At 45.5% G+C, this 58,858-nt stretch overlaps 1 long non-coding RNA gene across 2 annotated transcripts; it reads left to right on the top strand.

Moving 5' to 3' along the window:
* Window positions 1–27,352: 27,352 nt before the first annotated feature.
* On the top strand, window positions 27,353–50,893 carry LOC108300551. Of its 2 annotated transcripts, XR_001823485.2 has the most exons (5): window positions 41,165–43,595; window positions 44,864–45,005; window positions 45,778–45,986; window positions 50,326–50,387; window positions 50,482–50,893. It is a non-coding gene; the product is annotated as an uncharacterized LOC108300551 (long non-coding RNA). The 2 variants fall into 2 exon arrangements; XR_005199217.1 differs by lacking the exons at window positions 41,165–43,595; window positions 44,864–45,005 and adding an exon at window positions 27,353–27,483.
* The last annotated feature ends 7,965 nt before the right edge of the window (window positions 50,894–58,858 follow it).

Below are 58,858 nucleotides of genomic sequence, written 5' to 3'. Positions count from 1 at the left end.
TTTTTTCTGAGACTGGGTTTCACTCTGTCACCGAGGGTGGAGTGAGTGCAGTGGCACGATCTTGGCTCACTGCAGCCTTGACTTCCCAGACTCAAGTGATCCTCCACTTCAGCATCCTAAGTGGCTGGGACTAAAGGCATGAGCCACCACATCAGGCTAAGTTTTGTATTTTTGTCTATGTTTGTAAGTAAAATACATTCATTTGTAATGTAAAAAAAATTAAACTAAGTTTTATTGAAAGAGCGAAATCACCTCTGTCTTCTCCAGGCATTTTGCAGCTCTCTGGGGCCCTCAGGAGTGCAGGAGAAGCTGGTCACCAGCAGGGAGGCCTCTGAGCCCTGCTGAGCTGCCCCTCTGTGGGTCAGATAGCCAGTATGCTGCATTAAATATATGAGGCTGGTTTGGGTTGTTTTCTGAAATCAGAGGCCAAACTCAAGGTCTGAGCTTGCTGTCACCCTAGGGAATTTGCTGGGAGGTTCAGACCAGACAGCTTGTACTGTGGCCTCCTACATCGGTTCATGTGTGAGACAGAAGCCCTGGGAGCCTTCCCAAAGCCAGTGTAGGGTCCCTGCTTGGCTCAGATAAGCCCCATGAGGCCTTGAAGATGCAGAGATGGGTTTGGAGGTGGAAGTCACCCTCCCATGTATTTGCTCACTCCAGGGTCCCAAGCTCGGGCCCTGCCACCACCTGTCTGCCCATTCCCACCACTGCCTGCCACTTTGTTTGGTCCCAGATCTACCCCTCTCTGGGGCCCGTTGGAGGCACAGAGGATCTAAAAAAAAGAGGGAGGGAGCAAGAAGAGCAGAGAGAGGGTGCGGGTAGCTGGCATGCTGGTTTGGGGTGCCAAGAGGGACAAGCACAGAAGCTAAACCCGGGCACCCCTGCTTCTTCCCCTGGCTGCTAGGATCCTCCATTCAGACCCAGTTTCCCTCTAGAGAAAAGGGAGCTGTCAGAAGCACAGAGGAGATGCTCAAGATAAAGGAGTAAGAGGCAGAGTTGCAGAAGCAGGGCTGCCCGAAACAATCAGCATTTAGGGAGTCTGTCCAGATTGGCAGCCCCTGGGCTCCTGTGGAGGAGGCCTGGCTCCACAGCCCCTGCTGGAGGGTTGCACACCCTCCACCCAGCCAGGCTGTCCTCCCTGGGGACTGTCCTCCACAGGTCATCCTGCAGGGAGAGAGGACAGTGGATCAAGGGGGCTAACAGGGTCTTCTTTGTCCTCTTTGAGACTCCAAGCGGTGGTTGTGAGGGGCAGGGGCTCCCCTGGCTCCGGCATTCTCTGCTTGAATGTGTAGTGTTTATTATGCCTGGTTAAAGATCATTAAAGCCTTTGTTGGGGGGGGCTGACTGACAAGGAGAGTGGATTAATATTAGAACACCCTGTCACAACTGGTGGAAAGGCAGGATTGATTTTGTAGAGAGTTTAGTCAGAGCTGCGTATGAAGCCTCTGGGGTTGTTCTGGAGTGTATCCATCTCCTCCATTAGGAGGTCCCCATGGGAATATTCAGTTGCAGTGTTTATGAAAACCAAAGCTGCATATCATAGATATAGTATTAGCTGCCTTGCTCTCAATTGCCCAGGCTCCCAATGGCTCAGTCCTATGTGCCCAGGCAGCTGCTCTGGTCAAAGAAGCTGTCCTGGGCTAGACTAGAAAAGCACACGTGTGTGTGTGCATGTGTATACATATGCATGTCTGTGTTTGTGTCTGTGTGTGTGTGTGTGCACGAATGTGCATGCACATGTCTGTATGTGTTTGTGCATACCTCCATGCTCATTCTGCAGTGGAGGAAGGGGAAGCTCTAGAGCCCCCACTCCTGGATGATGGTGGTGAGCGCCCTCTACTGTCTTCCCTACACATCATCCAGCAAGACTCATAGATGGCCTCTCACCCCAGCCCGGAGGCTAAGGATAGTGCCAAGAAAATGAGGTCTGTCTTTGACACACATTAGAAATTGGAACTTGGAAAATTTGTATCTCCAAGAGATATTTTTGCCTAATGATTCACTGAGTACTACTTTGAGAAGACACACCAGAGTGCTGGCTTTAGACTGCGTGCCAAGCCAGGAGTCAGCTCTGCTACTTCTTAGCTATGTGACCTTGGGCAAGTCTGTTAACTCTCTGGGCTTGGTTTCTCCACTGGGGATAATAAAATGGTACCTGCCTTACAGAATTAAATGAATATTACAAGCAAAGTACCTGGTATATAATAAGCACTCAATGCTACTTAATGCTACTGTATCATTACCTGACTATTCCAATATATTCTGAATGGGATTCAATTTACAAAGATTTAGTTTGAATCAAGCTTTTCTGGAACACCTTTATTGCAGAAAACACATCCTGCACATGGAAGCAGAAGGGCCATGAGGGAATGTTCATCAGTCCTTTCCCCAACTGAAGGCCCATGGAGCATTGGGAGGAAGTCCTGACTCAGGTGGAAAGCTCCGGGTCCAACACTGTACACTGAGATGGGGACCAGGCACTTGGCCTGCTGGGTCTGAAATGAACATCCCAGTTCAGCCCAGGTGGCCACAGGACTGGAGGCCAGCCTGACAGGCATTGGCCACTGAGAATAGATGCTGGGTGTAAGTCCCACCAGGACAGAGATCAAAGCAAAGTGTTGGGTTGGTGAGTAGCAGAGAGGAAGCTGGCTATATGTCTAGCTCTCATGCAAGAAGCCAAGAGTCTGAGAGCCAGAAGAAGGCATGACTCACCTTGCTGAACTCTCATAACCCTTTGCACAAATGTCTCTCACAGTGCTCAGCAGGTGGCTTCACCTTTTCATAGAACATGGTGTTTAAGACTGATGCCTCTGGAGCCAGATTACCCGCATTCCAATCCCTGATCTGCCACTTGGTTCACTAGGACCTTGGAGAAGTTATTCTCTATGTCTCAGTTTCCTTGTCTTTAAAATGCATGTAATAATAGTACTTATTTCAGAGGGTCATTGTGAGAGTTAAATGAGATAATACATACAAAGCATTTAAAACAGTGTCTGGCAGTAAGAAACTCTTGGTGTCAGCTGCCAGCATAGTAGCTATCTCTCAGTCTCGTCTGGCAGACTGAGCTCTCCAAGAGGGTAGAGACCTAGAGTCACAGTTTCTATGTCCACAAGACCCAGCCCAGGGGCCATGCACATAATGAGCACTCAATAGATGTTTTTTGAACTGTTGGATCAAGGAGGATAAAGCATGGTCACACCTAAGGCGGTGGGGGGTGACCTGAAACTGCCAGGGTGCAGCAAAGCCAAAGATGAAAGACAAAACAAGCCCAGATGCCAGGTTGGGTATTGTCAGGATGAACAGAGTTGAGGTCGGTAGCAGAATTGATCACAGGGACTTCGGTGTCTGATGAGAGCTCAGTGGTAGAATCAGAATCCAAGGGGAAAATCTGAGAGAAGGTGGCAGAGGGAGGTGAGGGAGCAAGAACCAAAGCCTAGGAAGTGCCCCTGGTCAGCCCAGACAGAAGAGTTTTGGACACCATCCTCGTGACAGTGGTGGTGGGAGGCAGGTGTTGGGAGTGTGTTGCAGATAGGCTCAGAATATGGAGCTTCCTGTAAGTTTGCAACGACCCAGATACCCAAAACTCAGAACGCGAGAACTGAAGTTCTGGGGGGAAGAGGGACAGCAAGGTGAGAAAAGTTCATCAGATTGCAGAGGTTGACAGGCAGGATGCAGAAATACAGGCCATCAGGATATTGTAAAACAAAAACCACCAGCAACAAAACAACATACAAACCAGCACTGTAAACCTTTTGTAACAACAAATATGAGAAAGTATTTTTGTACAATAGTTAAATAATAACTAAAAGTTCAAAGAGGAAATTAAAACATCCCAAATCCTACCTCTAAGAGATAATCACTATTAACATTTTGGTCAACATCTGTTGGCAGATGGAGGTATTCATAATCTCCATCAGTGTCCCTCCCTACCATCCTAAATGAATGTGCATTCTAAGAAAAAAACACAAACTTCATTGGTTGGTTAGCAAATGCAGCTTCAAAGTGAGACCCCAATCCTCTCCGCTCTCCCACTCCCCTGTTCTAATCAGATTGCAACCTTTAAGCACCTCCTATCTGGAGCCAATAAGGTTTCAGGCATTTCATTCTATAAGACACCTGCAGATTCATGCATATAGCTTTACATAAATGGGCTCAGACTTTGCATGCTATTCTGTTATCTGATTTTTTTTTTTACTCCATAAAATGTCAAAGACATCTTTCCAGGTCGATAAGTACAGAGCTACATTATCATTTTTAATGATTGCATACTATTTTGCTGTTTGTATGTGTCATGCTTTCTGAAGCATTTTCCTATTGATTGACATTTAGGTTGTCACTAAAATTTTGCTGCTATAATTAATGCTTCAACAAACATTCTCTTAGTTATATTTTTTCATACTTAAGCAATTATTCCCATGAGGTAAATTCTTAGAAATAGAACTGCTAAGTAAACAATCATGCATATTTTATATTTTGATACATAAAACTGTCTCCCAAATAGATAGGTTCTTACCCTTCAGCCCTGCAAAAGATTGTCCGTTTCTTTGTCTAGGTAACAAACTAGATTTTTGTCAGCTTTTAAAAAGAATCTATGCTAATCTCATATGTAAAAACAATATCTCATTTCTTGTCTCTGGTTATTGTTGATGCTTAATGGTTTTCATGTTTATTGACCGTTTGCATTTCTCTTCATTTGTGATTTGCCTGAATATTAAAAATCATGAGAAAAAGGTATAAATATAAGAAAATACCATGGTATAGAAGAATGTTGATGTAAGAAAGTAGTTACTATGCAATTCAAAGTGATTAAAGTACAGACTGCAGAGTATTACTGTAGCATAATATTTTTCTTTTAAAGTATATGGTTATGCAAAGACTAAAGGCTAAAATAACACATTCCAAAAGGTTAATGGAGATTATCTCTGGGATATAGGTGGTTTTTAAAAAAGTGTTTACTCTTGGTTTCCAAGTTTTCTGCAATTAAAATGACTTTTATAATTTAAAAGCTCCCAAGACACATTAATAAAGCCACAAAATATTCTTTATGTAATCTGTGTTACTCCACTGCTTTTTACCTGTAAACAGCCATAAAATAATAGGTTTCTTGAGCTAAAAGGAACCCTAAATATATATTTCCTTCTTTACCATTTTAAAAAGGAGAAAAGTGCAGGCCAGAGAAGTTAAATGATGCAACCAGCAGAGATGGGAGAAATGAGGTGATATCCTACAAGGCAGCAACAGAGAAGGTGAAAGCCATCCCCTCATGCCTCCACACCACTCCCCTCTTCTGCCAGGGCCCCACTTTGCTAGAGGACCAAGACTATGTTTAAATTGCAGAAGGATGAATTTGCTTGGACTTTATTAGATGTGAGCCCAGAATTGCTGGCAGAATGGGCTGCAGGAATCTGAAATCTGGAGCCCTTAAAGACTAGGAGAGTGGGTGTCTGCTCCAGGCTGGGAGCAGATCCCGCCTGAGATAAGAGGAAGACCAAGGTGCTTTCTGAAAGTGCAGGGATCTGAGGTATTAGATGGCAGGGAGGGTGAGCGCTCACCAGCTCCTCCACCTCAGACTGCCCATGCCTTTCTAATGGAGCCCTGGAGGGAGATCCAGGGCCCCAGCTCAGCAAACTCCCTGGAGACTGCAGATCCTCCCTATCTTCTTCCCTCCCCTCCCCTCAGGACCTTGGAACCAAGGTTTTGTTTTGCAATTTGTGGCTGGGTTTTTTCTTCCCTTTCTTTCAGAAGCCTGTCTGGGATTCTGCTCCATGCGGAGGTTGGGAGAGCAGCACGCTGCCTCTGGAAATCTTGTTTCCCCTGCCACACGACATCAGTGGGTTATATTGCAACTTTCCACATGGCTGCCCAGACACAGACAGTTGTGTTTATGAAAATCCTCTTGATACCGGCTTGGAGCCTCCCTGACACTGGAGGCTCCTTCTTGGGCTGTGGTGTGTTCTGCTGAGAGGGGCAGCTGACAGAGGGCCTGTGGAGGGCCAGCTCTAGCCAGGAGCTCAGGGTCAGGGGCTCTCCCTCCACCCCAGCAGGAGTATCTTGGCATGCACAGTGCTCAGCTCCCACCGGGAGGAAGGCTACAGATGCACAGATTGTAGGATCGGGGTCTTTCTGACAGTAGGGGCCAGCTGGGATTGGACAGGGAGCAGTGCAGGTGATCTTCTGGGGAGAGACCTGTCTGGAGGTCAGAACCGCCGGGTTGGCTAGTTCTTTTGTCTGTCTGTAGTATGACTGGATGAGGCATTTCACCGATCTTGGTGTTAATTCTTTATTTCAATCCCTAAAACTGGGAAAATTATCCTGTTTCTCCCCACCAACAATGGGGCTAAGAATACAATGACAAACTATAAAGGAAACATTCCGGAGAGAAGCTAAAAAGACTTAGGAAGGCCATTTATCTCTCTGAGCTTTAGTTTTCCTTTCTATAAAATGAGGAGTTAATGTTAGCTGGCTTCTAAAGCCCCTCCAGTTCTAAAGAAAAAAAAAATTAAACCATGGCTTTATGATTTTTTTCAGATCCCTAGCCACTAACACTAAATGATCCATTGGTTAATACCCAGGGATCAAAGTAACCTAGGAAATCTTAACTCAGAAGGGTTAATTAGAGTAAACGGGGTGATTCCTGATTCATAGTACCCTGCTCTTTTGTATGGTAAGTGCTCCCTAAAGAGCTGTGATGTTGGTGGGGGAGGGTTCTGGGCCCTCCCAAACCTCAGACTTCTGGCTACTCCCTGTTTGGAACCCCTGGTCCCAGTGGTCATCTGTAATCCAGGCCATTCTCTCTGCAATGGATGTCCTGTCTCCCCAACCAGAGCGTAAGTGCTGTGGGGCAAGAACCATGCCTTGGGGTCTTTGCACTCCCCATACTGTCATGCACAGTGATATTCATTCATTCATTCATTCACTTATTCCTAGGTCTTGGAAAAATTAAAAAGACATGGCCTAATGGAAAGTGATTATTCAGCAGACTTCCTGAGCCCCTCCCCACTGCTCCGCCCGCCAGGTCATAAATACTAACAAAGAGCACAGCAGCTTACATGTATCAATTTTTTACAACATACTTCTCACCATGATCCTAAGAGGTGTGCACTCTCCTTATCTGTACTTTAGTCAAGGAAACTGAGGCACAGGGAGGTTAGGTAACTTGTTCAAGGTCACATAGTAAGTGGTGAAATCCAGATTCAAATCTAGACAGCCTGATTTCAGAGCTCAGGTCCTCAGCCTCTGCATTAAACGGTCTTCTGACTCAAATGCTGAAAGAAGAGAGAAGGGAGGGCTCACTTTTTCCAAGGAGGTTTGGGAGGGGTTTTCTAGAGGAGGGGCTGTTATGATGGAGCTCTAGCGAGTGAACTCTTATTCAAAACTTCAAGAGTTTGAAGCTTTCTTATACTTCTGACCTTGTCCCGGTTTCTCCCAAGTTCCTTTTCTCCTCCTATTAGCTCGTATGGGCTTATTGGTGGAGGCGCTCTGAAAATGTCTGGTGATCCTTAGTTGTCCACAGCTCTGGGGTAGGAAGACATTCTGCATTCTGCACACAGACCTGATGAGGGGCCTTACCTCTGGCCAGCAGCTGTTGTGGCCTGATCTACTGGAAGAGGAAGCAGCAGCAGCTCTGCTTCTCCTTTTTTTTTTTTTTTTTTTTTTGCCTACCCCTTCCTCAGAGAAAAAGACGTGGGGTCACAGAGGAACACCTGGGTGACTCATCCTCTCTCAGGAGGACTAGAACTTTGGTGCTTTTTACCTTTGTCACCATGGGGGTTGCACCCCCTGTCATACAGTACCTTCTGGGTACCACTTCTCAGGGTCCTGCAAAGGAAGGAAAGAACTGCTGGACAGGGCTGAGGGAGCACCCAGGTCACAGCAGTCACTGGGAGGTCTGTGCAGAACACAGGGTCCTGAGCCTGGAGGAGACCCAGGCCAGGGTGAGAGTCCCCACACTTCCGGTCTCCCAGCATTCAGTGGCAGTCTCCTCGGGTGTGATTTAGAAGGGGCTGTGCTGAGCGGTTGTCCTTTCCTAATAGGCCTGGGTCATAATTCTCAGCAACCCTCTCCCTCTCCCTCATTCCCATCCCCTCCTGGTGGCTACTGCACTGAGACATTTAGGGCAGATTTAAGATCAAAATCAAATCAGATTCACCAAACAAGGTGTCACGCCAGGCAGGAGGGCTAGGGGCTGGGAGTTATAGCCTGGAAGGCCTTGCGGTTCCCTGGAGACTATTAAGTGAGTATATTTTATGGCCAGACACAACACCGAGTGAACCATCCATAAACCAATTACAGGAAACTTGCCCACACATTGCAGGGAGTACCGGTGGGTGGCTGGGTGGGTAATGAGCAAGCGTACCTTTGCGGCCATCAGGCATTCTTGAGGGTCACACCTGCTGGTGGCACCCTGGCTGGCTCCCTTCTTAGGACACTGCACCTCCCAGCAGGATGACTCCCCAGAAAGAGTCAGCAGTGAGCTCGGCCCTATAGAAGCAGTGAGTTCTCAAGATGAATGGGATCCATTCTACCAAGGCAAAAACCGAAACTGATGCAGGAAGAGTCCTTACTTTTACTTTGACTCTGACTCTGTCTCAGGGCTCCCAAGTAGCAGAGTTGGGAACTAGTGTGGGTCTCCTGACCCTAAGTCCAGTGCTTTCACAGGGTACCAATGCTCAGGCCAGAAAATACAACACACAGGCCAGAAAGCAGATGTCACTGCAGATCCTGCCTGCCACACTGCTCCAAAAGTCATTTTCAGGAATCCTGCAGACCCCAGGCCAAGGTGGGGCCACCGGTGCTGACTGGGGATACTATCATCGCCTCCATGCTGGATTCACGTCCCGTGAGGGCACACCCTTACCTGGGACCTCCTAGATAGCTCAAACCCAAGTCCTGGACCATTAGAACTGAAGAATGTCCCCCTCTCATTACCAGAATGCGATCTGTCTGAAATCAGGAACTGTATCGGTTCATCTTTACATCATTGAACAGGCTTCCTAGCACATGAGAAATACTCAGTGAATAGATGCTCAATAAATGCATCTGAGTCACCACCATCCACAGTCGCTTTACAGAGGAGGAAGGTGAAGTCTGCAGAGGCAAAGTTACTTGTCCAAGGTCATACAGTAAGAGTGACAGAACCAGGACTAGGACCCAGATCTCTATCTCCCCTGCTCTGGGCTTTCCCCTCTGCAACATGTGACCTCCCCTCACATACCCCAGGCAGGGCCCCTGGAGCTCAACTGAGTGATCTAGGATGAATTCTCTGTTCCTCTCCTACAGGGAAAATCCAGTTGTCTCATCCACTCTGACTGCTGAGGTCTCACTTTAGAATGGGTGGAATTTTAGAGGAGGATGGAACTTTCTCAAGTGTAGCCCCTTGGGAGGCCAAATGGTTCCCTCTCCCCTTTGCAGCCCTCACTGCGGCCCCCAGTGTCCCCTCTCCTCCCCCTCCAGCTCTTCTGGTGAGTCTGCTCTGAGCTCCTGCTGGTCATCTCTGAAGACCTGGGAGAGGCTCAGGGGAAGCAAAACCTGGGGGACCCAGCTGCTTCCCTGCTAGGTCCAGCTGCCCTGAGCTTGACGGCTTGACAAGTGGCATTAGCATAAAAACCTCTGCAGTGGCAGCTGCCGGCTCTGTGCCAGAGCCCTGGGCGTCCCTGCTCAGTGCCATTCACTGTCACCGGGGGCGGGCACCTGCCAGCTAGAGGTGCATGGCTGTCTCTCATACCAGGCTCCCCAGACTCCCAGCATCTCCAGTGGGAAGCTCTCTCAGCACCCCCGCAGCCTGCTCTGGCACCTGCAAACCTCTTCCTCAGGGACAAATGGCCCCCCTACCTCTGTCCCCAGCACTTTCCCATCCCCAGGAGGGCCTCAGATACCCCAGTCTCCTCCACTTTTCTGACTAGAAGATTCTGCCCTTGCAGCATTACTGGGTGCAGTTTCTCCCTGTCCCCCACGCCTCTTTTCTAATTCTCTTTTCCCTCTGAGCTAGGATGCCCTGTCTCCACCTCCAACTTCTTTCTACCCAGGGCAAGTCAGGGACCCTGGAAAATACTGCTGGAGATGAGGACCTCGGTCTTGTTCAGGGCAAGGAAATAGACGTTCCTGGACTCTACGCCCATTCTCCCTCAGGCAATGAACCTGCACAGTGGGTGGAAATGCGAGAGGCCACAGTGGCCCTTGTTAAAACAAACGGCAGGACTTCCAAGGTTAGCAGAAGAGGAGACCTCAGAGAGGGATGCAGATGGTAGCGGGGCAGGGAGAGGGAGCCCCGCGCAGGAGTCCCCCTGCCTCCCGTGCCGTGGCCAGGTCCTGCTGCCCCTTCTCCATCCTTTGTAATTTGGGCACACAGGTGAGGGCCTGAAACCCCTTTTCTGGTTTTCCATAGCACAGGTTTTATAAAAACAAAGCAAAACTGGTGGAAGACTAATGAGTAGCAATTACACTAAGCAAATGGCTAATGAGCCCTCTTCTGCCCTGAATCCTGCTGGTCATCTGGGGTGTAGAGATCCCTTCTTCCTCATCTCCTCCTCCTCCTCCTGGACACAGGCGCCTTCTCTAGTTCCCACCTTGGGCCTCTGTGATTGCTCTTCCCTTTGCCTGGAACCGCACTCCTCTGCTCCGCGGAGCTCTGAGGAGTCCCTGGTATTCCTCTCACTGCTGTGATGCCTGGATCTCGTTTTTCATAGCACCTCCCAAATGACGGAACTGTATACTTTGCATGTTTTGATATACATATCACTAAATAAGTCCTCTTTTCTTTTTTGGGTTAGATTTTTTAAAAATCAAAATAATATATACACAGAACTTAAAAATCAAATAATGTCATGAGGTTTTGCTTAGGAAAATCTATTGGCCTTGATCACATCTCTTTCTGCCCTCCAGAGACAGCCACCTTGAACTCTGGGACGTTTCTCTTGTATCTAGATCCCTGAATTGAAACAACTGACTTCAACTTTTTTCCCCTAATACATCATTACAAAAATTTCAAATGTATAAAAAAGTTGAAAGAAGTTGTGGTGAACACCCTTAAACCCATCACCTAACTTTTACACTTAACATTTCACTATATTTGTTCTATCACATATCTTTCTAATTTACCATCCTTCCAACCATTCATCAATGCATCTTATTATCTGGTGCATTTCAAAGTAATTGTAGATATGAGTCCACTTCATTCCTAAGTTCTTCACTGTGCATATCATTAGTATTCCATATTTGCTTGCAGTTTATTTTTTTAAGATAAATTCTGCATGCAGTGGAGTGTGGAAATCTTAAGTGTACCAGTCCACAAGTTCAGACAAATGCATCTGTCTAATCAAACTGCCACCAAAAATCAGAGCTTTGCCATTACCCCACGGAGTTCCCTCACATACCTTCTCAATAAATGCCAACCACTACCCACGTGAGGCAGGCAGCCACCGTTCTCTTGTTCTCTGTCTCTCTCTCGACCCTATTTTTTGACCAAACAATTTTTGACCTTATCTACTGACTTTCTTTTATGGAATCAGTCTTAGCTCATAGCTCTGCCTTCCTTCCCGTAATGTACTGATGTCATGTTTTTAAAAATTAAGTCAATATTCTCTTATGCAACAATAAGGAAAGCTGTTCACTCCTGAGATGGTGTCACACAGTGATTGTGCTTCCTTTCCTGTACAACTTGATGCTTGTTCCTTGTTTTTCGCTTGCTTTCTTTTTGGTGCACCTCTCATACTTTTTTCTCTGCGATTCAACAGAACTGGAAAACCGGAAAACCTCTATCAATATTATTTGCCACATAAGCAAGTGCATCAGATAATCTATAACTTACTTTTTTTTTTGCAAGGAAACTGCCCTCCAGTCTTTGAGAGTGGCTCTGCTCCTGCCTCTTTCTGGGATTTTAGGTACCTCTCATCTCTGATGTCTAAGACGTCATGATCACGTCTTAGACCTTTAGTGAGCTTTTCAATCTGCAGACCAACATCTTTCAGCTTGGGGAAATTTTCTTCTATTATTTCTTCAATAATTATCCCTTCCATTTTCTCTGAACCTGTCTAGAATTCTTAACAGTCAAATGCTGGGCCTCTTGAACTGATGCTTTAATGTTCTCATTTTCTCTCCCATTATCTGTCTTTCTCTGTCTCTCTTTCTCTCTCTTCCTGTTCCACTTTTGGGGAAATTTCCTCTATTTTATCTTTTAAAACTTTTATTAAATTTTGAATTTTAGCTATTATTTTTAATAGCCAAAAGCTCTTTCTTATGCTTTGATTTTATATGTGGTAGTATAAATCTGATTTTATCTATCTATCTATCTATCTATCTATCTATCAATCAATCATCTGTCTGCCTATCTTCTTTCACCTTCCCTTCTTTCAGGTGAAATATCTGCACTTATCTCTCTGAAGGTACTTATGGTATACATTTTTGAAGTTTTCTTCTACTTCTGACCTTGTCTCTCTTTCCTCCAAGTTCCTTTTCTCCGCTTATTAGCTTGTATGGTTTTACTGGCAGAGGCTTTCTGAAAATGTCTGGTGATCCCTAGTTGTCTATATTTCAGAGTGTGAGCCATTAAAAAGAAAAAACTCTGATTGGCAGCTCTGTGGGCATGAATGCATCCCGTGACTGGTGAGCTGCATTGCCGGGGAGTTGGACAGGGAGCTGACTTTTTCTTTAGAGGGCTCCCCCCATATCAGTACTGTTGTTTACTCCCATAGGTTATTCTGTTTTTTCAGAGAATTCTCCTGCCTCTGCCTGGGGCTAGGGATAGAAGTTGTGTGATAGCCTGGCTACTCTCCTTCAAAAAGTACAACTGGTGAAGAAGGCTGAGAGTCTCCCTGCCCAGGATGTGACACTTAGCGCCATCTTCTGATGTTATGTCCAGTACTGTACTCCCACCTGCTGATGGGCATGGTGTCCTCCGGTCCTCTCTTGATCACTTCCTTCAGAGGGTGAGTCACCTACCCTGCCCCTTGACCCACCCAGGTTAGGAGGAGGATTCTTGCCTGACTGCATAGGCTGAGTAAGGGAACCTGGAGTAAGTCTAACCAATGCCTCATCCTACCTTCTGCCATGGCCAGTGTCCCTGTCTCCCTCAGGTTTCCTGGGGATTCACAAGGGCCATATCATCTTTCTTAGACCTCTCTTTCCACAGGCCTGGCCATTTAAACATTCTTCATCCTGTTAAGTGAGTTGTCACTGTTTTTGTTTATTTGTTTGTTTGTTTTTTGAGATGGAGTTTCACTCTTTTGCCCAGGCTGGAGTGAAGTGGTGCAATCTCGGCTCACTGCAGCCTCTACTCCCTGGGTTCAAGCAATTCTCCTGCCTCAGCTTCCTGAGTAGCTAGGATTACAGTCATATGCCACCACACCTGGCTAATTTTTATATTTTTTTGTCTCACGATATTGCCCAAGCTAGTCTTGAAATTCTGACCTCAAGTGATCCATCAGCCTTGGTCTTCCAAAGTGCTGATATTACAGGCATGAGCCACCATGTCCCGTCCAGTTGTCATTCTTGCATTTGCTTTTCATCTTCTTCAAATTGGAAGACATTTTTCCTCTGCTGTTATTATTTCTTCCACTTTCTTTCTTTCCTGGTGGGGTTTTAGTGGCTTGAATTTCATATTAGTGTAATTTCAGGAGGGAGCTGTGATAAATGATTGGGATCCATTCCCATTGTTTCACCTGAAGTCTTTATTTAATATCTGCTTCCCCCATTAGCCTACAAGAGCCCCACAGATGGAAACCCTGCCTGTTTTGTTTGGCACGGTTGTTCCAGCACCTAGCAGAGTGCCCAGCACATATGCCGTTCTTAGGAAATAGATATCAGCTAAATTAAAAGTATGGCCGTGGGAGGTTTTATATGCTCTCTTATTTAACGATGTTATTGCACTGGAGGCGGGGCCCTCAGTCTTCTCCTCTGTAAAATAAGAAGGCTGGGTGGAATCTAGGGGTTTCAGCTGTGGGTAGGAGGGGAATTATGCCTGTGATTGCAGAAAAAGAATCACAGGTGGATAACCTCACAGGCGGATAACCTCTTGGTCGCACCAACTTAAATATTCTAGGATTATAAAGATTGGCTGGAGGGGGTGGTCTGAGGGTCCTGGTGTGCCTGGAAGCAAAAAGAAGAGGCCTGGTTTCAGCCCCAGTGCCTGTCCCCTCGTCCTTGCCACACTCCCCACGCAGAGCAGAGGGTTCTGTCTCACCACTGGAAGGAAGAGAGCATGGCAAAACTGGACGCCTCCCCCAGAGAAGGCAAGGAAGGGAGGAGGAGAGAGGAAGGCGGGGCGACCTCAAGCCTCAAGCAGCACTGAGCACCGATGCTGGTTGATGAGCTAAAAATATAAGGACAGGTATCCCCCCTTCCACTGTCTTAATGTGGTTTTAAAATAAGTCAGCCTCTTTCTAGTTCTCCCTTTCCACTGTCATTTATTTCAGTTTTTATCTCCACAACAAAAATTCCTTCCAACTTTTTTTCCCTCTCTCCCTCTAATGCTCTTCACTTTCAAATGCTAATAATCTCCAGCTGTAAAAGGCTTAGAAGTGGCTCTAGATTGTTTGATCTTTGGCCTGTGATCTGCTTTCATCTCTCTGCTTTCAAATGTTACTTTAGATTTACTTTAACCTATTAACGTGCTTGGTATTCATGGACACGCACTCGCCAAAACGGCTTCCCAGTACCCAGGCCGCACCCCCTCCCCATCAAAACCAGACCCGGAAAAGTGAAACTCCAAGCTCAGACAGGAACTTTGCTGGAGCCGGAGGAGGAGGCCGAGGAGGCCTGGGAGGCCGGAGAGGGCGGAGGGAGAGGACCCGGGAAGGGGGCAGGCGGGAAGGTAATAGGGTAGTGGGGGGAGAGAAGGGAGGCAGGGGAAGCATAGGGTGAAGGCGGGAGAGTAAAGGAAGGAGAAAGGAGACAAAGGCAGAGAAAGGGAGAGCAGGGACAAAGAAGGACGGACAAGGCTCCGTGGTGATCGCGCTGCCTCCAGGCTGGTTAGACACTATCTAAATCTGCTCTCCCCGGAGCTGCATCCGGGAATGGGGAATGGAGAGACGTAGAATCAGTGCTTAAGATTTCTTGCTCCCGCGTTGTGCTGGAATGTCTGGCGTGTTCGTTTCCACAGGAAACGCGAGGCATGAATATGGATGAAACTCCTCACTGAGACCACAAGGGTACGGTTCAATTATTTGCCATATAAAGTAGCACATGAGGATTCTTTGCGCTTGATCATTTCCTCTGTGTTCATCTGTGTGTGCGCCGTGTGTGTGTGTGTGTGCGCGCGCGCGCATGTGTGTTGGGGTGCATGGGGGTAGCCGGGGAAGGGACCCTAACCCCTCCCGGGAGATGCCTTTGAAGGCGCTGTGTCATCCAGACCCTCACTGAGGGCTCCAGTTGCAGCTGAGCGCCTGGGTGTGACTTAGGAAAAGGTACCCCTTCACATTTCCACCTTCCCCATCCCAACACACACCTGTGTACACCTGTAGTGTCAGCCCTGACCCCCAGCCTCTGATCCGCCAAAGGACAGAGATCCAGAGGACGATTATTAATATGAGGGTATTGGAAAACACTAATTGTCGTAGGAGTCATCCCAAACCAGCCTGGTGGCCCCAGGCTTTGAGGCTGCTGCCTTGTTGGGGAGAAAGCAGATGTCCCTGCCTCCCTAAGGGGAAGCCTGACCCAGCCATCCATCTGGATGGTGGTGGCTTCAGCAGGAGGTGGCAGCGGGAGGATGTCTTGGCGGGGCTGTAAGGGACACTGAAGGAGGCAGAGTCCTCCAGGATAGTCTCCCATAGAGGAAAAGCCACTAAAGCCACTGGGGGAGGGGAGGGTGAAGAAGCCTCACTTGGCCCAGAAAGTCCAGAGTGCAAGTCGTCCTGGGAGAGGGACTGAGCTTTCTAACTTCAGTTTCCTCATCTGTGAAATGGAATAGCAATACTCTTTATTTCAAAGGGTAGTTGTGATGGCAACAAGAATTCTAGAAAGTTTTATGGTTATAATTAGCCGAGCACTTACCATGTGGCAGGTACTCTTCTAAGTGCCTTTAAATATTAACTCAAGTAATCCTCTGTTAATCCTCATTTAACACTCATTTAACCCTATGAGGTGGATACTATTATTAGCCTCATTTTACAGATAAGGAAATGGAGACACAGAGGGTTTAAGTAATTTGTACAAGGTCACACAGCTAGTGCTATCATGTTCATTTTAGACTAATTAGGCTGTTGAGTCACATGAATTCATCTATCACCTAATTTAATTATTTCAACATCCCTCTGGGTTAGGATTCACTGCAGTCAGTTTACATAGCAGAGAACAGGCCAACACCACCCAATTAACCAAAGTTCTTTCCAGCCCAAACCCATATCCTGAATATCTTGCTATGCTGCAAAGATGCTTTTCGATGATAATTAGCTTTAACATGTCAGTTATGATTAGGGGATTTCTGCCAAATGGAAGAGTCACATTTGGTGTGTAGAGGTCCAGGGTGCTAAGGAAAAGGCACGCTTCCGAGGCCCTCCTGTCTCTGAGACCTTCTGGAGGGCAAACCGGAACCTTTGTGATATAGCCGTTGGCTGCTTCTGGTCCTGAGCGGAAAGGATTTGGAGAGAGGTTTCCTGCCTGGTAACACCACAGAATCAGCACCATGAGTGGAAGGACCAGGGACTGCCCACATCAGTGTGTCGCCTTGACTGAGTTGACCTCCATGGCTGCCACGGCCTCCCCACCAGCTTCTGATGGTGATGATGTTGGTGAGCGGTTTGCAGGGGCTGAACAGAGAGGCGACCACAAGTGAAGCTCACCTGTGGGCTACCGTGGCCCACTGAAGCAGAAGAGATATATACTCCATCTGCCGTGCTCCTGGCAACTCCTAAGGTATTTCCACACCTATCAGCAAATTCCAACTTCACCTAACCCTGTGAAGGAGGCGTCCATCTGCATCATCATTTTGCAGATGCTGAGAGTTTAAGTGACTTGAACGTGGTCACACAGAATCTTTTCATTACACCCCACTGCCTCCCTCAGCACGCAGTGGATATAGATTGATGACAGCAACTGAGTATTAGACTGGAAAGCAGCCTGGTGGGCCTCCTGCAGCTGAGACGCCAGTGATTTCAGCCCTGCTCAAGGTCCTGTTTCACCAGCCACTGGGCTCCCTGGGGCTCGGCCCAGGTCTGCTTGTGACCTGGTAAAATCCAAGCTTAAAGCATTTCTCCTTTTGACTCTCTCTGAGCTCTGTCTCCTCCCAGCTTGCCTGGTCTAGGAGTGAGCCCTGCATATCCATTTCCGCTGATGAGACTGACCTGGGCAGAGTTTGCACTCGGCTCCTCTGCTTACTGGCTGTGTGCCCCGAGGTAAGTAACTTAGCTTTTCTGAGCCAAAGTTTCCCCATCTGCTTAAATGGTGGGGTGGTCCTAATGATTCCTAGTCCCTGGGGTGATGGGGCCCTGGAGTTGCAGTTCGCTTGCCAGGGACCCCCTTTATAAGTGCTCTTGTGCAGCATTGGGCACTCCCTCGGAGAGGGTGGACATCACATAGAGTCTCTAGGTCTGGGGCTTGGAGAAGGATCATACTGGCAATGGCGAAGGGAGGACACTTGTATCCTCCCCTCTGCTGGCTCCAGCAAAGCTCAAGCATTCTGCCACCTGCCCCATAAAACAGTCTTAGGTGTTTGCCCTGGGACTGTGACTAACCTGAAGCACCCAGCTTCTGTTGTGAGGTCTCCCATGTGAAACCCAGTAGCTGGTTCTTTAGGCTACTAGAAGAATCCTTCTAGGTTGCCTTGGGGTGTGCGGACGTGGGGATTCATTAGGGCTCTTGTTCTTGCTACTCCATGGCGTCCTTTGGTGCCAGCTCACCAGGGCCTCAGGAGGCTGGGAGGGGCAGGGTGCACTGAGGAAAAGTACCCCCATTCTTCACACCACCCACCAGCCCTTGGTTACTGGAAAGAGCAAATGCAAATGGATCCAAAGCACAATACCCAGAATACACTGCCACGCTTCCTAGGGGCTCACTGTAAGTTAAAGCTGGGCTCCTCCTGGGGGCTGACATTTTCCTTGGTTCAAACAACATCTGCGCCTTGCCAAGCTGGGCAAAAGGTGAGGGAGCCAGTTACTGCCACTGTAGACTCAAGTGAAACAGAAAACCTAGATACACAAGGTCCCTCCTACCTGGAGGGGATGCTGGGTCCACACACACACTCACGCACATGCACACATGTGTGCTCCCCCCACCAATGCACTCTCATGAGTACCTCACACACAGGCACACATGCATGTTCACAAGTCCTCCTTACACACACATGTGCATACTTAAGAGTACCTCACACGTTCACACTTGCACACTTACAGATCCCCTCACACTTGCAAACCCAGTGGGCACATTGCCACTTATATACAGACACACAAGCATGCCTTTTCAGGAACCTCAGGCCCACTCACACATGCACACATTCATGCATGCCTGTGTCCACGAACAACACACAGGCTCTTGTGAACTAGAGGAGGGGGTTGGTCTTCTCCCCCTCCACCCCCAACTCCCCAGATTTAGCAGACCCAGCAACGGCTGCTGAGAATTTGAAATAAAAGGCCATCTTCCCCTCCAGGCTCCAGGCCAAATCTCCAAATGAAATCAGGCCAGGGAGAAATGAACAACTGAGATGCACAAAACAATGTGAAGAAGAAGCTCTGAAAAAAACCAGAATAATAATATAAAAAAAAAGGTGAGAGTTATTTTTCAGCTCACTGGCTTTCTGAAAAGTAATATAAAGTTGGGCAGCGTCTTCTTGGAATCGACCTTTCTGAGCCGAGACCCAGGCCACACGTACATCTCTTTCCTCTCTTTCTATTACCCGAAATTTGTATGGTTTCATCTCCTCTGATTTTCTTTCGTTTGTGCTCCTATGCAAACCCCTTGTGTCAGGGGCTTGTTACTAACCCGGCAGCTCCGGCCTGCTGAGAGCCCCTTCTCCCTTGGCCTCCTGCAGGGCTGAGAATTGAGAGCCTGCTCAGTTTTGCTCCCCTCCATGCCCAGGAGGGGCTGTAGACCTCCTCCCTACCCCACTCTTCCACTTACCTGGCCTCCCAGCCTTCTTTGTTTCTAAGAAAATACTCCCACATACTTTTCACTCAACCAGGGCTGGAAAGGAGAGGCTAGATGGGCTGAGGGGCCCTGGGTGCTGGAACCCAGAGCCTTGCTCAGGGCCTGGTGCAGGTGGGAGCAGAACAAATATTTAGTGAAGGCTTGAAAGAGCAGATGAATAAGCAAATGCTTCTGCCTTTTTCAGGGGGAGGAGGGAAGAAGTTCCTATTCTAAAATTTCCAGGAAAATGATTTAGGAAGGGGGACCAGAATATTACTAACAGTGATGATATTCCCTGAGGTTCTAGTCACTGCTCCTCTAGGAGTGAGACTCGAAGGACTTATGGAAAGGTGTCCCCTCCACCTTCCTCCCCTGTCACCTCCCCTTCAAGATTACACTCATATGCACAAACACACAGTGAGAGAACCTCAAACACATCCACAGAGTACACGCACACGCATCCCGCAGACACATGCACATCGGCACACACACACACTGCTCACACATCCACAGAGTACACACACACACCCCTCAGACACACCCACATAGGTACACACACACCCCTCAGACACACCCACATAGGTACCCACACATACACCCCTCTCACATCCACAGAGTACACACACACACCCCTCAGACATCCACATAGGTATATACACACTCCCCTCAGATACATCCACATAGGTACACACTCCCCTCAGACACATTCACATAGATACACACACCCCTCAGTAACATCTACATAGGTACACACACACATCCCTCACACATCCACATAGGTACACACACACACATCCCTCACACATCCGCATAGGTACACACACATCCCTCACACATCCACATAGGTACACACACACACATCCACATAGGTACACACACACACCCCTCACACATCCACATAGGTACACACACACACCCCTCACACATCCACATAGGCACACACACACACCCCTCACACATCCACATAGGTACACACACACGCATCCCTCACACATCCACATAAGTACACACACATGCACCCCTCAGACACATTCACATAGGTACACACATCCCTCACACATCCACATAGGTACACACACATGCACCCCTCAGACACATTCACATAGGCATACACAGATGCACCACTCAAACAACAAAAATGCATACACCTCAAATGTACATGCATATGGTCCCCTCAGATACATATGAGTGCATGCATCTCTAACACATCCACCTATGTACATGCACATGAACACACCTGTGTATGCTTGTACCACAAACACATCTGCATCAGTATATGCACATGCAGTCCTCAGGCATATAAGTGCATACACTTTACACACACCCACATAGGTGCATGCACATGCACCCCTCAGACATGCATGTATATATGCATGCACCTCAAAGACACTCATGCAGTTACACACACATGCACCTCTCAGACACACAGACATGTGTGGTCATCTCCTATCAACATAGACGCAAACACACGCAGTTCTCAAGTGCAAACAAACACGTGTGTACACATCATAAACATGGACACTCAAACCCATGTGTTTGCACATCTCAAATAGATTTTCACAGATACCCACATGTACTGCTCAAATACATCCACACATACACATCTGAAACATGTACATAAATACACACATACACATGCACACAGGTGCATATGCCCTTTCCTTTGCATGAGTGCCTTTTTGAGCAGTGCTAGTCTCTTTTTATTGACCTGTGTCCACTCTCATCTACTCCCTGCCATAAGGATATGTGTGCTTGATGATTTGCCTCTCTCTTGACTTCTGCAATGAAAGAATCAAACATGGGGTGGCAGCCCCTGTGGCTTCTTTACTGCAAAGATGATTGAAGGATGCCTGCCTTATCCCAGACTAGGGTGCAGTGGCTTCAACAGACTCATCTGGCACCTGCCTTGGGTTCATTGAAGGGAGATAGAAAATCTCTGTATGGATGTACACTCGATAGGGAAATGGGAGCATGAGGATGTAGGTAAAGTAATTGAATCTTTTATCCAGAAGAAAGTAGGAAGAAATGGCCAACTCTGATGCCCATCTCTGTTGCAGCCTCTATCCTGACTCACACTCAGGGGTCAAAGCAAAAGTGAGTTGCTGGATCAGAGGCTCAAGACTGCTCAATGCCAACAGTACCAATAATGGGCGTTTGCAAATCCTGGGCTGTTTGCAAAAATGCTTCTTCCTTCATTAGGCTGTTTCTATCATCACAATCATCTTGTAATAAAAATGGGACAGGTATTAACTAAAGGACCGATTTTATAGAGGAGGAATCTGTGGCTCAGGTAAGGTGAGCAACTTACCAAGTGTATTAGTCAGGGTCAGCTAATTGCTGTAACAGACATCCCCAGATCTCAGTGGGTTAGCTCAGTAAGAGTTTTCCAAATATGCCCTCTTCAGTGAGACTCAGCAGGGATGCTCTGCTTGATGCAGTACAGTCCAGGACCCAGGCTGCTTCTGCCTGTGACTCTGCTGTCCTCAAGGTACTTGCAGTTTCTTGATTTGGCTGATCAGTGGAGAAGACCAGGTGAGGGTTGTTTGTGGAATGCTTTTTCTAGGCCAGGTCAGGAGGCAGCACACATTACCTCTGCTCATATTCTTTAGGTTAGAATAGAGACACACAGCTATAGCTAGCAACAAAGGAGGCTGGGAAATGTAGTTCAGGAAGAAGAGGGGAATGCAGACATTGGTGAGCTCTGGCAGTTTCCACCACACCCAGAATTATACAACTAATGGAGGCGGAATCAGTTCTCAGACCTGGGTTTTTCATTCTGGTGCCTGTGCATTCCCCTCCTAGCATGTCTCTTTGAAGTGTAAAACTTTACCAACAGAACACTGCTCCTGGTCTATGTTCTAGGTCTGGAAGCTCTTACATTTATAAGAATGTAATGATAATGACAGTAATATCTAATGATTTATTGGGCTCCTATCTGTTCTATTGTGTACACTCTCTCATTTCATTCTCTCCGCCACCCCATAGGTATGTAGATAACACTACCTTCTCTAATCTACCTTAGAGAGATTAAGCAACTTGTCTGAGGTTGTGGGAGAGAGAGATTGTGAGTCCAGAACTTCCTGGCTCCTGTCTCCCATCTATCTCCTATGCTGCTATGGCTCCCACTGGGTGTGGGGTTGGAGGTAGGGTAGGTGGAGAGTTAGCCTTCTCTGCCCTGCAAGGCAGACATTCCTGGTGAAACTTAAGTAGGATGCTAGTGATGCCAGGAGTGGGCAGAGTCCTTGCAGCTCTGGGGAGCATTTGAAACCATGTGCAAGCCTAGGCGGTTGTAGCTCAGTTTAGCTGATAACCATATACCTGGAATACTGGTGGTGCTGGGAATCGATTTCTTGTTATATGACCTTGAGCAAAGCATCCTGGGTTAGGAGTCAAGAGACTCCTAACCATAATTAACTGTGTACCTTTGGGCATCTCACTGAAAGTCTGTGGGGTTCAGTACCACCACCCTCTTTCCCCTGTGAATTGGAGATTGTCACCACTGTCATCATTCCAGAACTTTCAGGCTGCAATGGCCTCCTGATTAGTCTCCCCAGCACCACGTAACTCCTCTTCAAATCCTTCCTGCCCATCCCTGACCGATTAGTCTTCTCAGTTGCACACATACATTTTCACCATGTCTTTCTTCTGCTCAACAATTTCATGACCCTTTACTCCATAAAGCCCAAACTCCTTAGTGGAGCCCTTTCTTTGTGCTCTGCCCCCAGGTTAGCTGTCCAGATGATCCATCCTTGACTCCCCTGAGCACAGCAAATGCTCCTGCCAGGCTATCCTTTTCCTTCCCCGGGGACCCTCATTGCAGGGTGGTTCTCCTTCCTGCCTACCTGTTTACACCTCTAAGATCCTTCTCTTGACACCACGATCATCTTCATTCTCACGTCACTGCACTAATGCTCCATGCCTCCTCACAGCACTTCCCTTGGAGGCTCATTTCGTGATGGGCGCATCTACAAATGTGTCTTAACCTCTTCACTAGATTGTGAGTTTCATGAGGGTGAGAGCCGAGTCTTGCACAGTTCATACCTTTGGACAGAACAGTCCTCAGGCAAAAGTTAACACATGAAAGAATGATCAGAAGATGAGAGACTTTTTGTGCTATGCAAATGAAAGGTTTAGCTTAGAGGCCAGCATTAAAGTTGTTTTGATTGTTTCCTGTCAGCCAGCAATCAGGAGACAGCTCCCACATCTTGGCCAGCTGGTAACCCTCTGTGTCTATCTTCAAAGCTATGTAGAGGGGATCTCAAATCAGAACCTCATGGCACTTCTGGTGGTACTTTCTTTGCCTACTGGGGGAATAAGCCCAGGCCTCCAGCAAGCTAACCTATCAGGTAGAAGCAAGCTGGGTGTGTACATTTGGGGAGCTCCTCAGATTGAGCTCTCTTGGCTTTTTGCCCATACCCGGCCCCTCCACACCAGGCCAAACTGTAGGCTGAAGCCAGTGGAGAAAGTAATAGATTGGAACTAGGATGCTCAGGTTAAGTGGGCCGCTTTGTGGAGCTCATCCATAATCCTGCAGGAGCCCAGAGAACAATACGTTAATTAGAGCCGACGGCACCGCTCCTACCAGCCATCCATCCTGCCTGTGTCTGCTGGGCCTTCCCCGTGGACATGCCAGCCCACTCGCTACTCTGAAAGAGATTTATTCATTATCAATGTTTGTCTGAAAGAAAGGGACCTGGTGGGGAGGGAGTGAGATTCCAAGAGAAACGGGATATGAAAGAGGTGGAGCCGAGCCTGCTGGCAGCTGACAAATGGGTGTGTTTGGGGCTGGAAAGATGGGTTGTTCCCAATTAGGGGGATAAGGCAAGTCCACCTGGTTGGTGACGGGGAGAAGTCAGTCAGATGAAATTAGAAGATGTTCAGTAAATATGTCCAGCAGGAAGTGGCCCTGGCTGGAGTTTTAGGTTTGAACCTAGCTCACTTTGAGCCCCAAATGATGGGGAAAAGAAGGTAGGGAAGAGGATGTTCACTTACCTAATATCTATCCCAGTGCTTGCACTCAAAGAGCACTGAAAAAGTGCTTGCTAAGTGAATAATTAAACGACAGGGGGGTTTAAAGCCAGAGGGATTTAGGTCAGGTATCATGAGGAACTCATTACCAATGAGCTAAGAGAAATACAAACCAGAGAGACCAAGAGCAGGTCCTGAGGTTTTTACCCAAGAATTCTTTGAAAGAAGGGGAGACACGTTTCATTTTTCCCAGAGCCTATTATCTGTGTGTCATGTACATTCTGGAGAAAATGGGAGATGATCAGCCCTCCTGAAGTTAACATGGCAGTCTGGAGAGGAGAGGGATGACAAAGGACCGGTTGGGCTGAGGTCCACTGACCAAAGCTCCATAGAGAATGATCCTGAGGGAGCAGTGGACACAAAGTCACTGCCGCATAGACTCATCTTGCAAAAGGCACATCAAGGGCTGTAGCTCCTTCTCCGTCCAAATGGAGAAAGTGAGGCTGAAGTGGGGAAGAGACTTACCTAAAGTCTCACAACTGGTTCATCCCAGAACCTTGCTGCTCCAGCTGTGACATTAGGGTCATCATTTGGGTGGACCTACATGGGCCTCTAGAGCCTGTCACCTAGAGGCCTTGTTAGAGAGGCAGAGCCCAGAGCTGCTGAAACTACATTTTATCAAGCTCTCAATATGGTTTTCACACACACATCAACGTTTGAGAAGTGCATCATCTAGATCTTGTGCCTAGTGCCTAGAAAGCAACGTAGTGTTTTGGGGAGAGAACTAATGTGGTGAGTTGTAAGTTCTAACCCTGCCTTTCTATTAACTGGCTGGGTGACTTGAGTCACATCATCACGCCACTTAGTCCCTCTGGGTTTTAGTTTACTCACTTTCTTTTTTTAATTTTTGAGATGGAGTTTCACAGGCTAGAGTGCAGTGGTGCGATTTCAGCTCACTGCAAACTCCACCTCCTAAGTTCAAGTGATTCTCTTGTCTTAGCTTCCCAAGTAGCTGGGATTGCAGGTGCCTGCCATTATGCCTGGCTAATTTTTGTATTTTTAGTAGAGACAGCATTTCACCATGTTGACCAGGCTGGTCTCGATCCCCTGCTCTCAGGTGATCTGCCTGTCTCGGCCTCCCAAAGTGCTGGAATTACAGGTGTGAACCACCATTCCTGGCCAGTTTACTCACTTTTAAACACAAAATGATTGAGCAAGATTAGTGATGTTTAAGCTTTAGCAATCCTCTGAATCAACTGGGAGAAAGGCAGATCCCTGGAGGCTGTCCCCAGAGTTCTGTGAAGGGGCTGATAATTTGCATTTCCAGTAGTTTCTGGGTTGATAATGGTCCTGCCAGTCTGGGGACCACACTAACTGCATGACCAGGCGACTTCTTCTAAGGTTCCTTCTGATTCAGATGTTTGATGGGATATCCCCCCTTTCCAAGTGCCTTCCATTGGTAAGAAGAATCTCTCGACTCCCCAGTGCATGCCTCTTCTGAGTGGCACTAGCCTGTCCCTGTCATTTCTGGCTTCCCCTCCGGCTCCGGGCAGTTAATGCCATTTTCCCCGCATACTCAGGATTGATGATCTAAGTCTTATAAAATGCACGGAAGGCAATACAGGCAAAGTATTATCAACAAGATTTAAGAAGAGTCCTACGAAACACAGCAATAAAACCTGGAAATAACCATCCATTTCCTACCAACAAAACATCTCATTTCCGAGTCCATAAACACTCCCCCCTCCAGATCCCCAGACCCATCTGTTTTGTAAGCATGTATAATTATTAGCAACATAAAGTCAGTTTCTATACCTAATGTAATTATCGGGAGCCAAAATAGTATCAGGTGAAGGAGGGGGAGAGAGGAGGAGGCTTGCTCACTGCAAACTCAGACTATTTCTTTAAAGAGGGAGAAGTAGTCACATGAGAAGATAACGATTCTTTATGGTGATATTATACTTCCTATGGAGACTTTGGGGACAGCTTTGCAAATAAGACTGAGCTGGCTCATTTCAAAGCCAAGAGCAGTTTCCTGCCTTGTAAGGTGAATTTAGGCCCTATTGGGAATGAGAAATTAGGATCACCATGCTTCCTCTGTGGCCAACCTTCAGATTTCTCTGGAGGTGCGGAGGGCATGGCCTTCCTTCCGGAGGCACTGCCAAAGTTAGTTCAAGCCTTTTCTTCCCTTTGCACTGCCTCTGGAGGGTAAAAAAGAGTTTGCAAAGGCACTCTGAGATTTTAGCCAGCTGGGGATTCCTGGTTCACAATGAATTCAGGACCATTGTCTTTGTGTCCTCCACAGTGTCTTAGGGGAGCTAGCTAGTCACCTGTTGAATAGGTGAGGAAGTGAATAGATGGGAGTGAGGCATGATTGTGGAAGATACACATGATAACAGGAATGGTTATTAAAGGTGAAGGAGAGCATCCTCCTTCTCTTCAGATGACGTATTTGTGACAGTGTGTTGGGGGGGGCCAGAATAAGGACCAATGAAGCTGATTTTGGTTTATATTATAATAAGCAAAATAACATTTTGACCAGGAGAGCTTTCACCCTTTGCATGGTGGTCAGTTCTCTGCCACTAGAGATTTTCAAACAGAGTCAGGGCAACCCTTTCCCACCTAGGACCTGGGTATATTAGGTAGGAAGGAAGTGCATGAAGATTAGGGTCACAAAGAGAATATTGGTCGAGTATCTACCTACTATGTGCCTGACTCTATACTAACCTCATTTAATCCACTCACCACACCCATAATGTAGATGCTCAAACCCCTATTTTGAAAATCAAGCAAGCTCAGAGATATTTATGTCAGTAGTCTATGTCACCCAGCTAGTGGGAAATGTAGCTCGGATTGAAACCTAGGTCTGCCTGCTCCAAGTGTATCTGTCTTCCACAGTGCCTTGAAAAATACTGTCGGATTTTCAGGCTTCAGAGTCTTCAGTGCACTTATTGGAACTGAACCTGATGTGCCAGGCTCCTGCAAACACAGGCTGCTGCCACCACTGGCTAAGATGTTGCTCTGTCTTCTGGATCCATCGCTGAGAATTCAAAGCTCTTGTAAGAGGGCCCGTGGTAGGGAGGACTGTTGTCAATGCTGTTCTTTTGCTTTGAATTTGTTTGTTAAGCCGCCCTAGCATCTTCCCCTCTGCAGATTTGCTTGTCTGCCAGAATCCCAAATCAACCTGATGGCTTAGGGATTTCACTCTATGATCTGGAAATCCATGTTCCTTCTTCCCCTTTCCTACCCCTGGGAGTGGGCTCCTTTCTTCAGCTATCTCACGGACTGCTTTCAGGGCTGATAGGAGGGAGTGTTTCAGCTGGGTGGGGGCAGATGGCCTCATTGTCTTTAATGTCTAGTGATGGGAGAATCCCAAAGGTGCTGGCGGCGCAGTCTGGAGACAGCTAGAAAGCCAGACTGACATGCTTTCTGAAGCGTCCCGGCAGCCTTTGGAGGCAGCTTCGCGTGAGTGCATTTAACTCCCATCTTTGTCCCTTGTTCTCATACCAGCCTTCTCTGGATGCCCACCCGATTCCTTCCTGTCTGTGTGACTCCATGCCCTGTCTCTGTCCCTCCTTGGAACTGCATGGCAGGGACTCCTTCCTTGTGTGATGGGGGAGCAGACACTGAGGAGAGGAGAAGGGGCGGGGCACAGCTAGGCAGCTGGTGCTGGCCCCCACCTTTCCCTTCTGAGCCCACCCCTTTCCTTTTGCCTCTGCTTGCTTTTGCCTCCAATTCCTTCCAGTCCAGCCATCATACTGGGGCAGGCCCAGCGAGAGGAGGGCACCAGCCAGGCCTCTGGGAGGGCATCTGCTTCTGCTGATAAGTACCCCTGTCTTTCTCCTCCCCTTCAGCAGGGCAGAGATGCCCTCCCCCATGAACCATGGAATTAAAACAGGGAACTGGGCTCTGGCAACTGGCCTTCTCCCTGGCACCAGGCCTGCTCTGTCTCCATGGATTTCTCTCTCTGAGAGTCACTGTTTCCTGATTAAAAATGATTTCTTCTTGCATAGCAAACTAAGACCTTGTCTGGAGTCCACCCGCAAAGTGAGATGGAAAGTTGGAATTCCAGGGGCCCAGGGCACATCAATAGGAAAGAAAGACCCTGATATCTAAGAATCTGTTCCCCTCCAGGCCAAGGGGAGGTTTGAGAGCAGAGGGGTGCATGGGGGGCAAACCTGATCCTACCTGCCTCCGACCTGTGGTTTACCTGTGTCTAGCCCAGTGTGTGAGTTGGCTAGGGCTGCCTAACAAAGCACCCCAGACTGGTGGCTTACGTAACAGGACTGTGTTGTCTCACAGGTGTGTATGCCAGAGGTCTGAAATCAAGGTGTCAGCAGGGTTGGTTCCTCCCAAGGGGTGTTAGGGGAAGGATTTGGTCCAGGATCTCCCCTCAGCTGCCAATGGCCATCTTCTCCCTATGTCTCTTCACATCATCTTCCCTCTGTGCGTGTCTCTGTGTCCACATTTCCCCTTTTCCTAGGACACCAGTTCTATTAGTCTGCTTGGACTGCTGTAACAAAATACCACAAACTATGTGGCTTAAACAGGAGAAACTTATCCCCACAGTCCTGGAGGCTGGAAATCCAAGCTCAAGGTGTCATCAGGGTCCATTTCTGGCAAGGTCTCTTCCTGGCTTGCAGACAGCTGCCTTCTGACTGTGGCCTCACGTGGAATGGAGAGAGAGCTCTTGTGTCTCTTCCTCTACTTATAGAGGAGTGAGCTCTATCAGATTAGGGGTGCATCCTTATGACTTCATTTAATCTTTACCACCTCCGCATGGGCCCTATCCCCAAATACAGTGACACTGGGGGCTTGGCCTTTAACATATGAATTTTGGAGGAGTAACACATCCCAAGTCCATAGCACCAGACATATGGGATTAGAGGCCATCCTAATGACCTCACTTTAACTTAGTGATCTCTGTAAACACCCTATCTCCAAATAAGGTCATATTTGGAGGCCTTGGGAACGAGAACTTTGACATATGAATTTTGGGGAGACAATTCAACTCCTAATACTCTGGGTCTTCCTGGCTTACTCCATCTAGCACCCTGGAATCCATTACAAAAGAGGCTGGTGGCTCGAGTGTGTCCCTGTTCACAGACACCATCTGCTGAGTTTTCTGGGGGAAGGGGTGGGCAGAATCCCCTCAGGAGCTCCCTGTGCTGAGGCTGAACCCCTAGGGCACCACAGGCTCTGCTCAGCAGTCCCATGTGTCTTACCAGCTCCACTCCCCGCTGCCATTCCTGCACCTGTGCTGTCAGCTTTCCCACTATGGCCACCACTGCCCCGGCTGACTCATCTCTGAACCATAGTGTTCAGCTGGTCATTTCAGGTCTCCCTGAAGATATCTGGGCAGAGCCAGCTGGAGAGTGAGAAGGAGCACATTTTAGATGTTGCTGGGCATGGAACATGTCGGGAGGGACATACAAGTGGGAAAGAGGTGGAGGAGAGGCCATTAGATTCTCTTTCATCCCAAACTTGCTGTCACAGCCAGGAAGAAAACCCTTATCCCATTTTTTCTTCATAATAGGTTTATTGCAAAAACATTTCAAGCAAGACAGATACTGTTTTCTTTTAAATCTTTACTTAAAGTACATAAAGATGAGAATTTTCTTCTCTAGGTTGAGTAGCCCTCATGTCTTTATAATTCTCCCATCATTTCCTGCTGGAGATGGAGGACGCAGGCTGTTGCGATCAGGAGGCCCTCTAGTTGCACTGTGGCTCTAAATTATGGAGCTGGGCCAGGCTTTTGGGAAGCTTTTGCTTTGTTCCGTTGGGTGACCCACACCCTGTTCTTGCCGCTCCTGCTTTGGATGAATCCCAGGCCTCTCTAGTGTGCCTTCCCTGTCTTGTCTTCCTCCCTCCTCATTCACACACCTCTTGGCTTTATGGTACCAAGAGACCACAGGGTTGGGAAACAGAGAACTCACCTCACCTGCCATTGATCTAAGTGGGTAAAGGCAGAAAGGAAGGCTTATGGTGATGACGAATGTCCTACTGCTCCTTTCCCCCTGGGGGCACTGCACGGGACAACATCTATGGAGAATGACCACATCACACCCTCCCTGTCTCTGTCTTAAAATCATAGCCTCTGAGAGTTGGAAGGGTCTTTGGAAAACATGGAACTCAGAATTCATCTTCCTACTGTCCCCTTGATGGATGCTGTATACGGCTCTGGAGGGAGGAAAATGAGGAGGGCACACTGGAGAGGACTGGTATTCATCCAAGTCAAGAATCCACATGTATGCTGGATAGGGCCTGGTTTTTCTGCATTCGAGGCGGGGGCTGCTCCCTCTCTCTCCCACCTATGGCTCATCCCATGGTTGGGCAGCTCAGGGTGTTCAAATATCTTTTCCATTGTTGAGTAGGAATCTTCCTGTATTAGTCAGGGTTAGAAACAGCCAATTGTGTGTGTGTGATACAAAGAGATTTATTTTAACAAATTGGCTCACACAATTATGAAGGCTGACAAGTCCCAAGCCTGCAGTACCACATCTGTAGGCAAGCTGGAGATATGGAAGAGCTGAGGTTTTAAATTCCCTCTTGGGTCTGAAGGCCTGAGAACCAGGAGGGCTAATGGTAGAGGTTTCAGTTTGGAACAGGCTTGAGACCCAGGGGCAGCCAATGTTTTATGTCCAAAGGCAGGAAAAAGCTGATGTCCTAGAAGGCAATCAGGCAGAAAGAATTCTCTCTTGCTAGGAGGAGGGTCAGCCTTTTGTTTTATTTAGGCCTTTAGCTGATTGGGTGAGGCCACTCACGTTGGGGAGGAAATCTGCTTTGACCAGCTGCTGATTCAAATGTTAATTTCATCTCTAAACACCCTCCACAGAAACACCCAGGATCACATTTAACCAAATATTTGGGCACCTTGTGACTCAGCCAGTTGACACATAAAATTAACCACCACCCTTTCTTTCTATTGCTCCCCAGTTAGCCTGGTCTTCCTTATCTGGTCTTCTAGGGAGGGCTAGCCCTCAAGGGGGTCCAGTGTCCAGCTCAGCCCACTGCTCCTGGGAGGAGGCCTGGGTGCCCCAGCTGGAAGATGCCTCAATTTCCATTCGGTTGCCTCTTCCCATAGGGCAGTGGCTGGCTCCCCTTACCTCAGCTGGACCAGAGGGGCCATGTGCCCTGCCCTCCCTCCCCCAGCACATCCAGGTGTGGTGCTTGGCTGGCACACATCAGGGTGCCTGCTGCCCCAGAGTCTCATGGTCTGCAGTCCCTCCCTGAGTTCTGGGAGGGCAAGATCGTGCTGGCAGAGGAGATGTAGACAGGAGCCTTTGCAAAGGGCACAGCAGAAGTGGAGCCCAGTCTCCTGTTTGTTTGGGACATAGCCAGCCTGTGTTCTGCAGAGACTCCGAAGAGGAGGGCAAACAAGGGGATTTTCGGATGGTCTTTGCTTGCTTTCTCCTTTGTTTTCTCTTAGGGGAAGCAGCGGCGGCTGCAGGTCTTCTAAATATTGGTCTGGAGGAGTCAGGCACAGGCCTCTCATTCCTCTACCTCTCCCTTTCCTTGATGCTGCAAAAATGAAGATGCCTCAGGCTACCTGCTCTGGAGATCCTCCTATGTCATGCCTAGGATCCCAGACCTGGAAAAGATGGCCTTCAGTAGCCACGTCCTCCAGTCTCTTCATTCATTAGCTACTGAAGATGACACAGCAATGTCAAACCTGCAGTGACCCCCCCCACCCCATGCTGGCTACCAGCTGGGCAGAGCTACATTGTTATTGTTAGAATTATGTTGAAACTGATTATTGCCCCTCTACCTTTAGGCAGAACAGATCATAGAGCCTGCACAGGCACATAACATGCCAAGATGTAGCAGAAAGAGGAGGGTTTGGAATGGAGGGGCAATGGCTTATGTGAGATGAGGAGACTGAAGTCATATTAAGCTGAGCTGTGAAGTGATTGACTTGCGCCCTGCTCAGAGAAGCTCCAGCTTCTCTGGAGGGAGTGTGAGCTGACCTTTCTGGATCCCCTTGCTCTTCTTATATTGGACTCTTTAACAGGTACTGTTATCAATGTGGAGAGTCTTGGGCTGGAGGGATCCAAAGTTAATCACTCAGACACTCCTTGAATACCTGTGGAGATGGGAAACTCACTGTCTTCCAAGGCAGCTCATTTCATCTTTGCACAGCTCCTTCCTAGGCAAGCAGTCTCCTAGGATCTTCTGTTCATCATTCCAGGGTCTTCGGAGCCCTGCAGGGTTTCTTGTCCTTGCTTTGTGGCACTGCTGACCATTCCTCTTTTCCTCTGACCCCACATGTGCATTTTATGTGAAGCGCCATGATAGTCCTCTGGGAATGTGACCCAGTGCTCTGAAATTACTTGTAATTGTTGTTTCCTTTCCTTGACTGGATTGCTAGCTGCCTTCAGCAGGGACCAGACTGTCTCTATCCCGCATATTCACTACTAGCGACTGAGCAGATGGCAAGCGCTTAATCACTGCATGGTGGAAAGAAGGAAGTAAGGAAGGGAGGGAGGAAGGGAGGGAGGAAAGACTTGCCCTCAACATCCTTGTCTGCCAGACAATAGGTCCCACCCAGATAAGGGTTCCCTGTGACAGTCAGTTGCTCCTGTCTGGCGGGTACTCTGGCATAGAAAACAGCTCTGGGCTTTAGTCTCACTAACTGGGTTCCAGTTGAGCCTTCATATTTTCTAGCCCAGCAAGCTTGGGGAAGTTATTTCTGTGAGCCACAGTTTCCACTCTGTAAGAGGGAATAATCATCACGCCCCTCATATAGGGTTGTTGTGAGGATAAAATCAGATCAAGGGACCTCATGTCCTCTGTAAACTGGGTTTCCTTAGGGATAGAGGTTTAGCCTATGGGGAATCAGGATTCCCGAAATAATGCCATTATTATTGAATTAATCTCTACTGTGTATTAACCACTGAGTCATTTCTTTATAGACGTTGTCTCAGGGTACAGTTTATAAGACTGGCAGTTTGGTGATGATGAAACAGAGGTTTGGAAAGGTTAAGTGACTTGAAAAACTAGAATTTGAACCTAGATTCCCAATGGCCTTCAAGCCCAAATACTCTTTCCTCCACTTCAAGGTACTTCCCCTTAAGGCCAATATGGGTTGTGGAGGAGTAGGAGGGTCGATGTGGTGATGGTGGTGGGTGTTGGACTCAAAGACTCTGGAAAAGATTCTTTTTTTTTTTTCCTTTCTGAGATGGAGTCTTGCTCTATCCCCCAGGCTGGAGTGCAGTGGTGCGATCTCGGCTCACTGCAACCTCTGCCTCCCGGGTTCAAGCGATTCCCCTGCCTCAGCCTCCCAAGTAGCTGGGATTACAGGCATGCGCCACCGCACCTGGCTAATTTTTGTATTTTTAGTAGAGACGGGGTTTCACCATATTGGCCAGGCTGGTCTTGAACTCCTGACCTCGTGATCCACCTGCCTTGGTCTTCCAAAGTGCTAGGATTACAGGTGTGAGCCACTGCACCCAGCATAAAAGACTATTTTTTTGTTTTTTTAGACAGAGTCTTGCTCTGTCACCAGGCTGGAGTGCAGTGGTGCTATCTTGGCTCATTGCAACCTCCGCCTCCTGGGTTCAAGTGATTCTTCTGCCTCAGCCTCCCAAGTAGCTGGGACCGCAGTCGCACGCCACCATGCCCGGCTAATTTTTTTTTTTTTGTATTTTTAGCAGAGACAGGGTTTCACCATGTTGGCCAGGATGGCCTCGATCTCTTGACCTCGTGATCTGCCCGCCTCGGCCTCCCAAAGTGCTGGGATTACAGGCGTGAGCCACCGTGCTCGGCCTGAAAAGGCTCTTAAATCCTGTGACTTTATCATTTTCCCACCACACAGGGTAAAGCAAATACTCAAGCCTCATTCTTTCACTGGTTTCACAAATCTTTCCCATGCTCCTTTGCCCTAAGTGAGTCATTTGCAGTTGGATTCCGGTCTGCAGCCAGGTGCTATTTCTTTTTCAAGGAACCAGGGGTGGCTGTGTAAAGATGAGGGTTCCCAGGAGTGCTCAGTGTGTATGCTGGGCGTGTGTGTGTGTGGTATGGGGAATCTGGGAACCAGGTGGAACAAGGCAAGGAAGATACACCTTTAGGCAGTAACCAGTTGATCATTTGACAAATTTTATTGAGCACTTACATGTGCCAGGAGCTGTGCTGAACTCCACAGGGCTGAAGACATGGGCTCTGGTCTCCAGAGGCTTATAGATTGGTGAGGAAGACAGAATTCAAGGCAGATGAAAGCTCCTTATGCTTATGGATGGGCAGAGGAGCGGACCGGAGGGGAAGGGAAGGGAGGGGAGGGGTGGGGAGGGGAGAGGAGGGGAGGGTAAGGGAGGGGAGCAGAGGGGAGGTGGAAAGGAGGAGGAGTGCATGCTGTTGGGGAGAGAGAGGAACAAGTCTTTACCCAGGGGATGGTGGGCAGGGGGCAGTACGCCCATGTCCCTCTCCAGAATTCTTTAACCCAGCGGCCCCCTCAGGCCTGGTTCTCAGTTTAAGTCAAATAATTTTGGTCCCTAGTTCCCTCCTGCCTGCCATGTTCCAACTCAATCATTCTTTGAAATTTGGAGCTGTAGCTAAAACGCCTTTGCCCTGTAACAGGATTTTCACAGTCTCCACAGCAGCGGCTAACGTCGCTCATCACCTGCTGTTGTAATCTGCACCGCTAAGCCCTCGGCTAGAGGCAGAAAGCTTAACTCGCCTTGCTGCTTCGAGCTTGCTCTTCCTGGCACCCGAGCCATATTTCAGTCAGGGGAGCTAATCCAACTGCACACACAGAGACATTTCAAAGGAAACACAAATGGCAGAGGGAGCTGTGGCTCTTTCTGGGAGGGGCTCTGAGAGCCAAGTTCCCCAGACCTAATGGGCAACAGAAAGTGCGTCCTGGGGACTGTGAGGAAAACCATTCCTCATGCCTTCTCCTGAAGGGTTTGGTGGGAGAGCTGAAGGGCTGATTTCCCTGAAGACCGTGTTTTAAGGGCTGGCCGGGCCTCAGTGTCCACACTGGGAGAGTTAGCTCTGTTAAAGGGAATACGTAGTGAGCTGTGAGCGGGGGGCGTGTCCGTGTGTGCCTCGACTCGTGCCTGATGAACTCAACACCTCCCATCTTTCCTAAAAGCATAATCCCCAGTGTGTGTGTGTGTGTGTGTCTGTTTTTTTTTTTTTTTCTTCTACCTCTGTCTTAATACTTTATGCCCCAGAGAGCCAGAGCCCAGAGCACTTGGGAAGAGTGTTTGCCATGTAGTAGGAGTTCACCAACTGCTTGTCAAATGGGTGAGTACCAGCACTGGAGATCAGCTTTGATCCAGCCACGGTGCTGTGTGCTTAAACACGTGGGTATAAGTGGAAAAGCAAGCTAGAAACAGGAAAGAGTCATAGACTCCTAAGAGGCAGGGGGCTGATGAAACCTAATACGTGCCAGGAGTTTTTTATAGATGCTGGGGAGATAGCCGTGAAACACGGAGACACAAATTCCTACCCTGGTTCTAGTAGAAGGCACTGGACCAAGACTGACCAGTGAGCAGATTTTTGCTAAACCTAAGAAATGACTATCTGAGAACTAGAACTGTCCAGCAATGCAATGTGTGGTTGTGAGGTAGTAAGCTCCCTGTTCCAGGAAGAGTTTGATCAGAGGCGACATGAGCATACCTGGGGATGCAGAGGAGGGGCAGCAGATCCTGTGGCTGCCCATATCCCCTTCCCTTATTTCTGCAGCGCACACCGGCTTTCAGCAGCCAGCACCTGCATTTCTCTGCCTGAGAGGCTTCTCTGCCCCCAGAGTCTATTTTGCTGCCCACTCATCAACTGGAAATGCGAGGGAATTAATGCCCACACTCTCCCTGGGAAAGGAGTCCTCAAGTGATGACTGACTGGAGCCGGTACACAAATTTCCCAGTTCCCACATCCCTTAGATGGGTTCACACCAAGGCAAATGTTTTCCACTGTTTCTCAGAGTTCCCGGCAGGATTAAGCATGGGTTCCCCACAGTGCAAACTTGCTGGATAAGGAATCCTTCACTGGCTGCCTTCCCACCCTGTACCTCTTCCCCATGTCCTTTCTGATGTTTCCTGATCTCACGTCCAAAATGATGATTTGCATTTGAATCTTGGTCTCCAAGTCTGCTTCTGGGAGACCCCAAAGGAAGACAAGGGGACCCCTGCCCTGTACGGGTACTGGGACCTCTGAGGATTCCCTCCTTCCATTTCTAACACTAGATAACTGCCAGACTCCTACTGGGCTTTGGAAATGGCACCAGATTCAACCCAGAACTCCCTGTTCCAGCTTGGGGATTGGGCAGAGGACATTTCCTACTCATATGAGATAGCACAGGATGCCAAACTTGCCTCCCTACCAGGTCAGGAGGTTCCTTGACAGCAGTCCACTAAGCCCCTTTTGGGGCAAGCCCCCTGACAGCAGTCTGCTAAGCCCTTTTTGGGGTAAGCCCAAAAGGCGCTTAGCAGACTTCTGTGCTCCATCAGAGCAGCCCTGTATCTTCTGAACCCAGAACCCTTCATCAAAGTTTGTTGATGTGGGTCTGCCTGGTCTTTGCATCCCCTTAGCCTGTGCCAGCGCTAGCCAGGGCTAGGCCCACAACCCCTTCACTGCCAAGGTCCTTCTGCTTCCCACAGATGTTGAGCCAGGGGTCAGTCAGGCCTTGTCTATGGGCTTTATTATGACACCTGTCCAGAGAAAGTTCAGGGCGTAGAACTGAGCGAGTGTCAAGCTGGGCTCATTGTCTGCCACTGCCCAAGGCCTGGCATCATAGGTCACAGGTACAGACGATAAAGACCACATTTTTGGGTGGAAAGGAGAGGGACACAGGTTGTTCAGCAGGTGTGGCAGACACTATCATACGCAACCCAGCCCAGATCTCCTGTCAGTGAAGAACATGTTGACCAGCTGGGAAAGTCAGCAGACAGGCTTCCGCGATCGGTCTCTACAGAGATCACTTCAGCTGCAGACAGCCTCGTGCTGGGGTTGTGCTCCTCTAGGGTGGCCCACATCCACTGACAGATTGATGTGGGAATAGAAAGGCCTGGCCATCTTGGCTGGCTTCGGGATGGCTCCCAAGGGCCCTTCTCCGCACCACAACTCCTTGTGGGGTGCCAAGGCTGCCTTTGGGCTGCATAAAAGCTGGATTCCTCCCTCTTTCCAGGCTCAGTTCCTATCCTGCATGACCACTGCTGTGGGTCCCATGCCACTTCTTATTAAACACCCCGCTGGCAAAACTCCGTCTCAGGGGCTGCTCTCAGTCACTGACCTGTGACAGTGGGACATTGTCCCCACCTACTCAGCTAAGCCTCTGTGTCAGCCTGCCAAACCCTATTCCTTTCCAAATTGTCATCCCTACAGGAAACTCTGCCTACCTTAAAGAGCTAGTCTCAAACCCAGCCCAGCTCCTCCGTTGGTCTTGGCGGCGGGGTGGGGGGCGATTTATGGGCTGGCTGGTGAGAGTAGGGTAGCTACTTCCTGCAGGCCACACCCTCCTACGAAACACACACATGGCACCACAACTAAGTCGTATGCTGACGCCCCAGCTGCACTCAGACACCTAGAAGGTGAAGCCATCATGGGGTCCAAAGCAGTGTCTCTAGATCTGAAGTGCATTCCTGCAGCTCGGACTGCAACGGGAGCTTGCTTTATTAGATCCCATTATAAATGGATGATTTGCCATCTCCGAAGATAAATGGGAAACTTAATGCAGAGGTGTCCTGTCTGGGGAAACTGGAGAGTTATGGATGTTAGCTTTGTAGCTTTATGAAAGCACTCTCTTATAGAAACTGAAATGACCAAGATTAGATTGAATTAGTATGTACTGGTATGAGCTTTTTCTCCCCCTATCCATCTTGACTTTTTTTTTTTTTTTTAAAAGGCAGAAGATTTGCCTCCTGGGTGAGCATTTCAGAAAAATACAAATCCTGAGTTTGGGTTTGGTAATTAGCAGAATTGCCTCCTGGTGCTAACGAGGTGGCTGCCCAGCTGGGACTGTCTATGTAGGTGGAGGAAGTGGCACCCTCTGCTGGCTTCCTTTATGGGTGGTGTCTGCTCCCTTCCACCTGGGATCCCCCTTGGCACCAGGTGATCTCTTCACCTGTCCTTGTAGAATACAGATGGATTAGTGAGGCCTCTTGTTCCAGCACCCAGGCTCCTGGCCACCCCATCTGAAGATGGGGATGCTCCATCCCATACAGACCCCACTCTCCAGCAGTGTTCCCTAGGCTGAGCTTGAGACCCAGCTCCTAGCTGGGTGGCGAGGCTTTCTGTGAGCAAACAGCTCCACCTGATATATATGTTAGAGCACTTGTGATACCAAGCACAGGGCTAGGCGCTGGAGGTGTTAAGGTGAGGAGGCTAAGTTCTTGCCCTTCGGGAGACCAATCTAACCGAGGGGAGAAAGGCATATATAGATGATTTCCAAACGGGCACTGCTTGATTGTACTTTCTGTCTTGATGGAAATGTTCTCTATCTTTGCTGTCCAGTGTAGTAGCCATGAGCTTCCCATGATCCCATGAAGATAATAAGAATGGAAGTCGGGAAAGGAATTCTAGGGTTGGTTCTTAAGCCAACCATCCTGGGATCTCAGGCAAATCATATCTGTGATTTGAATCCCAGTTTCATTTTTTCTTGTTAAAACTTGCTCTGCTTCTCTCCAATATTAGAACCAAGAGATCTAATCTTCACTTGGCCCACTTTTCACCTGATGGAGGGAGGAGCGGAGGCCGTAACCTGCCTGATCTGATGGCTGGGGGAGGGCAGAGTCAGGCCCTTAACTCCTCATCCTGGTTTTTTGAACAGAGCAGGCTGCTGCTAGGGGTGCTATGGGGACCAAATATGAAAAGAGAAAGGAAGATCTTTGGAAAGTCAAAGCTAACCAAGCCCCAGAGCTTTTTGACATCATGGTGGCTGGTGAAACCACCCATAGAGCCGTTGAAGGCTCAAGACCATGTGGTGAGGTTGGACACACACTTGAAGCTTAGAGAACTAATGTAGAAGAGGCTTGTCTGTGAGATTTTGCAGTACCCTAGGCCCAACACACAACCCTACAGCTGATGTCTGTCCCAAACTTCAGCATGATAAAAGAATTTTAAGAGTTGGGCTGTAGGAGGAGGAGATAAAACAGTGTATGTGCCATGAGACCTCAAATTTCAGGAGCCCTGAGAAGCTCAGAGCCTCTCAGATACTTTACCGGGGTTGGGGTTCACCTGTTGAATGCCCAGCATCCCCATTAGACAGTGAGTGGGTTATCCCAGCATGGCTTCTGGAGCTGCCTTTGGGTCAAGGAACTTTGCAGAGATGGAGAGTGGGAGGCTCATTTGGAAATAAAAGTGGGGGACTCCTTGCAACGAACTCAACTCCAGGAGGGGTGTCAGCACAGTAATGGAATTCGAATGAAGTATTGAGAGCTGGGTTGGGAGATGAGAGAGGCCAGGAGCAGTAAGTCTCAGGTGGAATCATTTAAACTTTAAAACAGATTCAACAGCTTCCTTTTTCTGATGACAAGTACTGTGTCTATCCTGGGTCCCAGGGTGCTCCCTCACAGAGGTTCGGAGCTCTGTTGAATGCAAGGACCCAGGCTAAGAGGCTCTCTCTGTTCACTAGCCAACTCTAGGCAAGGCCTGGGGCGCTTTTCCTGCAGGCCCCCATCTTTTCCCACACTGTGGCCCACTGGGCCTTGGTGCCTCTGCCAAGGCCTACCAGCCCCAGGGCTGCCTCCATTTCAGGCTGTTCATGCTGGTGCAAGCTACTTCTCCTATAACGGAAGTATTTTTCATACCTTGAGCATGGGGAAGTGAGATCTTTCCTTGGATGAGGGGTGCTTTGTGCCCTTAATGCTGGTTTCTAGGTTACTTCCTGGCTGCAGCAGGAGCAGAGCCGGAAGAACCTTTGGGATGACTTCAACCATCTCCCTCTCTATCCCCATCAACAGAGGAGACATTGAGGTCCCAAAGAAGGAAGTGACTTGCCAAGTTCACACAGCTAGTCAGCAGCAAGGTTGGGATTGAAATTTAGGATATATAACTCATTCAATCCTTCATTCCATACATTTTAAATAAATGCCCAGTATATACCAAGAATTATGCCAGCCAAGAGGAAAATGGAGAGAAGACATGGTCTGCATTCAAGAAGTTTGTCTCGGAGTGCGGGAGATGAACATATCATCCTAGATTTTTACAAGTGGTACAAAGGAAAATATCTGGGTGATGATACAAGAGACAAAAGCAGAGTGGGGGCTTACTCTCTAGAGAGGGTGGTAAGAAAAGGCTCATCTGAATAAGCGATTATATTGAGCTTAGATAAGCAGGACCAGCAGGGGTCAGGTCAAGAGTGTTCCAGGCAGAGGGGGCAGCCTGAACACAGCCCTGCAGGAGGAGAGTTTGGTGTCATGGAAGAAACAACCACCCGCCAACATCAGCGTGGTTGAGTGGGGTGCGAGAGGAGGTGCCAGCCGATAAGGGTGAAGAGTGAGGCAAGGGCAAGGTCATGCAGCAGGCCTCCCTGAGCCAAGTGGAAGAATGCCGATTTTATTCCCATTTCTGCCGTGCCGTCTGAAAGTCGTAGCTGTGTTTAGGCAGCACAGTGTCGGGGAAGGCCAGGAGCAGAACACAGCCTGAAAATGCAGGGACTTAGCATGAGAAGGAGAGGGCTTCTGAAGACAAGGGCCGGACATAGGGTGCATAGAGCTGCATTCAACCAAGGGAGGGGACACTGAGGGGACACAAGCAAAGAAGCCTTGGAGGAAGACCTTTGAGACGGGCACCAAGGCTGTCAGGTGGCAACTGAGAGGGTAGTTTGACCAGAAAGGATTAAGTATATCCAAGGACTGAGGCCAAGAGGCATTGTCCGACCAGCCAGGGCCTTAACAGATCCAGATGGAAGAAGCCAGACTTGGGCCTCAGGCTGGGCCAAGCGTATCCTTGATTAAGCTGAGTGTCTGTGAGTTACTTCCCTGCATGCTGCTGGTGCCCTCAGAAGTCCTGGCTGAGGTTCTAAATAGTGGTGGAGTGCGGGCTATGCTGACACACTCCTCACCTGGGAGATGGGCTGCCGAAGATGCATATGGCAAGGTGGCAGGGGGCAAGCATGTTGCTCCTGTGGATGCAGCAGGTAAGGAAGGTAGAGGAGGAGAATGAGGGGGTGGGGTGGGGGACTTCCTTCAGCTCAGATGAAGCAAGGTCTGCCGTTCTTCTCTGGGCTGTCTTCTCTGGCCCTGGCTATGGAGGTCTGAAGCTAAAGGATCAGCCTGCTTCCTGCTCCAGGTAAGTGTGACTAGCATGGCCCTGGAGACAGCCCCCGACCCTGGTTTTTCTCCTCTGGTGACCATCAAAGCTGACATCACAATTTGATTAACACAGTGACCTTTCATAGGGCCATTACCATGAACAAGATAAGGCATGCCAAGCACTTAGCACAGTGCCAGAGACCCTGGATGCCCAGTTTAGCTACTGTTAGATTTACTATTTACTGGGTCAGATCTCTTCCATTAATGCTATTTAGCCCCACTCCTTTGCCCTGGGGTGAGCTACTTGACCTTCTCACATGACCTGATGTCCTCCTATCTTTTGAGAACAGACAATATAGTATAGGACCTTTGGTTCTCTGCTTGGTGCTGGCCCAGAGTGACCTCATCTAAGTCACTTCTGCTCCCCAAGTCTGTTTGGTCATCTGTCAATTGACGTACTTGTTCTAAACCAGAGCTCCCCACTAGATTGCTGTGCCACATTGCTGAGTCACAACTAAGTTACCTGTGTGTTGAGGGGGCAAATCCCTCAGCCCTTGAGATGCCTGGGTGGGTCAGGATAGCCCCTGGCAAGGTCTCCTCTAACTGCGAGTAGCCTGTGCTATTGACTCCAGCATGCAGAGCAAATATTGCCATTTTATCTGTGTGCTATAATGTAAAAAAGGAAAAGTTGACAAGCCCTAGAAATCATTCTTGATATGCTAATACTCTGAATCATCTCCTAGCTTCAAAACTTGCCTATTCCAAGAAGTCTGCCCGCCCCCACAGCATCATTCAATGATATTTCTTCATCAGGGTCTTCTCAGCAGTTATGAGCTGCATTCGCCTGGAATGAATGAATTAATTTGTACTTCTTAATATGTGACCTGTGGGCTGTTTCCTGTAACAACAATGGCAGTGACAACAACTCCTCTCACTTATTGAGCACGTGGGTAGCAGACAGCTCACAAAGTGCTTTGCTATTTGCTTCCACAATAGTGTGTGAGGGATGCGTGCACTGTTGTGTATGCACACACGGAAAGCCTGAGACTTAGATAGCTGGAAACAATTGCCCAAATAGGAAGTGGCTGAGTGATGACTTGGATGTGAGTCTGCCTGGCCTGACGTAGTCCGTGCTCTTAAGCAGTTAAGTAGTATGTCTTGTGTGTGTGTGTGTGTGTGTGTGTGTCCTTCTCCCAGTTAAACTATTGATCTCCCAAAAGAGATAGTGTTTTCTGCATTCTTTCCATCTCCCCAGAGCTCAAAATGATAATAGTACGAGCTCAGTGATTACTGTTGGGCATGTTAGACACTTTGTTGTAAGTTAAAAGTGAAGTATGGAATAGCCTTCCCTGGGTCACAGACAGAAGGCACAACTGACCGCTAGTGTTGCCTGGGTGTAGGTGGGTGTGTGAAGTCTTATTGGGACCGTGGCACAGAGGAGCCTCCCAGCCCCGCCTGCCCCAGGTGGCTTGACTGCTGTTTCAGGGTAAAACGGACTTCACTAAGGGAAGTTCAGAACTGGAGAATTCATAAAGTGTGTCCCTCAAGCCAGGTACCCAGCACATGAGACTTGGTCCCCGGCTTCCCACAGCTTCTCGTACAGTCATGTCTTCTCTCTCTTTGAGAGGGGCAAGTAAGAGCCAGTGATTGTCATCTAGGATTAGTGAGTCTTGGTAGCCTGGAGTGGGGATCACATAGCCAAGCAGTGCTCACTTGTGACCCTGGCCTCCAGTCTACAGCCCCTGTCTCCTCTCCCATCAGTGGGATTACGTGCTCAACCCTTCTTCCTTCCCTCCTTCCTTGGGTTTAATGTCCTCACCTGGCCTTCCCACTGCTTGGCTTCTAGTTGGGTCCTATAAAGGACCTCGGACTCTTGGTTAGTTGTCTTTGAGTGGCTCTAGGAAGCCCCCATCCCACTCTTCTTTCTCCTGAACAACCAAACCACACACATATGTGTGATGTGGTTAAGAATCAGACAGTCCTGCATTTGACTCTCTGCTCTAACTCTGATTAGTATGTAACTTTGGATAAGTTCATCAATATTCGCTTAGGAAATATTTACTGAGTACCTACTATGTGCCACATACTATTCCAGGTACTGGACATGTGGTGATACAGTGTGGAGTATAAAACAGGCAGGTGCATGCTTGTGAAGGTGGTCAGGTAAGGTCTCCTTGAGTTGAAGTCTGAATGATGATAAAGAGGTAATATGGAGGAAGAACATTCTATTGAGACAGAGGAAACAACCAGTGCAAAGGCCCTGAGGCACAAAAAGGACTGACACATTCAATAGATTTACAGGGTGTTGCCTTACTGGAGAATGAATTGCAGATCATCAAGAGTGGCAGTAAGGAGACCAGTGAGAAGTCTACTGTAAAGGTCCAGGTGAGCACTGATGAAGGCTGAGTATATTATATCTTCTCTCTGAAACTTACCTGCCCTATTCAAAAAATGAACATAACAAGAGTACCTACCTTACAGGGTGGCCATGGAGAGTAAATGAGTCAGTATTTGGCATGCAGTAAATGGTAACTATTAGCATTAATAAAAAGGGTAGTAATCATAAGTGTGGGCTCAGCTCTATGAGGCTTCACAGGAGAACTGAGCCTCCAGTGAAGCTGTGACTTTTCCATTCAGCAAGTCAGGGGTGCTTCCAGGGAGTCAGAGATCAGATGCCAGCTGCCCCTTCTGTCACCCATCCCAGGTTCTTAGAAAATGGCATCACTGGATGCTCAGTGGGGACTGAGGCAGCCACTGCTCAGGGAGGAGGAACAGGTGGCCTTGGGAGGGAGGGCAGCATCTTCTCCGTGTTATGGAAGCTGGCAGGCTGAGGAGTGGGGAAGCCCAAGCAAACCATGCTCCCTGTGTTCCTGAGCCAGACCTGGGAGAAATTCTCACCTCATCCAGGGAGGCTTTGAGTTGAGAAGAAAGAATTGAGCCAGGAGGGGAGGCAAGTCAGGGTATAGAAGGCAAGGAGGCAGGCACTCCTTTTTGACTTTCCATAACCCAGGGCAGGGATGTGGGGTAAATAGAGGAAGAGAGAGGGAAGGGGTGAGGGGAATCACTTCCCATCTTTGTGATGAGTAGATGAGATGAAAGAAGCTGAAGCTACCAAGAAGGATTTGGTTAGATGCCCACAACTGTACAGAGACAGCAGTTGGACCCTACAGCACATTTCTGCTCGAATAAGCAGGATCTTCTCTACTGCAGAAATCCTTCTCTTCCAACTGGTATTGGGGGCAAGCCTGCTGAGAGGCTAAGAGGGCTCTGGTGACCTCTAGCTCCCGCCCCCACCTGACTGTCCTAGTTGTCTGCAATGGTGGCAAAGGGAAATTTTATGAGCTCTTCAGTCCTCAGGTCTCATGGGCTTTTGCCTTGCTCCAGACCATCTCTGATACACACATATATCTTGAAAAGGAAAAGAAAGAGAGAGAAAAGCTATTTTATTTCATTGCCAAACCATCCACTTTAAATACCCTTTTTATTACAGTATCTGCATAGTAATCCTAATAATAGATCTTGTTGGCAGCTCTAATGAGGCTGGAGAATATAAGGTTTCCAATAAAGTTAATTGTTGCCTTTAATATTCTCATACATTTATACATGGTAAATCTTTAAAGGAGAAAAAACACTCCATTTCATCCCTTAAGCAGCCGGTCCTAGACTGGATTGAGACCAACTACAGTAGAGACGTGGGCTGGGAGCTTGACTGTCGGAAAACTTGGATTATGATCTCCAGACTTCCTCCTACCAAGAAGAGCATGAGTTTTGAGTCGGAGAGCTCTGGGTTTCCAGGTTGGCTTTGTCACTTCCTGACTTTGTAGCTAGGGCCCATCACTTAACCTCTGTTTTTCAGTCTCTGAGATGGGATTTATGATAAATGTATACAAAGCTCAGTTTAGTGCTGGCATATATGCGGTGTTCCATGCATGTCAACTATTATCATTATTTTAAGCTACTAAATACAGTTATTATTTTATCCACTTGCTATGTGCATCATTAATTGTGAAGTAAATCAGGGTACTGCAGTCATTGTATTTGAACTTCAGAGCTAACTAAAAGCTCTTTCTGTTAATCAGTTTCTCTTTTTTTTTTCCCCCTGTTAATCAGTTTCTTAAGATTGTATAGCAGTAAGCGATTGATCAGGGTTAGAAGCCAGAATTCTTGATCTCCAGCGACTTTCAGTAACCAGCAGTTAGAAGGCAGCCCGGATCTCCAAACCCTACCTCTCCACAAGCCTAGCGCATACATGACTAATTTTACCTTCTGCCCACCTTTAATCAGACCCTTATCTGTTCCCTGGGGCCTGGACATATTGTGATTAAAATTCGGGGATGAAGGAGGGCTACTTGCCCCGTCTTGCGACTGACACTCTTGATTCCTGTCCCTCCTCTCCCGGTGGTCATACATTTTCTTTGTTTTTACTTTTAGTTGGAGAAAATTTTGTGATTTTTACAGTGACAGAGCAAAGAAGAATATATGTTTCACCATTTATTGTATTACCAATGTCATGTATTTTTAACAGTTCCATCACATTTCTGACATTTACAATGGTTTTTTTCCCCAGGGGGTGAGTAGAAGGAGCTGTTTTCCCATGCCCCACCCACATGATCCTGGAAATGGAGAGGAACCCAAGATGCTCTGGGTTAGGGACAGGCCTGTGTGACCTTGTGTTTTAACAAATGGATCACAAACAATCCAACCCCCACCTCTCCAGCTTTCCTCACCCAGTCGGAGTTCTCCGCTCCACATCAACGCCTCTCCCGCTGGCAAGTGGTAAGAAATACTATGTGACAGGATGGTTGCCATGGCAACCCTCATTTCCAGTTAAACAACCGGGCACTGATGAAAGAAGTCTCGTTTGCTTTGGTTACAGGGTTTGCTGGGAAGGGTGTGGAGTGCGTTTCTTCCTCTCGTTTTTCCCTTTCTTACTCCTCACTTTCCTGTCTCGTTTTCAGGGATGAGATAGAGGCATTGAAGGGCCAGGCGCTGCCCAGGCCCTAGAGAATGGGGAGTGTCGCTTCAGGCTGGACCAGAGGCAGCAGGGCTGGGTGCCTGGGGGCTGGTTGCTTAGTGGAGGTCGTGCTTCCTGGCCTCGCAGCCACAGTTTTCCTCCCAGCTCCGCCTGCCTCAGGTCCCCGGTTTCCCTGCCCTTCCAAAGAAAGGACCTGTTGGGGGAAGAAATGGGCTGGCGGAGGACCCTGTGTCCCAACAGGTGGTTGGGTAATTAAGTGAGCTTTATGCACACAACACTGTTTTGCCCGATGTAATTGCAGTTTCCATATAAATAATTCACGGGAAATTATTAGAGTGAGGACATCGCCCGCCTCCTCATAATTTGCTTAACCGAAATAGGCTCTTTCATCATCTGCGTTGATTTGCCTTAAGACCATGCACTCAGCATCCTTCATAGGCCTGCTTCTCCGAAAACGAGAATGCAGAATTTAATTAAGTTAAATTAATTTGCATTAATTGGGCATCCCCTGCCTGGGGAGAGGCAGGGTGTTTGCCCACATGGCTGTGGGGTGGTGCAGGGAAGAAGGGAGAGGCATGGTGTGCCCCAGGTGCCCAAATAGTGGGCAGTTGTTTAGGAAGGAAGCCCCCCACCCCAAAAAATCACAGCACCCCAATGGAGAGTTTAAGAGCTGTACTCCTTGAAAGGAGTAGAGCAGTCAGAGCTGGAACTCTGGGTTATTCGTTGTGTAACTTTGGGCAAATAACTTAACCTCACTAAACCTCAGCTTCCTTCTCTGTAAAATAAGGCTCATAAAGGCACCCTTCTCCTGGGGCTGAGGTGAGGGATATGTGAGAGGGTCTCATTAATATGGTTCTGGCCACAGGGCTTCATAAGCACTTTCTATTAGTTATTATTATTACTGTTACTGTTGTTATGATTGTTCTCATTAAATACATGAGGATCTCAGCTGTGGCTTCCATTGCTCTTGATGGGAATATCTGCCGGAGTCTATCCAGGCCTTCTGCCACAGGGAGGTTTAAGTTTTGACATTCTCCCTAGATTATCCCATGATTTTTGGAGGAATTTGTCAAGTTAGAGGGAAAAACCATGCATTTTGGAGCCAGACAGATCAAGATTGAAATCCCAGTTCTCCTACTTGCATACCGTGTGGTCTTGGGCAAGTTATTTTACCTTCATGAGCCTTAATGGCCTCATGGATAAGATGGGGCTGGTGTTCTTGCTTCTCTTGGAGTTTGTGAGGATTAGAAAGAATGTCTGCAAAGCACCAGGCACATGCCTGCCACATAGTTTATGCTCAACAAATGGTCAAATAAATCTGAATCTAGGCAGGGCCTGCCTTAGCCTCCTCACTCTCTATCCTTCCTTTTTCCGGGATCCTTCCTCCATGTCCCTCCCGGCATTCTTTCTCTGGTACTTTTCTTTTAAAGGATCAAAGGGCTCAATAAATACCTACCCTGCGGTATAAGTGACTGATGAGCTTAAAATCTCTATTCCTCCTCAAGGGATTGTCATTTTCTCAAGGGAATAAAATACCTAAGTTTTCTTAAACTAAAAGTTTGGTGCTTTAATGGGGGCATTCTGTAAGCCTGTCATAAAACAGAGGGGTGCTTCCAAAATCTCTACTGGAAAGTGATAGGTTCCTCATGAGGGAAGCCCTGAGTCTGGGAACCTGCCTTGATGGCTAGTGCCTCTCATGGATTCCCTCTTTTGCTGGGATTTAAGATTTGTTACACAGATAGTTGCTTAATTCATTTAACAAATATTTACTGAGCACCTACTGTGTGCCAGGCATTGTGCAAATCACTGAATTTACAGCAGTAAGCAAAACAGTCATAGTTCCTACCCCAATGGAACTTCAAAGCCAGTGGGAGTGATAGTTATGAAACAATTGTTAGCATTTCTGAATATAAATATAATTACACATTCTATAAGAGTATAAAGAAAATGAACAGGAGGCAATAACAATGAATAGAAAGGTGACTGAATTCTAATGGCAGGTGGGTGGGTAACAGAAGTATCTCTGCAAGAGAGGGAAGAAGAGGACTGAGCTAGGAGAATAGTGAGAGGAAGGGCATTACTGGAAGAGGGAAGTGTGTGTTCAAAGGCTCAGAGGCAGGTGAAAGGCTGGTGCCTTTGAGGGACTGGAAGAAGACAAGCAGCTGAAGTGACTAAAGGGACAGGAGGTGTTTGGTGAAGCCAGGTGCAGTGGCTCACACCTGTAATCCTAGCATTTTGGGAGGCCAAGGGGGGTGGATTACTTGAGCTCAGGAGTTTAAGACTAGTCTGGCCAACATGGTGAAACCCCATCTCTTCTAAAGATACAAAAATTAGCCTGGCGTGGTGACACGTGCCTGTAATCCCAGCTACTAGGAGGCTGAGGCAGGAGAATTGCTTGAACCTGGGAGATGAAGGTTATAGTAAGCTGAGATCACACCATTGCACTCCAGCGTGGGCGACAAGAGGAAAACTTTGTCTCAACAAAATAAATAAAGTGTTTGGTGAAGTAGGCAGAGGTCAGGAGTGGGAGGTCTTAGGACAATAGGGAAATGCAGACCCCAGGGCCCCAATCACATCTGCAGATCAAGCTGGAAGCCCTTCAATATCTAGGTCGTAAGTCCCAAAGAAGCCCCTTGACTCATCTTAGAGGAAGAAAAAAGCAGACTGCCAGCAGGAAGAATTAGGGAGAATTTTGGACTCGGTGTCAGAAAAGCCAGTTTGGTTCTGGCTCTGCTAATTGTTCCTTATGAAATTAACTGTTCTGAGCCTTAATGGCCTCACTGGTAATGGGGTGCACTCTATATTTCTCATTGACCCCTCCTGAGCCACTTTTGAGTCTTCTTTGACCTGCTTTGGGCCCCGGGAGGCTGATTTGTATGAACTGCCTCAATGGGCTTACTTTCCCTCTGTCTTGGCTAATGTGAAGTACCAGTACAGAAACTGGGGCAGAAGAAGAGTAAGGTTAAGATACGGACTTCCCTTGCTTTCATGCTACTGGGCAGTGGATTGTCTGCATCTCTCTGTAAAAGGCCACTACCCCAGTTTCACGTTCATCTCCTGCAGATACTGAGCCCAGGTGCTGGTGGCTGCTTCCCGCCAGGTCCTAGCCTCGGAGTGGCAGTATCTCCTTTATATTGTTAATCCCACAGTGCTGCACTATCCTTTGTCACTTCCTCTTAGCCCTGCCCACATCTTCAACAAGAGTCACCACAGTGAGCATGATGGATTATTTTCTATGCCAACTTGCTTGGGCCACAGGGTGCCCAGACATTTGGTCAAATATTATTCTGGTGTGTCTCTGAGAGTGTTTCTGGGTGAAATTAACATTTGAATCAGTGGACTAGTAAAGAAGGCTGCCCTCCTTAATGTGGGTGGGCCTCATCCAATAAGTTGGAGATCTGAATAAAACAGAAAAATTGAGTAAGAGGCTACTTCTGCCTGAATGCCTGGAGCTGGAACAAGCCCTTTGCCCTTTGACTGGAACTTAACACCATCAACTCGTTTGGGTCTCTAGCTTGCCAGCTGCAGATACTGGGACTTGTCAGCCTCCATAATTGCATGTACTGATCCTTTAATAAACATCTCTCTCTCTCTGTCTCTCTCTTTATATATATGTATGTGTATGTGTGTGTGTGTCTATAGTCATGTGTCACTTAACAACGGAGTTACCTTTTGAGAAATGTGTTGTTAGGCGATTTCGTCATTGTGGATATATCATAGGGTGTATGTACACAAACCTAGGTTGTATAGCCAATTATATACCTAGGCTATATGGTATGCTCTGTTGCTCCTAGTCTACAAACTTTTACAACATGTTACTGTACTGAGTACTGCAGGTAGGTGTAACACAATGCTCATTATTTGTGTATCTAAACATAGAAAATGTACAGTGAAAGTAGAGTATAAAATATCCATTATAATCTTATGGAATCACTCTCGTATATGTAGTCAATTGTTGACTGAAACATTATTATGCAACATATGACTATATATATGTAGTCATATATAGAGAGTTATATATATAGTCATATATATATAGTTATATCTATATCTATATTTGCAATAGGTTCTGTTTCTTTGACCAATACTGTGTTTGACAAACATTTGCTGACTATTGCATATGACTTTATCATCTCTCAGGTCCCTGCCAGCTCTCACACATCAATTTAAGAAACAGGCTGTGGAAGTGAGCAGAGTAGCAGGTAGGAGGAACAGGGAAGCTGTGGCTTTTCTGGGGCTGGCCCAAGTCCCAATATCCCCTCAACTTCACTCTTTCTCTTCCTTCACCATCCCCAGGCTGTGACTGGGAAGGTAGAATATGAGAAGGGAAGAGACGAAACAATCTTCCCTGTTGCTCCTTTATCTCTTCATGGATGCCTTTACCTTTTATTTTTAAGTTTTATTAAAATATAATTGACATACAATATTCTGAACATATTTAAACTATACCATTTGATGAGTTTTGACATACATATATTTGAGATAATGAACATATCCATCATTTCCAAAAGTTTCTTTGTGCCCCTTTGAAATCCCTCTCTCCTGCACCCCCCACCCCCAATCCCTAGGCAACCACTAATCTGCTTTCTGTCACTATAGATTCATTTGCATTTCCTACAATTATATAAATGGAAGCTACAATATGCACACATTTTGTCTGCCTTCTTTCACTCAGCATAATTATTTTGAGATCCATCTGTGTTGTAGTATATATCAATAGTTCATTTCTGATAGTATTTCATTATATGAATATACCACAGCTTGCCTCTTCTCCAATTGATGGACATTTGGGATGTTTTCACTTTTTTGGCTGTTACAAATAATGCTTCTGTGAGCATTTGCGTAGAAGATTTGGCATTGGTATACACTTACACTTCTCTTGGGTAAATACCTAAGAGGAGAATGACTGGATCATATAGTAGGTGGTTGTTTAAATTTTTGAGAAACTGCCATGCTGCTTTCAAAATTAGTTGTGCCACTTTACATTCTCTCAGCAGTGTATGAGAATTCCAATTGCTTCACATTTTTGGCATTACTTGGTATGTTCAGGCCTCTTAATTTTAGCCATTTTAATAGGAGTACAGGGGTATCTCATTGTGGCTTTAATTTGCATTTCGCTAACAAGTAATAATGTTGTTTTTCTTTTCATATGTTTCTTTGCTTTCTGTATATTTTCTTTGGTGAAGGCAAATCTTGTGTCTATTTCTAAATAACACTGTTTATGTTCTTATTATTTATTTTTGAAGGTTATTTATATATTATAGATAAACATCTTTCACCAAATACATGGTTTGAAAATATTTTCTCTCAGTCTGTGGCTTGTCTTTTATTCTCTTAACAGCTTGTCTTTTTATTCTCTTAACAGTGTCTTTGAAAAGCAATTTTGAATTTTGCTGAAGTTCAATTTACAAGTTCTTTTTTTATGCAGTTATGTCTAAGACGCCTTTACTTAATCCAAGGTCATAAAGCTTTTGTCTTATGCCTTCTTCTAGAAGTGTTAAAGTTTTAGGTTTTATATTTAGGTCTATTACCCTTTTGAGTTGATGTTTGTATGTGGTGCACAGAATGGATCAACAATATATAGTTTTACATGTGAATATCCAATTGTTCTAATACCATTAGTTGAAAAGATTTAAACGTCTTACCTTTACTTGCTTTTATAAACTTGTCAAAACTCAGCTATATATATATGAAGATATATGTTCGTGTCTATTTCTGGCCTCTATTCTGCTACATCAATGTTTACACCAATACCTCACTATTCTAATACTACAATTTTATAACTCATAAAAACAGATAATGCTAATCCTCCAAACGTGCTCTTTTTTTTTTCTTTTTGAAAGCTGTGTTGTCTATTTCAGGTTCTTTGAATTTCTAGAAATATTTTAGAATTAGTTTAAAACTTTCTACTAAAAAGCATGGTGAGATGTTAAATGGGATGGCATTGAATCTATTGATGAATTTGGAGGGTACTGACATTTTACTTTTAACAATATTCAGGCTTCCAATTCATGAACATAGTATATACATTTCCATTTATTTGGGTGTTTAAAAATTTCTTTAAGTACTATTTTAGGGTCTTTGGTGTACATATCTTTCACAACTTTTGCAGATCTTTCCCTAAATATTTTATATTTTCTGATGTTCTTGTAAATAATATTGTTTTCTCAATTTATTTTTTGATTGTTTATTATTACTATATCATTAGTATATTAAAATTGAATTTTTTTATATTTATCTTGTGTCTTTCAACCTTGATAAACTCATTTGTTAGTTCTAGTGGCTTTTCATAGATTTCACTGGATTTTCTACATAAACAGTCATGCTGGGTGTACATGAAGACAGTTTTACTCCTTTTTCAATCTTGATTCCTTTTCATTTATTTATTTTTCCTATTTTTTATTACACTGGCTAGAACCTTCAGCACAGTGTTGAATGGAAGAGAACATCCTTGTGCTGTTGTTTTTGGTCTTGGTGATGTGTCATGTGAGAATGCATTAATATTTTTTATAGATGCCTTTTATCAGGTTGAGAAAGTTTCTTCTATTATTTTGCTGTGAATTTTTGTCCTAAGTGAATGCTGGATTTTGTTGAATTCTTTATTTGTGTCTATATAGAGCATATGGCTTTTCTTCAAAATGTGTTTCTGTGGTGAATTACCCTGATAAATTTTAGACATTAAATCAACCTTGAATTCCTGGATTAAATTCCACCTAGTCTTAATTATTACCTTTAAAAAAATATATATTTTATTGCACTTTAGGCTCTAGGGTACATGTGCAGAACATGCAGGATTGTTGCATAGGTAAATACATGGCAATGTGGTTTGCTGCCTCCATCCCCATCACCTATATCTGGCATTTATCCCCATGTTATCCCTCCCTAACTCCCTACCCGCTGCTGTCCCTACCCTAGTCCTCCCCAACAGACCCCAGTGTGTGATGCTACCCTCCCTGTGTCCATGTGTTCTCACTGTTCAACACCCACCTGTAAGTGAGAACATGTGGTGTTTGATTTTCTGTTCTTGTATCAGTTTGCTGAGAATGATGGTTTCCAGATACATCCATGTCCCTACAAAGGACACGAACTCCTCGTTTTTTATGGCTGCATATTGTTGAATTCAACTTTCCAAAAATTTGTTTAATCTGTGATATTAATCTGAAGCTTTCTTTTCTTGTAATATCTTTGTCTGATTTTGGTAACTCGGTAACATTGACTTTATAGAATGAGTTGGGAAGTATATCCTCCTCTTCAGTGACCTAGAAGATGGTATGAAATTTGTATATTTTTCTTTAACTATTTGGTAGAAGTCACCAATGAATCTATCTGCTGCTAAATTTTTATTTGTCAGAAGATTCTAACTACACATTCAATTTTTAAAATAGATTGAAATTCAGGTTATCTATTTCTTCTTTAGAGAGGGTTGGTAATAAGAATTTTTTAGTTTATCTATTTTATCTAAATTCTTAAATTTATTGACATTTATTGGCAAATAGTTGTTTATAATATGCCTTTATTACTGTGTAACCAGTGTGGAATTTGTGCAGTTGCAATGTCTCTCATTATTTATATTGTTAATCTGTCTTATCTCTATTTTTATTAAGCAACCTGGTTAAATATTTATCAATTTTTACTGATATTCTTAAATAAGCAAATCTTGGTTTTATTGATTCTCTCTGTCATTTTTCTGTTTTCTATTTTATTGATTTCTGATTTTTATTAATAGTTTTTTTTTCTACTGCTTACTTTGGATTGAATTTATTCTTTGTTTTTAAGTTTCTTAAGGTGAAAGCTAAGTTCTCTGATTTGATACTTTAATTTTTCCTTCTTTCTTAATGTGGGCATTTAGTACTATAAATATTATACCTTCTCCCTCCACCACCACCAAGTATTTCTTTAACGGCTTCCCACAGTTTTGGTTAGATTGTGTTTTGCTTTTATTCAGTTCAAAGTATTTTCTAATTTCCTTTTTGAGTTACCTGTAACTCACAGGTTATCTAGAAGTGTGTTATTTAGTTTAAAAATATTTGGGGAACGTTCTGGAGATATTTCTGTTATTAATTTTTAGTATAATCCAATTAAATTGAGAAAATGTATTTTGCATGACTTGAGCTTTTTATATGTATTGATACTTGTTTATGGTACAGAATATGTTTTATCCTATGAAACAATCTTGCACTTGAAAAAAAGTGCATTCTGCTATTGTTGGGTAGAATGTTCTATAGTGTCAATTGGGTCAATTTGTTTGATAATGCTTCTCAAATATTCTATACATTTTGTGATTTTTCTGTCTACTTTTTCTATCAAGTACTGAGAAAGAAATATTTGAATATTGGACTATAATTATGGATTTTCCTAGTACTCCTAGTGGTTTTATCAGTTTTTGCTTTATGTCATTTGGCAGTTTGTTATTAGGTACATAAACATTTAGGATTATTGGGTTATCTTAATGAATTGACCTCCTTTTCATTATGAGATAAACTTACAGGAAAATAGTCCTGGTAATTTTTTTTTGCACTAAAATCTACTTTGTCTAATATAATATAATCACTCTAGCTTACTTTCTTTATCACAGCTTCATTGACACATGTTGTACAGCCTAAATTCACACACTTCAAGTGTACAATTCAATATTTAATGTATCTACAGAGTTGTACAGCCATCACCATTATCTAATATTAGAACATTTTCATTATTGCCCAAAGACATTCACCTCTATTCACTTCTCTTCCCACCCTCAGTTTTAGTCAGTCATTTTCAATTTATATTAATTTGCCTATTATGGACATTTCATATAAATAGAATCATACAAAATATGGTCTTTGTATTTGGGGCTTTAAATATTATTTTTAATTAAAATTTTTATTTTAACATAATTGTAGATTTACATATATTTGTAAGAAATAATATAGACAGATCACAGGTACCCTTTAACCAGTTTCCCCCAATGATAGCATCTTACAAAGCATTAGTACACTATCACAATCAGGCTGTGTACATTGATACAATCAACATACAGAAATTTTCATCACCACAAGGATTCCTTCATGCAGTGAAGGATCCTTTTGTAACAATGTCCATTCCTATCCCCACCTTTCCTTAATCTTTGGCAACCACAAATCTCTACTCCATTTCAATAATTCTGTCACTTCAAGAATATTATATAAACGAAATTATGCAGTGTGTAACATTTTAGGATTAGAATTTTTTCACTCACTGTAATTCTTTGGAGACACATGCAGGTTTTTGCATGTAGGAATAGTATTGTTTTTTGTTAAATTCCAGATTAATATTCTATGATATGAATATGCAACAGTTTAACCATATATCCATTGGAGGACATCTTGGTTCATTCTGATTTTGGGCTATTATGAATAAGGTTGCTATACACATTCATGTATAGGTTTTTGTGTGAGTATAAGTCTTTATCTCTCTGGGATAAATACTCAGAAGGTCCACTTGCTGGGTTGTATGGTAATTGCAAGTTGGTTTTTCAAAACACTGCTAAACAGCTTTCCTGAGTGTTGGTACCTTTTTGCATACCCACCAGTAATGTACAAGTGGTCTGGCATTTCTACATTCTCATCAGCATTTATGTTGTATTAGTCCATTTGCATTACTGTAAAGGAATACCAAAGATTGGGTAATTTATAAAGAAAAGAGGTTTAATTGGCTCTCGGTTCTGCAGTCTGTACAGGAAGTGTGATATCAGCGACTGCATCTGGTGAGGACCTCAGGAAGCTTACAATTGTGGTGGAAAAGGAAGGGCAAGCAGGTTTTTAAACAATCGGCTCTCTCATGAATTAATAGAGTGAGAACTCACTTATCCTCAAGGGGATGGTGTTAAATCATTCATGAGGGATCCACCCCCATGATCCAATCACATCCCACCAGGTTCCACCTCCAACATGGGAATCGCATTTCAACATGAGATCTGGAGGGTCAGACATTCAAATCATGTAAAATATTGTCACTATTTTTAAAAATTTTAGCCATTTTGATGGATATGTAGTGATATTTCACTGCAGTTTTAATTTGCCTAAAATTAAGGATATTGATTATCTTTTCATGTGTTTAATTTCTATCTGTATATCGTCATTGGTGAAATGTCTCTTTAGGTATTTTGCCCATTTTCTAATAATTTTTTTGTTGTTAAGGTTTTTGAGTTCTTTATATATTCTAAATGTTGTTCTTTGTTGCGTATGTGGTTTTCAAATATTTTCTCTCACTTTGTAGCTTGTCTTAACCTTTTCACAAGATCTTTTACAGAGCAAAAGTATTTTATTTTCATGAAATCTAATTTGACATTTTTTTCTTTTTTAACCTTGCTCTAATATCAGGTCTAAGAACTCTTCTCCTAGCCCTAGGTTTTCTCCTATTTTTTTTTCTAAATGTCTTATGGTTTTACATTTTACAGTTAATTCTGTGATCCATTTACATTGCTTTTTGTATAGGTGTAAGATTTAGGTTGAGTTTCTTTTCTTTTGTCTTTGGATGTCCAATTGCTCCAATGTGATTTGTTGAAAAGGAAAATTTTCTTCCATTGAATTGCTTTTGTACCTTTGTCATAAATCAATTTGGCATATTTGTGTGGGTCTATTTCTGGATTCTCTATTCTGTTCCATTTATCTTTGTATCTGCCTTTCTTCCAATACCACACAGTCTTGATTATTGTAGCTATATAAATCTTAAAAATCAAGTAGGCTTATTCCTTCCACTTTATTCTTTTTTTCAAAACTGATTTAGTGATTATAGTTTCTTTACCTTTCCATATAAATTTTACAATAATTTTATCTATATCTACAAAAATATGGCTAGGATTTTGATAGGAATTTATACCATTAAAACTGCATATTAAAATTTGGGGAGAATTAACATCTTTACTTATCTTGTTGAGTCTTCCAATCCATGAACACTGATGTCTCTCCATGTATTTAGATCTTATTGAGTTCTTTCCTCAACATTGTGTAGCTTTTGGCATACAAGCACCATACATGTTTTGTTAGATTTACATCTGAGAAGTTTTTTCATGAGTGATTGTCAATGATACTATATTTTAAATTTTGATTTTCATGTGTTCATTTCTAGTATATAGAAATATACTTGATTTGTATATGTTTATCTTGTGTCTTCTACCTTGCTGAACTTATTAGTTCTAGAAGTTTTTATAAATTCCTTGAGATTTCTATATAGGCAGTTACGCCATCTACAAATATGGGCAGTTTTTTTTCTTTCTTTTTCAATTGTATGCATTTTATTTCCTTTTTCTTGTCTTATTACACTGGCTAGAACATCTAGAACTTTGTTGAATAAGAGGGGTGAGAGTAGATAATATTCCCTTGTATAAGGAGAAGGCATTCAGTAGCACATCATTTAGTACAGTGGTAGCTGGTTAGCTGTAGGGTTTTTGGATTCTTTATCTAGTTGAGGAAGCTCTCTATTCCTATTTCTCTAAGTGTTTTTATTATTAAAGGACATTGAATTTTGTCAAATGCTTTTTCTACATTGATTAACATGATCATATGACTTCTTCTTTAGCCTGTTAATATGGTAGATTACACTGATTAATTTCTGATAATTGAACCAATCTGGCATCCCTGGAATAAACTCCAATTGATCATGGTGTATAATTATTTTAATATGTGGCTGAATTTTATCTGCTAATATTTTTTAAAGAATTTTGTGTTTATATTCTTAGGAAATATTGGTCTATAATTTTCTTTTTTGTATCATCTTGATCTGGTTTGGTATCAGAGTAATTGTATAAAATATATTAAAAAGTATTTTCTCCTTTTCTGTTTTCTGAATGAGACTGTGTAAAACTGATGTTAATTCTATTTGATAAAATTCTCCAGTGAAACCATCTAGGGCTGAAGATTTCTTTTTTAGAAAAGTTTTTAGAACAAGTTTAATTTTATTAACAGTTATGGGGCTATTGAAAAGATCTATTTTGCATTAGATGAGTGTGGTACTCTGTAATATCCTAGAAATTCATTCATTTTGTTTAAGTTATCACATGTATGTGTGCGGAGTTGTTTGTTGTTTACAGCATTCCATTATTATATTTTTAATGTCTGAATTCAGAGTTGCGGTAATATCCTCTGTTTCATTCCTATTACAGGTAATTTGTGTCTTTTATATTTTGTTAGTCTTGCTAGAAATTTGTTACTTATATTGATCTTTCCAAACAACCAGTTATTCATTTTTTATTCTGCTTTTAATTTCATTTATTTCTCCTCTTATCTTTACTATTTTCTCCCCTGTTTTCTTTAAGTTTAGTTTGTGCTTCCTTTTTTAGGTTCTTGAGGTGGGAACTTAGATTATTAATTTGAGACTTTTCTCCTTTTCTAATGTATGTATTTAGTGCTATAAATTTCCCTACCAACACTGCTTTAGCTGCATCTCACAAATTTTATCTTATATTTTTATTTTCATCCAGTTTAATAGACTTTTTAAAGATTTCACTTGAGAGTTCTTCTTTGACTCACAGATTATTTAAAAATGTCTTATTTGTTTCCAAGTGCATGGTGATTTTTATATTTCTGGTGTACACATATACACACCAAGTTATCTACATCTATATATATATGTATGTCTGTATCTATCAATCATCTATCTACATAAAATACCAGATAAAGTATACTTCAATGTATATATATATATATATATATAT

Source organism: Cebus imitator, unplaced genomic scaffold, assembly GCF_001604975.1.
Source record: "Cebus imitator isolate Cc_AM_T3 unplaced genomic scaffold, Cebus_imitator-1.0 Scaffold28, whole genome shotgun sequence".
Classification (NCBI taxonomy): domain Eukaryota; kingdom Metazoa; phylum Chordata; class Mammalia; order Primates; family Cebidae; genus Cebus; species Cebus imitator.
This window is presented reverse-complemented; position numbering and strand designations above follow the sequence as displayed.